Source organism: Pinus tabuliformis, chromosome 2_1, assembly GCF_031772625.1.
Source record: "Pinus tabuliformis cultivar Carrire ecotype Pingquan chromosome 2_1, CPIR1, whole genome shotgun sequence".
Classification (NCBI taxonomy): domain Eukaryota; kingdom Viridiplantae; phylum Streptophyta; class Pinopsida; order Pinales; family Pinaceae; genus Pinus; species Pinus tabuliformis.
Window position 1 is genome coordinate 550,511,712 of NC_142299.1, and position 72,089 is coordinate 550,583,800.

General features: G+C 36.6%; 1 pseudogene; it reads right to left on the reverse strand.

Annotated features, from left to right (window-relative positions):
* Positions 1 to 12,058: 12,058 nt before the first annotated feature.
* On the reverse strand, positions 12,059 to 49,185 carry LOC149201539 (acyl-coenzyme A thioesterase 2, chloroplastic-like; annotated as a pseudogene).
* Between the last annotated feature and the right edge of the window lie 22,904 nt (positions 49,186 to 72,089).

Here is a 72,089-nt window from a genome sequence, read left to right on the forward strand (position 1 = left end):
GCATTCTCCCCTTTTATTTTGAGTTGATCAAGTAATCCGCAATTATGGAAGAAAGTCAATCCGGGCCAAGCAGACTCGTTTAACTGGGTCAAAGTCTCTTGGTTTGTTTGAAACTTGTGTTTCAACATCCTTTGAGACTCCAGTTACTCCAACCATTTCTGGTATCCCTACCTCTACAGAAGAAGTTTCACAGTTACAAGAGGACATTAGAACTGATCCTAGTGTAATAGTAAACACTTCTATTCCTAAACCAACTACATCTAGGGTTGATTCGGAAGGTGTTACCCCTCCAACATCTGTCGCTGCAGAATTTATACCTTCTTCAGCACCAGAAATATTTTACGGACCTGATGGTCTACCTCTTCCACCTGGATTGATTGCTATAGGATGGTAAACGCCACCTGAATTTGACTTATTTGGTGTGGGGGTCTTCGATTTACCGTCTCTTTCCCCACGACAGAGGATCTTCCATTCAGTACTCCATCACATTTTGGAACTGGGATCCACCTATATCCTTCTACTTCAGAAGTTAGTACCCCTTCATCGCAAGTTCCTGTAGAATTGCTAGGAAGTCTTTTGGATAGACTCGATATGTCTGGACAACCATCGACATCTAGGACTGTGTCATCCGATACAGTGGTAGCAGAACCTCCTGTCGTCACTCTGACAATGTTCGCTGGTATACCATCTGTCCCAACTAGCTCTCAACCACTAGAGGGAGTCCACCCATGGACTGTTTCGACAGTATGGTCTGTTCCCATTTGTTCGTCTGGAATAATATCTGGAATTTCTTATGTTGAGTCTCAAAAAATTGATCCTTCACAACAATATCAATTTAGGTAGTCCGATCTCCAAAGGCCAATCTTTCCTTTGAGCACTAGATTTCCGTCATATGGGGGGTAGTATGCCCTTTCATTGTTCCCTCCGGGAGAACAACCATATGAGAGTTCACAACTGAATTCAGGTTAAATTGGAATCACATCTAGTGGTTGGGTACCAATACTGCCTCAACAACCAAGAGTTGTATACTCAATGTAACCAAGTCTACCTGTGTCGAATATCCCCACTACACCAGCTATTGTGACGGTGTCGTAAGTACAAGCGTTGCTTGTTGTATGCCAGCCTCAAGTTTCTCAGGTTGTAATACAATAGCCTCTTGTCTCCACGACACAACCGCAATCGCGATTGGTGGCTCCTTAACTGGAGCAACTTAGGCTCAAACGATACTATTACCTGTCATCTTAGTCAAACATCCAGTATTGGGCAACAACAAATGGTTTCATAACCATGGCTAGTGCAACATCAACAACCGCAATTCCAACAAGCTTACCAAGGACTCGAGCAACAAAACTTTGCCGGTAATGGGCAGCCATATATTCAAAACGGTTATCATCAATCGTCTCAAAATGGTTATGCCCATCAACCTTATCAAAGTTATCAGCATCAAATACATTATGTTGGTATGCAAAGGCCCACTGCTCAGGTGATCCCATCTTATCTTGGGTATGCTTTGCCGAACCTGAATCAACAATTGCCCTTCGTAGCGACTTTAGAGTTACCATATCTAAATCAACTAACAAACGATCCAATTGCTTATACCCCTTGGTGGCCGATGATTCCTCATAAACTTCCGTCAGATATTCCTAAATACAATGGAAATCCGGGTGAAGATCCGTCGAATCATGTGATGACCTTTCATCTATGGTGTTCCTCTAACTCTCTAAATGATGATTCGAATAGGCTTCGCCTTTTTCAGCGAACATTAACTGGTTTGGCAGCAAAATGGTACATCGAATTGCCTAGAGCTTCATTCGATAACTTCAGCGCCCTTGCCACCACCTTTTTAACCCATTTTCAGTTACCAATAAGGTGTGAAACAGGAACGGAGCTTCTCACCAATTTCAAGCAGACGACGACCACTCACATATCTGATCATATTCATGAGTGGACACGTCATCGTAGAATGGTAAAAACATATGTTCCTAATCAGCTACTAGCTAAATGGCTTATTAAGTCATTGTTACCTTCTATTACAGAAGATGTGGTAAAGGGAGGAGTTGTCACTGAAGAGCAAGTCATAGCTCATGCGCAATACCTAGACTTGATCTATACTCAGTCTGGCACGCTCTATGAAAAAATCCCTCATGCTCCTAGACCAGAATTTTCCGTTCCTCCTCCTCCTAAATCAAACAAAGACTCTCATGCTGGCGATGGCATGATAGGTACGACCAACACGAAATCCACAAAGGCTACATCCAAGAAAGCCCGTAAGGTTTCTGGTCAAAATGCAAATGAAGAAATTTTAGCCTCGGAGGTTAATGTTGTGTCGACCGACAAAGGCAAAAAACTAAAGCAGCCAGGGGGCAAGAAGAAAGGGAAAAGCAAAAAGAAGAAAGAGGACGATTCTTCTCCTAAAAAATCTTCTGCAAACCCTTCTAGGCAAAGGAAATGTCCTTTGGGGTGTCAAATATGCGATGAGGATCATTAGACGAGAGATTGTCCACATAAAGCTGAAATGAAAAAATTCTTTAAGAATTCAAAAACTTTAGCGGTATTGACCGATCTGTTTCCAAACCCAGAAACCAATCTGGTTGCTAGCGACAATGCTTCCCCATCCCAAGTGCTTATGTTTTCCATTTTGAAACAGCAAAATGATGCTTTGATATAGACAAGGAATAAAGATTACGGGAATCCACAACTGTCAAACAACAAGGCTACTGATAAACCTAGTAGTTCAACAACAACTTCGATCGAAGTTGTGCCACCCATCATTCCTGAGCTAACGATAAAGCCACCAAAGGGAGTAGTACACAAATCGACATTTAATCCTCGTGCCAGAGTAGCACATAATTATAATATAGTAGAGGACCTGGCCCAATCGCCGTCCGCTATGTCGACACTTGAGGTACTGCAAAATTTCCCCTCCCAAAAGCAGGCTCTATTATCAAAAATAGGTGGGATTGACCCAGCAGATTCCAATCTTGTGGCCTTTAATCATAAAGGATATGAACCTCAGTTACCAGCTCAACTCGCTTTCCTCATTCAAGTGAAAGCCCTTAGCAAAACTGTTCATCGAACAATTATTGATGAGGGGGCATCTACCTGCATTATGTCAATGAGTTGCTGGAAAAATTTAGGATCACCACCCTTGTCACGATCGTCAACGATGTTAAAAGCATTCGATGGATGGACATACACCCCGTACGGGATTTTAAGTAACTTGCAAGTTGAACTGGGGGGCAAAACAGTAGAAATTGACGTCGAAGTTATCGATGGAAACCTCGATTACAATATCCTACTGGGAAGGCCCTGGATTTATGCTATGGCTGCAGTTGTGTCAACATACTTTAGAAAGATTTCATTTCCTTTTCAAGGAGGAATTACAATTGTTGATCAACAAACCTTCCTCCCCAACAGTTCACAAGTTATGGGAAGCATCCCAATGATCCATGGAAACTCTCAATCGCTTCAAAATATCGGAGTAGGCCTCCTAAAATACCCTATTTTAATGGGTACATTCGCCCTACTGCCTCCGAGTAATTTGGCGGAAGTGGCCACGGTGGAAACTTGCAATATGATATCCTCTATATCTAAAAGATTCAGAAGATTCCTAAACATTTTGTCAGCATGGATCATCTCCATTTTAGAAATATTAAAGAAATCAATTTTCTTGGCCTGGGGGGCAAACCAAAATCAATGCTCATTGAGTGTTTGGATAGATAGGTCTAAGGAATATGGCACCTCTTCAGATCCTTGGTCACATGTACATTCCACAGACGAAGAAATCATTCAGTCAATGATGATAGGAGAGGCACCATGGGAATATTACCACCATCATTCCCATCTTCTGGATTACCACGAAAATTATTCCAGCAACCTTAATCATCCTTCAGTTTTTGATTTTCTATCAAATACTGTAAATATGGTGGATTCTGAGGATGGTTCTTATCTTGTGTCAACCTCATTAGAAAATGAAACAACTCCCTTTCAAAATCGAGTCTTTGATTACGATCTCGTACAATCCAGGTCGAGTCTTTCAAAGATCTCGAAGTTAAACGTTCATTCCAGCCACCACGTTGAATGCAATGAAGCTTGGGGGGCATGCACCTCGATTTGCGTCATTATTCTAGGGGCATGCAAACTTATCATGAGTAATGTTTCCACAAAGTTCAAGCTCGTTAAAAAATAAACCTAGTCACAAGCAGTTTTACGCGAAGCTCAAGATCGTTAAAAAATAAACCTAGCAATGAGCATATGTTCCACTAGAGTTTAAGCTCATTAAAAAATGAACCCACCTTCAGTAAATAACCATTGAGATCACATTATCATCAGCTTTTGAGCCTTGGTCATGTTCTTACCATCACCTCCACTCTTTTTTAGCCGATCATACGCCTCCATTTGATTGTTTACCCCTTTTGAGGAATAGCTGCGACGAGTGATTCTATTAGCCATCTTCTTTACACTACCATGATTGAAAAATTCCAAGCCTCACCTGGAACCAGTTGCTACCCGAAAATATCACTCGTTCCTCAAAAAACGAGTCTCCTTTAAGCTCTTTTCATCTGACTCATAAAATATGAAAAGATTGCCGATCAATTGGCCTCTCCATCTCGTTAAAGCGATTGGAAGTGCTATCCATCCTCTAGATTTTAATCTTTTTGGACCTGAGGGATCATTACACAAAAAGATCAAGCGTTTGTCTTGTTCGGCTCGTTAAAACTATCGAAAAGTCATCCATTTCGCATTGTTTTTCGGATGTAAGGGATTATATAACGAAAAAGGAATATTGGAGTTTCCTTTCCATCTCTTTTCAGACTCTCTAAAATTGAAAAGAACCGAGTTATCCTTGTCATTAAACTCGTTAAAACAATAGCGACAAACTTGTCCATTTAGACAAGAACGAGTCTCACTGTCGCTAGGCTCGTTAAAACATAGGGACGAGTTCACCCGAAGGGAAAATTATAGAACAAGCATATGTTATCCTCCTCAAGCTTGAAAAAAATAAAGAGGTACTGGTAAAAAATGACTAGCGAAAATTGGGAAGAAAACTTGAAGAAACTTTATTGGTAGCAGGTCGCTCTTGTCCATGGCACTTTCACTCCATCACCATGATTGAGTCAGGTTGGGTTATTCCGTTCACCGATCATATCACCATTGGTCCACTGTACCATCCATCTTTAGGGTTAACGCTACCAATCCATTTCAGTGTCGCCGATATGTTCAAGAGAAGTCGCTCAGAGAATTCACCAACCTAGCTTGTGTCTCATCCATTGCAATACCTTCACCCTTCATTCTTTCATGACTGCCACCCTGAACCTTGTATCATCAGATCCTTTTCACCTCCACAAAATCATTCGCTCTGTTCCATGTCGTAGATGTGGGATTCATTAAGGCCCTCCTACGATAGGTCACTTCTTGTCGACATCAGCTCATTATCCAAGAAGTTGACTTAGGAACAACCCTTTCACTACTTTGAAGCTTGCATGCCTCAATGGCAAGTTTCTCACTTTCGGCGATAGGTTTACATTAATGGCCTTCAACCGAAAGATTTTGCGTGGTGTTCGACGTCAAGTCCCATTTTCAAACAACGTGAATTGTACTGCAGTACCTTGAGGGTCATTATCATTATCGGTGATTCCTCTCGCGCCTGTTAACAACTTACATCATTGGCTGGTAATCAGGCGATGTCTTTCCATGTTCGACTTCAGAACATCTTTTCACATGGATCGACTTGTACTTCGGGCAAATATTGAACGAGTTTGAAGACCCCGGATCTAGTTTCATCCATCCAGGCTGCGATATATTCAGGAAAATAAAGACATCAAATGTACATATTGCTGAACAGATAGTCATCCAAGACAAAAGATGATGGCTCTACCAGAATCATCAGTCTGCCACACAGACGGTTGTTTGTCCTATGTACATGAAAATGAATTTATAAAGTTGAGCATGGGAATGCCTACCTTAGCTAGATCATGAAAATATTATGAAGATAAGGTATTGTATTGTATCTTATTACAGGTCACCTTCCAGTTCGAAAAACCTCGGATGCTCATGATAAAGCATTTCACCCGACATCAAAAGATTTACGACCTCATGCTTTAGGGGGCAAATATTATAGACATATTTGGGCACTGCAACCCCAATCACATATGTCCATAAACCAAGGGCTTCTAAACCACTAAAGTTTTGTTCCATACCCTAAAGAATCAAGGTCAACTGATTACATCATTTCGCAAAAGTTCTCCCTAAAAAACTGCTCAGAACTGGTCAAAACTGGATCATCTCACCTGCTCCATGGCCAGGGTGCAATGCATCTCACCTTGTACCCACAGGAGGTGCGATGCATACTGAAAAGGCCTTTTGTATGGTGCGAGAGCGGGAATAGACAAATGGCAGAGACATTTTGCTAAGTGGATGATCAAGGAATCTTCTAGAAACTTCTCATATGACACTTGCCTCTCAGAATTCGCCTAGGGATGAGTAAGAGATCAATGAAATATCCAAGTGGAACTAAGAACTATCAGCGGAATGACACTAATAAAAAACCCAGAGCTGACTCACACCTCTGCAAATATCTATATATGGATCCCTCATCTTAGAGATCCAGGGGCTGGAATTTTGTAATTTGCAAGGAAGTGTTGTTGGTTTCTCTTTGAAGACATTGTTGGGTGATCTTGCTTTTTATGAGGTGAAGAGGGCTTTCATGCTGGGAGGATGGCACTGGGTCAGACCAATGGGTTGTAATCCTCTCTTCTACTACTTCTATCAATAAAGCTATTTGAGTTTTCCTCCATATTCTTGTATATCTCTGAATCTTGTATTGATATATGCATTTGTATGGTTAATATACATCTAATCCTATATTGTTTATGGTGATAGATCTCTATGCTTTGATGGTATTATGCTACTTTGACTCTATAGGTGCTCTTTGAAGCGGGACAAGTAAGGAAGGAGTGGCGAGATTCTGTCAAAGGGGAAAGGAAACAAGCAAGGAGCCAAGCGAAAGACTGAGGTTGGTACTCTTTGCTTCTTTCTCATCCATCTCTCGTAAAGGAAAACACAAGTGACTTTAGTTTGTTTGTTTCTAAGATAACTACCTATCTTAGTGGGACTAGGAGCTCTCAATAGACACTAGTTTTCCCGATAAAAGGCCCCACATTTTTTGTTTTGATCAGATGCCTCGTCGAAATAGGCCCAAGGTGTTGCTTCCTTTATTTGTTCCTCTCTAACAGGTCATGGAGTTGCCTCTCGGATTGGCTCGAGAATACTTGAGTAGATTGTTGTGCATCCTACTATGGTATTCCCAACGGAGGGCTTTTGTTCTTTAAAGATACCGTGGTTTCAAGCTAACTAGACACCCCAGGCAATGATTAGGGGTAGATTCCTCAAATTTCCTTCTGATAATCCTGTCACCATTTATTCCATACTTCTACCAGTGACCCCCCTTCCCAGGGAACCCTCTTCTAGATCAGTTTCCTTGTTTCCTTCCATACATACTTTGTGAATCAGCATTCTAAAAAGAGATGTTGGATCGTTTCTACATCATTTTTTCATAAGGCGCATCTCCCTGGGCCTGACTTGTATCTCCTCTGTAATGTATCCCAAGTTGGCACTTTATTCCGGAGGATGCACCAAAATAACATTGGGGATTTTGCTGGACATTGTAGCTTCCATAATAAGCTAACCAACCATTCCTCGTTCCCCCATCCTTCTCTTGACATGTGAAATTTATAGCCATGTTTAGGAGAATAAGAGCCCGTGGTCGCATGTGCCCATACAAGCTGATCTGGTCTATCTCTTAGTCTGACATTAGACCTGGACAGTTCCTTGATGAAATTGTGCCATTCCTCCCTCCATTGTTGATTAAGGTTTCAGTCAGTCCCAATTAACCAGACTTGTCCCCATATGGTGGAGTGATCATTTTTCCCAATCTGACTTATGAACTAAATGCCTCTGATGTCTAGCTGGTTTATGAGTCTTGGAGAGAGTGAATATCCCTCATTGCATCCCACCCAAGGGTCCTTCCCTATCCTAACTTGTTCACCATTGCCTACTTGCTAGGATAGGCCTTGTTCTATGATATTGAAAGCATCTAAAGTGGCTTTCCATGGATCTGTCTCCCATCCAGGAAACCAAATTGTTATTTTGATATATGCCTGGATGACAGAGGCTTTAATCTAACAACAATCACCTTTTCTATGATTTTGTAGATACAATTATATAGAGAGATCGGTCTGAAATCCTCTGAAGAGGTTGGTTCTTCCTTCTTTGGGATGAGGGCTATGAAGGTTGAATTAAAAGGGGCATAGATTGCACCTTTCCTTGTGGACTCTTCTACCACTTCTATCAATTCACTTCCTATTATCTTGAAAAAGTGTTCAAATAGCTCCACTGTCCAGCCATCTGGGCCTGAGCTCTTGTCCTTTGGCATTGATTTTATGATTCCTTCAACCTCCCCCCTTGTGACTTCCCCCATGAATTCCATAGAATCCCCTTCGTCCGCATAACGAGGGAAAGTTTGAGTTATTCGGATCATTTCTACTAGAGACACTGTTGAAGGAGCTATAAATATATTTTGGAAGTGTCTTATTCCCATTGATGATAGCTCCCCAAAGGTTCTTGCTTGCCTTCCTCCTTCTGCATTTAAGGACCAAATGGTGTTCAAGTTCTTCCTTCCTTTTACATAATTTTGGAAGAATTTGGTGTTCTCACCCCCAGCCCTTAGCCAGATGCCCCTATTTTTCAAGTGCCACTGCTCCTCGCTTGATAAAAGTATTTTTCTCCTTTAGGATTCCAGCTGCATGATCCTATCCCTTTTTTCTTGAGTTTCATATCCATCAGCTTTTGGGCTTTCGAAAACATCTATATCCTTCCCTATTTGGATTAGGTCTTCATCTTCTTTCATTCTCTTGGCCTTGGCCACACCATCATGGCCTTCTTAAGGTGTTTTAAGTTCTCCATAAAGTGGAAGGCTTGTCCCCAGTCACACTGGTCCTCACCAGTCTCGATATTTCTTTAAAAAGAGTGTGATAAGATTCCAACATTAGGCAAGTTGGAATAAATTTAAAGGGAGTTTCCAGTTTTTTCGGATGCCTGTTAAGTTCCAACAGAACTGGTAGTTGATCAGAGTCACCTCCTTCCCCCACCCACTAATGAAAAGATGGGATCTTTGCTGCTACCTCCTCTCTCAGGAGAAACTGATCTAGTATTTTGGCCACCCGATCTTCCCCTGTTCTCTTATTCCTCCAGGTAAGCCTTAACATCAATAAGTTTATGTGCAACATATTATTCTCTCTAATAATTTTTGCAAAGAAATCTGTCAGCGGGTCTTCTCTGGATGAGGGACCCCAATTTTTGGTTGTGCCTAGGGAGAAGTTCAAGTCGCCCCAAATCACCAAGTTTGGGTTATCAATTAGAGACTTAGAGCAGAGGTTTTTCTAAAAATGAACTCTGCCCTGGCAGGGCCCATAAATATTGAGTATAACCAGGTTTGTGCATATCTCTAGGGAGTAGACATTGATCCCCATCGCTTGGTCCATCCCCCAGGTGTTCAAGACTTTGAACTTCCCTTCTTTTACTCCCAATGCTAATCCCCCGGAGTGGCCTTTGGCATCTAATGCTTGAATGCTCCATCTTGGGATTAATTTGGACAAAGATTTTGAAACTTCTTCTCGTTATCCTAATTTTTCTTGAAGAAGTAGGATATCTAGGTTGTAATTGTGAACAACCTCTTTTAGGGAGACGATGATCATTGAATTACCTCAGAGGGGGATTTCACTGCTCTAAGCACCCTAGAGATGAGAATTTGCTTCCCATCCTCCATGTCTAGTTTGGCTCTTAGGTGAGCCTTTGACAGCTTGGTTTTTGTCCCTCTCACCTTCCAATCCCCTGATTGGGAGCTTTGCATATCGATCCCCCCCACTACCTCCCATGGAGGGGTTTTTCTCTCACGGGGTCTGAGGTTTTAGAAGGGTTTTACATCTAGGGTATCGACGAGAGTTGGGCCACCCTCACCCAATGCATTATTTCGCTTCAGATCTAGCTTAGGGATAGATGTTATGATGCTCTCCAATTGATTGTTTACCTTATTTGAAATAGGAATTACAATGTTCTGGTGCCTGGAAGGACCAGGCAATGATTCAGAAAAATTCAAAGAATTTAGAGTAAAAGAAGGTAGGGTAGAGAATGGACTCGTACTCTCTTTTGCGAATATGAAGCTCCCGAGTTTTTCTGCTGTTGGATCTTGATCCTTATTTGTTCCTTCCTGCTGCTGAAGAGGTTGTGTTCTGAGGTATCCTTCTTCCTACACCTCCATGCTCTCGATTATGTCCTCCTATTGCCTGTCTATATCCATCTGATCTTCGCCCACACTTTTCTTTGACTGCCTTTCCTTTGATTCCTCCTCTTTTGCTACCCTTGCTCCTACCTTCTGCTATTTCCTTCTTTGCCTAAACCCCATCACACAGTCTTTTGCCAAGTGCCCATAAATGTGACACCTGTGACATCTGAATGCCAGGTGTTCATAGTCTAATTGTTGGGTGTACTTTAAGTCCTTATATTGTAAATGAATTTCCTATGGCAAGCTTGAACAAGGGCTTAAACTTACTAATATACAATCCATCTCCTGGTATCTTGTCTGCAGGAACGACATGTCTGCCTCCATGAATTTTCCTAGTGGTTCTGAATGGCTTTGAAAATAGATTCAACCCAAAGGAATGGTGGGAGTCTAGGCATGCAGACTCAAACAGGTAATTCATCCACCCTTTCCCTCTGTGAATTGAACATGGGATTCCATTTCTTAAAGAATATTGGGTGTCTCCCAAAGGACCAGTTCCTCGCCATAACCCATTCCACTGCTTCTCTTCTCCCGAACTTGACCATAAACCACCCTTTTTCTAGTGTCGTGACCTGAAAAACAGGGTTCAGTGCTGCCTGCCAGTTTATTGAGGTCCATTCCTAAATGAAATTGTTAGAGTACTTCTTGCCTTTAGCCCTTTCTACCAGGGTTAAGTCCCCAACTTCCATGGCTTCATCAATTTTATTGTCCATTTCGAGGACCAGATTTGCTACAGCTTCACTTCCTTTTATTATTTTGTGTTTTTTCCCCTTCTCCCCCACTTTCCTCTATCGTATCCCTTCTTCCCTATTCTGTGAGTTTGTTTCCACATTTTCTATTACTTCTGGAAGCATTCTTGCACTCCCTTTTTCCCTTGTTTTTCTAATTCCTCGTACCAACCTTCCTCCTACTCGGTTAGAGTCTTCCACTCCTATTGTCAATGCCTTGTTCCTCGCCTATCCTTCCTTCCCAATTCCACTCCCTTCCCCTACCTCTGTCAACTTAATTCCACTTCCCTTCTTTAAACTTTCCCCAAGCCACCTTCCAACCCTCTGCTATTTCTATCACACCAATGATTCCAGCCCCTGTCATTGGATTTTTTTGTAGAGCCTTATTTTGACTGAGTGTGTGAGGATTACTAGCCACATGGGTTTGATTCAGGCTCAGCGTCGTCTCTTCATGACCAAACCCTATCCCCATAGCTTGGAATGTGCTCCATTCATCATTACTTCTAAACACACAACTAATTACGATGTCCTCTAACACTCTTGAATACAAATGACTGTGAGGATGGGATGGATCAAAAATTAATTGGAAAGTATCGATTGCTACCACTTCATGCTCCAACAAGGATGACTTCTCATGAACCTTCTACTGCCCTTCCTAGCTTTCCAGATACAACAATCCTAAACTTTCCTCCAAGAGCCCTAGGGTTTTACTCTGCTTCCAACCTGCTTTCGAGCCTCCTTTCTTCCTCCCTGATCATCCAGCTGGACGAATATACATCTCGATGTTCTGGTCCATTACCTCCAGACCCCAGACCGACAGCATGTCCCCAGGCTTGGGGTCCAGCTCAATAGAATCACTTGGTTTGACCATCTTCTACCTGTATTTTCCTTGGTAGCTACTTAGCAATAAAAATTCCCTTCACTGTTCTGCCTTCAATCGCGTGCTGTGGGTACGAGGCAGCAGCACATCTAGCCTTCGAAAAGAACTCCATTACACCATCGGATGCCATTTGATGTAGGCATTCATGAGCTTATGGGCTTCCCTTTCCTGAAAAACATTTACTCCCACCACCTTCCCCCTGTCCTCCACAGTACTCGACTAGTAAATCAGAGAACTATTACGAAATTAAACAGACCAAACTCAAATGATGAGATTGGGGAGTTAAAATATCTATTTGCAGGAAGTGTTACTCACCGGTCTCAGAAAATCAACATGATCAACTTTCAGAAAGCAAGGAGCATGACCTATAAAAGCATAACAGGTAGAAAATTCCAACTCAAAGGCATGATGCATCAGAAACCCTCCAAAGATTCGTCCATGTAAGTTGCGTTGTTGTGGCTGGCAAACGAGTGCATTTACAAGCCTTGTACCTTTATCAGTATGCTTTCCCTGTCTGCAAAAGCAACAGGCATGTCACACAACACACGACCTTCTCTCAACAAAGCTTCTACTCTCACACCATCGCCATCACCATGCAACTTGTTGCTTTCCTCAAACTCCTTTCCACATCTTTGTATTTCCTTCTTCCTTCTCATGTCTCTTGCTTCATCTTCCGCTAGGAGTGCCTTTTCTGTGTCTGTTTGGGGTACAAGTCAGTTAACAGGGGTTTATTTCTAGTTTTCAAGTCTCATGACACAAGCGTAAAGAGTGTAATTAGAGCAACAGAGCCCCCACTTCCAGTTTCCCCTGCGGAAAAGGCCCAAGCAAAAATCTCATGGGAGCTTCTTCAATTACAAAACAACATTTGCAAAGTAAATGGTAGTGATGAAAAATAGTGAGGCATTGTTGTATAAATACCTCCAGATAGCTCAGTTATGATCATTTGAATCTCAATTGATGAGCGGCCAACCCAAGTAACAACACCAACAATTTCACATCGGTATCCACACGAATTGGCTTCTTCAACACCATCTTGTCAGGAGACAATGTAACTAGTAACAATGGTCTCGATGTGTCATTATAATCGGAGCAGTGCTGAAAAAACAAACCATTAAGAATATAATGTCATTTTTTCTGACTTGACTCTAAAATCTACATGTGCAAGTTTGATCAATCTAACACAATAGGTAAAAGTTATTTTTTCAAAGGCAACTTTGATCAATCTAAACAATTATATATATATATATATATTATTTTGTGGGAAAGAAAAAAGCTAAAAAAAAATTATTAATAAAAGTTGTTAGATAGTTTATAGGTCTTGTATACTGTAGTATGTTTAGAAATATAGTGCTAGAAAGATCAACAATATTCAAACAATAGCGATACATCAGTGCAGAGAAAATCCATAAAGAAATAATGGAAAACATGCAACAAATAAAGATGAAAAACATTATGTTGAGCCTCAAAATTACTCTTTCCTTAAGAACTCTTCTCATTCCTTTTCTTTTTTTTTCAATAAGAAAGATGCATTCTCTTCACCAATAACTGGTATATATTGTCTTGAGGAGGACATTTAGTGATTTACATGTTATGCTTTTATGTTTTTCTATTTGAATAAATTTTTGTATATTAGCTACGGAACGTAGCCTATTTGATAGCTAATTGGTTGTCTCGCAGCTACCTTCATGCTCTAACAGATCCCAGGTGTCAAAAGGAGAAACTAACCACATGGGCTGCTTGGAAATCATCATGACATGGACCCTATCCTATTCATTCAGCCTAGGTTGACAAAGAAGATTGGATAAGACTACGGTCAATGGATAAGTCAAACACAAAGAGACCAAAGGTAATAGGACTCTGTTTCGTGGTTAATTAATGTGTTTCACAGTGATGGGAAGCATTATTCAGAGCAACTACATGTACCTACGGACTCCAAAAACCACTTGTACAAATGAATCCAACAGTGAACATGTCTTGGATTTATGTCTCCAATAGCCGAGTAAGAAATTCTGCATATCTGTCTTCTACGTGTTTAGCTATAGCATGCTTTTCTCCACAAATAGTTATATGATTTTTCTTATAAATACCTGTGTAAAGGACTGAAGAAGTGAGTAGTAATAGTAGTAGTTTTATTGTGAAATCAAAGTTCTAGACTCTATAATTTTCGGGCTTTTTGTGTCCCTATTTTAATATGAGAAGACCGCATGTTTTTATGAACATCTGAAGGATTTTTCTTGGATTTGATTGAGCATGCGTAGCCTAATCAGTTGCAGAGGGCCCCTACACTGAAGAAGGTTTCATTTCATTTTATTTTTCTTCTTCTTGTTAACTGTAAATTCATCATTTTCTTTCTAAAACAGTGTTTATAATCATTTTCTTACTAACAATGTTTATAATGCAATTTCCATCATTTTCTTATTAACAATGTTTATGATTTAGAGCAGTTTTTTTTAGCTTGATCTCTTTTTAGTTTCTATTAGCAGTTTAGATGACAGAACTCAATGGTGTAATCTTGTTTCTTCAATTAAAAACTAACCTTGTTTCAGGATGAGAGTAGGATTGAAGAATGATAAGGATACAATGTTGGATAGTTTACTTCATTCATTATTTAGGCTAGTTTAAATCCTCAATTAAATTGATCAGTGTCATTTACTATCTTTGCCATTTCATTTTTAGTTTACTGACTCATGGTGTTAATGAATGTTTATGGAAAACCCTTCATGTTGATAATTCATTTTTAACTAAGTGGTTGAACATTTCATCTATGCAATGAGTTATTTCTGCATCTTTATATTTGCTTTCTCTTAGATTAATGAAGTACAGAATTAGTCAAATGTCATCCCAAGGAGAATTTCTCCCAAAATTGAGAGGCAGAGTAACCAAGTATTTCATTTAGTTTTATTTCTGTAATTAGTTAGACATCAATTGCAAATTTCACTTTCAGTTTTAATTCATGATTTGGAAATCATGGTAAAATAAGAATAGAAACTTTGTTTTCATTTCTTTCTTAGCTTTGCTTCTAAATCTTTCTTAGCTCTGTTTTAATTTTTAGATTTAGAGCAGTCTTTAAGAAAGTTAGATTTAGTTTTTATAATTTACATTGTAAATCATTAAGAATTAAAAGACCAAAACCCCCCCAAAACAACATAAAACATAGAAAGAATGAAATAAGAAGGGTCAACTAGCACAAACAGTGCACTACACTTCATCAGTTTACGATACCCAGATTGATAATTTATGTAGAGCAATTTAGGACACTAAATTGACCAAACATCCCCACTGCAAAATCATTACATGTCCCCATGCAACTTTCAAAAATGTGAACTTCTTTCTCCTATTGCATTTGTTCTAATACTTCTGCGAGCACATCCAACTTCCTTTTCTTACTTCTCCTTGCATTGATTGCCATCATGGGCTTCTTCATAAGAAGTCTGTATTTGAGGTTGATAAGTGCTCTGCTCAAATTTCTATTTTTCCTCTTCAGCTTCGTATTTTTCTTGTACCATAATCCTAGGTGTAGCATTGTGTTGTCATGAATGGCTTTATCCAACTTGTTCTGTTCCCTCAAGGTTTAATTTTCTTCTTGAATGTGCCTATTCAAAATATCTAACTCAAAGATTTCTTGTTTGAGAGAGCTAGTTAGAGATTCTTGTGGGTTGAAACGCTACTTTAGATTGGTTTAGGATCTTGGATCCATTGAGGTATCCTTTCTCTAATGACTCTATGTAGTCATAGATTTGCTGTTGTAGTGGATCTATGCCAGGAGAAGCTCTGCTTGGGATGCCTTCAAAACTCTGTGGAAGAGAGTTTTATGGACTGTGTTTGAGTGGAATACTGTCAGGAGATTAAACTAGGGTTTCTTCCTCTAAGTTTATGAACTAGGATTCTTTTGATGTTACATTCCTCACCTTACCTTGGAGTCTAGAGCTCCTTCTCAGGTTTTTGAAGCTTATGGTTTCTTCTCTTGTGTCCTTCTTCCTCTTCCCTATCTCCTTCTTTTTCTTGATTTGCTCCTTAATCTTGGTTAGTCTTTTAGAGAGTAATTGTTCATCTTCTTGTGGTGATGAAGGTTCAAGAATGTCTTCATTGATTTCTTCAACTCTCTCTTTCATTTTTCCTTTCTGGTTATACTCCTTTCTAACGTCTGGTTTAGAAGTTGTCTTTGCATCATTATTTTTTGAGGAGGTTCTAGATTTGTTTTGAATGTTAATTCTGATATTTCTCCTCCTACTTTTCGTAACTTGACTTTCCTCAGGTGACTCTGAAGCATCCTGGAAAAAATTTCTTACCAATAAATCTTCCCAGGTATCCCCTATACTTTTCAAATGGAATTGAACTAGTATTTTCACTAATCCTTGATGATACATAGTTGTTTCTATGGATTCAATTTTCTTTTGGACATTTTTAGCCATCCTTTGCATACTGTTTAGAAGGAAGAAGGGAAGGTTCATGGTTCTATTTTCTAAGAAATTCATTAATAAGCATATATCGTAAACATACATAAACTCAAATCTTCCTTCACATGTAATGAATTTTTGCAATATCAACAACATATTACCCCATTTGTTTTTGGGTGCTGAATTAGGAATTCCTTTCCTAAGCACTGTAACATCTATACCTGGGTTTCTAAGGATCACTTTCCAAGATTCACCATGAAATTCCTTGTTTTAAACCATATTTCTCCTTGTCTCGGAAGCTCTGTTGCTTCTACTATGAAGGATTATGTGACTACAAATATTGTATCTCCTATCTCCACTTTTGTTCCATCAAATCACCTTGCAAAAGACTTGGTCATTTCCTTGTGGTAGCCATCAAATTTCTCAATAAAATTTAACCATTCGGCCTTCTGCAGCATGCCTTTAAGCTGTGGATACCCCTCCATATACTTTACCCCTACGGGCTCTGTCCTGAAAATAAGCCCCATATCCACTGTTTTTGGTTAACCTTCAAAATTACTCTCACTGTCTATAAAATCAGTGCTATTTGCGAAATGGAATGACTGTGTGTATGGAAATGGAATGACTGCGTATATATGAAAATGGAAACACTGTGTGTATATGGAAAATGGAATGATTGTGTATATAGAAAATGGAAATACTGTGTATATGAAATGACTGTGTGAATATGAGAGATAAACTTAAGAGTTTGCATGTAATAAATAGACATTAAGGGTTTAGAGAGTCGTAGATAGGTGGTTCACATCATCAGCTTGACCGTTAACAGGTGGAGTTGTGGAGGACTGTTTGAGTACATGTTATGGAGTTTGAAGCGGAGATTTGTTATGAAAGAATCATTGAGACTGTTTGTCATTAAAGATGGAAGATATGGTGGAGACATAGTGGCAGTCAAATCAAATGATGGTTGATTAAGGAGACATGTGATTATACATACTAGACAAACTTATGTTTTCAAATTGTTTTTTGAAATAAATTTTTGCATTTACCTCTGGAACCTTTACCTTTCGCTTGCTATTTTTTTTATTTTTTTTTATGTTGATACACAGGTACCTTGAGCATGGTTGGTCTTCAAAAACTGATTTTTTCTTCAATTCCCTGCATACATGATTTTATTATGAACTGTACACTTGTGCCTAAACTGATAAACAAATTGTAGCTGTAGAATCAGATTAGCTGCAGAACAGAATCAACCACAGAATGTGGAACATAAAGTAAATAATGCTTATGGATCATGAACGAAATGGAAGTGCCTATGTAAGTGAAATGAAATGAGATGTAAGACAAGATGATAAATGAAATGAAGATGGAATGAAAACTGTAAAAGGAAAAATTGAAAAATTTATTAATGAAATATGACAACGAGATGAAGTGAAACTGCAAAAATAAAATGGAGTGAGGTGAGATGAGATGATGAATTTGTAGAATCTAAACTATAGAGTGACTGTAGCTTTTTGTCACTACTTATTACAGAAAGAAAATGGAAAATATAGGGTGTTAGAAATCTCTTATTTTCACCCTATATTTTCTGTATAAGTATGCCAATCAATGATTGGTTTTCAACCTTATACGATTTTTTTTTTTTTAGGAAAATAAACCCTAAGTTATTGGAGAAGAAGAATTCTTCTTCACTAGCTTCATTTCAGAATTGTCTTGGAAAATCTTAATGAATTCCTCTTTTGAAATTGGTTTCTGATATATCTTTAATCTATGACCATTCACAAGAAGAGGAGTCTTACTTTCATCTATTGTTCTTATCCTCACTTCTCCATTACTAAAGACTTTTTCAATCTCATATGGCCCAAGCCAATGAGTTTGAAACTTCCCTTGAAAATCTTTAAACATTGAATCAAACAATAGCGCCAAATCTCCCACTTGAAACCTCTTGTCCTTGATATATTTGTCATTCCATTTAGCCCTCTATTGTTAGACTATACTAGTCCTTTGAACTACCTCTTGCCTAATTTCATCAAGTTCATTTAATTACTCCAACCTATGCTTTTGTGCCTCTAATAAATCTAGTCCCTGTTGGACTGCCATCTTGAAAATTCTAATTTGGAACTCTATAGAGAACATGACTTGTTTCCCATAAACAAGTTCATAGGGTGTATGTCCTGTTGTGTTTCTCCATGTAGTTCTATAGGCCCATAAGGCTTCAGGAAGCCTTTCCGCCCAATCTCTTCTATGTAGATGCACAGTCTTAGTGAGGATTCCTTTAATCACTTTGTTTGTAGATTCCACTTGACCATTTGCTTGTGGATGATAGGGAGTAGATTTCCTATGTTTTATCGTGTATTCTTCCACAAGCCCTTCCACCATGTTAGATGTAAATTAAGATCCCTGATCTGTCACAATTTCTCTTGGAACACCAAAATGAGTGAAGATGTCCTCAAAAAGAAAATTAACTACAGATTTTTCATTAGCAAAAGGTAATGCTTTGGATTCTACTCATTTAGTGACATAATCAGTGTATACCAATATATACTTCTTCTGCTTAGATGAAGGATTATTTGTCCCAATAAAATCTAAGGCCCACTTTTCAAAAGGTTTGATGAGTACCTGAATTTGTAATGGAATTTCATTTGAGGAAGCAGGTTTCCCTACCATTTGGCAGCTTTCACATCTCCTGACATATTCTTTAGCATCATTGAAGATGGATGGCCAATAATATCCTAAAGAAAGAATTTTATAGGCTATCCTTTTGTTAGCAAAGTGTCTACCACATGGCTCATCATGACATGCCTTAAGAATCTCGGGCATTTCATCATCCCTGACACACCTTCTGATCATAAGATCTGGTCCTGTTTTATACAATTTGTTTGTGATCCATGAATATCTTGCACTTTCCTGAATAATTTTTCTTTTATCTCTAGGAAACAATTGTGAGGGTAACTTTCTTGTGACCAAATAGTTAGCAATATTTGCAAACCAAGGAGTTTGAGTAGTTACTGCAAAAAGATATTCATCAGGAAACTTATCTTCAACTGGAGAATCTTCTTTGATATTCTGAATCCTTGAAAAGAAATCAGCAACTGTGTTTTGTTTTCCAGGTCTATCTAGCATAATAATGTTGAATTCTTGCAAAAGTAAAAGCTATCTTGTAACTTTTCCATTAGTAACAGGTTTATTCATTAAATATCTAATTTCAGAGTGATTTGTATGAACAAAGGTTTCATAGCCTATTACATAGTGTCTGAACATGTTAATTGCATGAACAACAACTAAAAATTCCTTTTTAGTCACAATATAATTTAACTCAGTGGGAGTCAAATTATTACTTGTATAGTAAATGGCATAAGGAATCAAATATTTTGTCCCAATACAACTCCCAGAGCTGTATCTGAAGCATCTGTTGAAATATGGAAAGGAAGTTTCCAATTTGGACCTCTTAAAATGGGTGCTTCAGAAATTTTTATTTTTAAGGTTTCAAATGCCAATTGGCCATCAGAATTCCAATTAAATTCACAATCTTTGGTAAGCAATTTCAAGAGTGGGGATGCTATTTTAGTGAAATTTTCTATAAACCTCCTATAGTATCCTGTAAATCTTAGAAAAATCTTAACATCCTTTTGGAAATTTGGAATTGATAATTTATAGATGACTTCAACTTTAGATTTGTCAACTTTAATCCCATCTCTTGAAATGTGATGTCCTAAAACAATACCTTCTATAAACATAATAAAACATTTTTCATGGCTTAGTGAAAGATTTGTTTCTTTACATCTTTTAAGAAATTTTTCCAAATTTTCCAAAGCTTCTTCAAATGTATTCTCATAGATTGTAAAATCATCCATATATACCTCTACACAATCATGTATTAGATCAGAAAAAATCCCTAGTACTACCCTTTGGATTGTTGCAGGTGCATTAAATAACTCAAAAGGAAGTACTCGGTAGGCATAATTTCCCCATGGACAAGTAAATGTGGTTTTATCCTGATCTTCAGGTGCTACCTGAATTTGATTATAACCACTAAAACCATCCAAGAATGAGAAATACTTCTTACCTACTAATGTATCTAACACTTGATCTATAAAAGGCAAAGGGAAATGATCTTTAAGGGTTGCTTTATTTAGTTCTTGATAGTCAATGCACACCCTCCATTTACCATTTTTTTTAGGCACAATTACCAAAGGAGAAACCCATTGGCTATCTAAAATTGGGTAAATGAAGTTTACATTCAGTAATTTTTGGAGCTCTTCTTTCACAATCTCCCTAAGATTTGGATTCATCCTTCTCTGAGGTTGTCTGATAGGTCTACAATTTTCCTCAATGTAGATGTGATGGATACAAGTCTTAGGATTAATGCCTTTCATGTCGGTGTATTCCCATGCAAATGCAACATAATGTTTTTGTAATGTTTTGATTAGCTCTTCTTGTTGTAGTTTCTGCAAGTTTTTTTTATGTTCAATGTGCTACCTAGAAAAATTTCAATTGTAGAGATACCAAACTCTTCCATAGAATAGAGAGACATCTGCCTAAATGACAAATATTCAACATTAGATTTTTCTTGAAGTTGCATATGGTCATATTCTGAAGATGATTCAAAATTTTCCAATGTATTTAAAATTTGACTATCTTCACTAACATTTGAAATAGTAAAGAGAGGATGAATATCATCTTCATCATCAATCCATCCTTTGTCATCTATTTCTTTGATTGCTTTTGCTGGGGGATATAAAGTGAATTTTTTTGTTGAATTACCATCAGAAATATACATGTCATAAGATCTATAGATAATAAAAGCATAAGTTGTGGCCAGCCAAGGTCTTCCTAATATGAGTGCATGTCCTCCTAGATTGTTCTTGGGAGTTAAGATCATGAAATCAATAGGATATTCCCAAGAATCTAAAGATACTGAAATATCTTCTAACACTCCATCTTGTTTGATTATTGATCTATCTGCTAGTTGCAGTAAGGTAGGTTTGTAAAGAAGATTCAGAAGCGTGAGTTGCTCCATAGTTTGTTTGCTCATGATGTTTATTGTTGCCCCTAAGTCAATCAATGTATTCGGAATTTCAACTCCATTGATATGTGTTTTCACAATTGGACTTCCTAGATCCACATATTTTTGTATGACAATTTTTCCCATCATTATGTCTGCTATTTTTCCTACAAGGTGAATTCTTTTTGTTTCCTTTGGATTTCTTCCTGGTTTCTTTATGCTCAACTCCTTTATTGTTTTTGCTAGAATTGAAATTTTTTTAATGGCTTATAGCAAAGGGATTTTGATACAGACATTTTTCAATTCATCTAGAAAATCATAATTGGGCAACATAATATGATTTTCTACTCCTCTATCAATTTGTAATCTTTCAGGAAAATGAGGTGTAGAAGTAGATGTTGGTTGCTAAATGATAGGAGTTGTGCTCACTGATTCTTTTTCTTTTTCTTTTTCAATGTTTTGGTTTTTGAGAGATGTTTCCTCCAAAAAATTATTTATTTCTAGAGAATCTTCCTCAAAATTATCTTTTTTTTTTTTTTTTTTAATAACTAGAGAAGGCCTTTCCTTTTCTAATATCCTACCAGATCTTAGTTGAACATCATGAAGATCTAGAGGAGTAATCATGTAAGTTAGAAATTTTTGTCCTTCTACCATGTAAGAATTTTGAGGGTTTTTATTATTGGGTTTTGGTAATGGTTGGGCAGGTAGCTAATTTGGTTTCTGCTGAAATGGTAGTAAGAGTTGAGGATTTTGGTTTTGTTGTGGAAATGGTAATGAAAGTTGAGGGTTTTGATTTTGAAGTTGTGGCTGCTGATTTTGTTGTGGAATGTGTGGGGGAGGATAATTCTGATATGATGGAGGATATTGATAATATTGAGAAAATATCCCATAAAGATTTTGTATTCCTTGTGCCCACGGTTGAGATTGAGATTGAGGTTGAGGCCAAGTTTGAGATTGAGATTGAGGTTGAGGCCAAGGTTGCTGCCAAGAATTCCGATTTGATGGGGGCTGAAGATCCATTTGATTGTTAAATCTTTGATTTTGTGGCCCCTATTGAAAGATAGCCTTAAAACCTGAAATTGAAGGACAACCTTTGGTCTCATGGTTTTTTGAGCAAATCATACAAGTTTCTACAACTATTGTATCTAAAGGGCATTCTCTTAGAGCATGTTTTTTTCTGCATTTTGGACAAAAAATGGCTAAAGCATCAGCCTCATTTTTCTGCTTGTTTTGTAATTTAAGGGTGTCTATTTGCTCACTAAGACTCCCTAAAATTTCAGTTTTAAACTCATCAAGAATATTACCAATTTCTTCCCTACTTACAGATCCAGTTGCAGATTTGTTTACTCTAACAAGAGAAGGATTTCTTGGACCTTTCCCAATTTTAGATTTCCCTCTTGAGAGATGAACACATAATTCTCCTATATCATTTAATGGAAGTTAAGAGATATCTCCCTTCCCCATCATGTTAAGGATATCTATCCACTCATCTCTAATGGCTTTTAATAAAAGAGATTTCAAGGTATCTTCATCTAAATTGTCCATTTTTGCTCTTTTCAAATTATAATTGAATCTCTCAATCAAAGCCTCTAAATTTTCATCCTCTCTTTGCATCATTTTGAACACTTCATCTTTGTGATTGGTAGGCATGCAATAATCCAAGTACCTATCCAATTTTTTTTTTTTCATGTCATTCCATGTTCCAATGGACTGAGTGACTAACCCCATGAACCACTTCAAAGCAGCGCCTTTTAGTGTTGAGGGAAATAGTTTGAGTTTTTGAGAGTCTTCTAGATAGTCATAGGTTCTGCACAAGACTTCAAACTCAAATAAGAATGTTTTAGGATCCTCAATTTTTAACCCATGGAAGTTTGGGAGGACAGAAGGTGATATATTTTTCATTGTGTCATTTGTTTCTTCATCCACTATAGGGAATCTAAGAGAATTATCTATTTCCCTATTTCCTCTACCTCCTCCATTATTTCCTCTACCTCATCCATTGTTTCCTCTACCTCTTCCTCTACCCCCTCCAGACAGACTGAATTCCCCATCTTCTCTTTCTTCTGTCATTATAGTTTACTCAAATTCAGTATAAGGTTCAACCTTCAAGGTTACTTTCTCCTCCTATGGTTCTTCTATTAATGGGATATGGGAGATAGGTTCTACTTCTTCTTCCTCACTAGGTATTCCTATTTCTTCAACGAAAATGTGCTCTCTTGTGGAGGTAGAAAAGGCTATTTCTGTTGTTGGAGATTCAATATTTTTCTCCTCTAGGACTGAATTGGTAGATGAAGTAGGAGATTCTTTTGATTGAATTTTTGCCTTTGGAATTTCAGGTGTTCTATGTCTAGGAGTAGGAGTTTGGGATGGAGGTGTATCTTTCCTTGCTCTTGGTGGAGTAGGTGGTGTTGTAGGAATTGAACTACTACCCCTAGCTATAAATCTACCCCTAGAGTCTCTTTCTCTATGCATAATCATTTTTTTTGAATGTAAGAGATAAGGCTATCTAGTTACACTTCCCCGGTAGCGGCGCCAAAATGTTTGGTCAATTTAGTGTCCTAAATTGCTCTACATAAATTAACAATCCAGGTATCGTAAACTGATGAAGTGTAGTGCACTGTTTATGCTAGCTAACTCTTCTTACTTCATTTTTTTTATGTTTTATGTTGTTTTGGGGGTTTTTGGTCAACATACTTTAGAAAGATTTCATTTCATTTTCAAGGAGGAATTACAATTGTTGTTCAGCAATCCTTCCTCCCCAACAGTTCACGAGTTATGGGAAGCATCCCAATGATCCATGGAAACTCTCAATCACTTCAAAATATCGGAGTGGGCCTCCTAAAATACCCTATTTTAATGGGTACTTTCGCCCTACCGCCTCCGAGTAATTTGGCGGAAGTGGCCACGGTGGAAACTTGCAATATGATATCTTCTATATCTAAAAGATTCAGAAGATTCCTAAACATTTTGTCAGCATGGATCATCTCCATTTTAGAAATATTGTAGCAATCAATTTTCTTGGACTGGGGGGCAAACCCAAATCAATGCTCATTGAGTGTTTGGATAGATAGGTCTAAGGAATATGGCACCTCTTCAGATCCTTGGTCACATGTACATTCTACAGACGAAGAAATCATTCAGTCAATGATGATAGGAGAGGCACCATGGGAATATTACCACCATCGTTCCCATCTTCTGGATTACCATGAAAATTATTCTAGCGACCTTAATCATCCTTCAGTTTTTTATTTTCTATCAAATATTGTAAATATGGTGGATTCTGAGGATGGTTCTTATCTTGTGTCAACCTCATTAAAAAATGAATCAACTCCCTTTCCAAATCGAGTTTTGATTACGATCTCGTAAAATCCAGGTCGAGTCTTTCAAAGATCTCGAAGTTAAACCTTCATTCCAGCCACCACGTTGAATGCAATGAAGCTTGGGGGGAATGCACCACGATTTGCGTCATTATTCTAGGGGCATGCAAACCTATCATGAGTAATTTTTCCACAAAGTTCAAGCTCGTTAAAAAATAAACCTAGTCACAAGCAGTTTTACGTGAAGTTCAAGCTCGTTAAAAAATAAACTTAGCAATGAGCATATGTTCCACTAGAGTTTAAGCTCATTAAAAAATGAACCCACCTTCAGCAAATAACCATTGCGATTGCATTATCATCAGCTTTTGAGCCTTGGTCGTGTTCTTACCATCACCTCCACTCTTTTTTAGCCGATCATATGCCTCCATTTGATTGTTTACCCCTTTTGAGGAACAGCTGCGATGAGCGATTCTATTAGCCATCTTCTTTACACTGTCGTGATTGAAAAATTCCAAGCCTCACCTGGAACTAGTTGCTACTCAAAAATATCACTCGTTCCTCAAAAAACGAGTCTCCTTTAAGCTCTTTTCATCTGACTCATAAAATATGAAAAGATTGCCGATCAATTGGCCTCTCCATCTCGTTAAAGTGATTGGAAGTGATATCCATCCTCTAGATTTTAATCTTTTTGGACCTGAGGGATCATTACACAAAAAGATCAAGCGTTTGTCTTGTTCGGCTCGTTAAAACTATCGAAAAGTCATCCCTTTCGCATTGTTTTTCAGACGTAAGGGATTATATTACGAAAAAGGAATATTGGAGTTTCCTTTCCATCTCTTTTCAGACTCTCTAAAATTGAAAAGAACCGAGTTATCCTTATCATTAAACTCGTTAAAACAATAGCGACAAACTTGTCCATTTAGACAAGAGCGAGTCTCACTGTCGCTAGGCTCGTTAAAACATAGCGACGAGTTTGCCCGAATGGAAAATTATAGAACAAGCATATGTTATCGTCCTCAAGCTTGAAAAAAATAAAGAGGTACTCGTAAAAAATGACTAGGGAAAATTGGGAAGAAAACTTGAAGAAACTTTATTGGTAGCAGGTCGCTCTTGTCCATGGCACTTTCACTCCATCACCATGATTGAGTCGGGTTGGGTTATTCCATTCACCGATCATATCACCATTGGTCCACTGTACAATCCATCTTTGGGGTTAACGCTACCAATCCATTTCAGTGTCGCCGATATGTTCAAGAAAAGTCGCTCAGAGAATTCACCAACCTAGCTTGTGTCTCATCCGCTGCAATACCTTCACCCTTCTTTCTTTCATGACTGCCACCTTGAACCTTGTATCATCACATCGTTTTCACCTCCACAAAATCTTTTGTTCTGTTTCATGTCATAGATGTGGGATTCATTAAGGCCCTCCTACGACAGGTCACTTCTTGTCGACATCAGCTCGTTATCCAAGAAGTTGACTTAGGAACAACCCTTTCACTACTTTGAAGCTTGCATGCCTCAATGGCAAGTTTCTCACTTCCGGCGACAGGTTTACATTAATGGCCTTCGACCGAAAGATTTTGCGTGGTGTTCGACGTCAAGTCCCATTTTCACACAACGTGAATTGTACTGCAGTACCTTGAGGGTCATTATCATTATCGGTGATTCCTCTCGCGCCTGTTAACAACTTACATCATTGGCTGGTAATCAGGTGATGTCTTTCCATGTTCGACTTCAGAACATCTTTTCACATGGATCGACTTGTACTTCGGGCAAAGATTGAACGAGTTTGAAGACCACGGATCTAGTTTCATCCATCCAGGCTGCAATATATTTAGGAAAATAAAGACATCAAATGTACATCATTGCTGCACAGATAATCATCCAAGACAAAAGATGATGGCTCTACCAGAATCATCAGTCTTCCACACAGACGGTTGTGTGTCCTATGTACATGAAAATGAATTTATAAAGCTGAGCATGGGAATGCCTGCCTTAGCTAGATCATGAAAATATTATGAAGATAATGTATTGTATTGTATCTTATTACAGGTCACCTTCCAGTTCGAAAAACCTCGGATGCTCATGATAAAGCATTTCACCCGACATCAAAAGATTTACGACCTCATGCTTTAGGGGGCAGCTATTATAGACATATTTGGGCACTGCAACCCCAATCACATATGTCCATAAACCAAGGGCTTCTAAACCCATAAAAGTGTTGTTCCATACCCTAAAGAATCAAGGTCAACTGATTACATCATTTCCCAAAACTTCTCCCTAAAAACCTGCTCAGAACTGGTCAAATATGGATCAGCTCACCTGCTCCATGGCTAGGGTGTAATGCATCTCACCTTGTACACACGGGAGGTGCAATGCATACTGAAAATGCCTTTTGTATGGTGTGAGAGCAGGAATAGACAAATGGTAGAGACAGTTTGCTAAGTGGATGATCTAGGAATATTCTAAAAACTTCTCATATGACACTTGCCTCTCAGAATTCGCCTAGGGATGAGTAAGAGATCAATGAAATCTCCAAGTGTAACCAAGAACTGTCAGTGGAATGACACTAATAAAAAACCTAGAGGTTACTCACACCTCTGCAAATATCTATATATGGATCCCTCATCTTAGAGATCCAGGGGTTGGAATTTTGTAATTTGCAAGGAAGTGTTGTTGGTTTCTCTTTGAAGACATTGTTGGGTGATCTTGCTTTGTATGAGGTGAAGAGGGCTTTCATGGTGGGAGATGGCGTTGGGTCAGACCAATGGGTTGTAATCCTCTCTTCTACTACTTCTATCAATAAAGCTATTTGAGTTTTCCTCCATATTCTTGTATATCTCTGAATCTTGTATTTATATATGCATTTGTAGGGTTAATATACATCTGATCCTATATTGTTTACGGTGATAGATCTCTATGCTTTGATGGTATTATGCTGCTTTGACTCTATAGGTGCTCTTTGAAGCGGGACAAGTAAGGAAGGAGTGGTGAGATTCTGTCAAAGGGGAAAGGAAACAAGCAAGGAGCCAAGCGAAAGACTGAGGTTGGTACTCTTTGCTTCTTTCTCATCCATCTCTCGTAAAGGAAAACACAAGTGACTTTAGTTTGTTTGTTTCTAAGATAGCTACCTATCTTAGTGGGACTAGTAGCTCTCAATAGACACTAGTTTTCCCGATAACAGGCCCCACATTTGTTGTTTTGATCAGATGCCTCATTGAAATAGGCCCAATGTGTTGCTTCCTTTATATGTTCCTCTCTAACAGGTCATGGAGTTGCCTCCCGGATTGGCTCGAGAATACTTGAGTAGATTGTTGTGCATCCTACTACGGTATTCCCAACTGAGGGGTTTTGTTCTATAAATATACCGTGGTTTCAAGCTAACTAGACACCCTAGGCAATGATTAGGGGTAGATTACTCAAATTTCCTTCTGATAATCCTGTCACCATTTATTCCATACTTCTACCAGTGACCCCCCTTCCCAGGGCACCCTCTTCTAGATCAGTTTCCTTGTTTCCTTCCATTCATCCTTTGTGAATCAGCATTCTAAAAAGAGATGTTGGATCCTTTATACATCATTTGTTCATAATGCGCATCTCCCTGGGCCCGACTTGTATCTACTCTATAATGTATCCCAAATTGGCACTTTATTCTGGAGGATGCACCAAAATAACATTGGGGATTTGGCTGGACATTGTAGCTTCCATAATAAGCTAACCAACCATTCCTCGTTCCCCCATCCTTCTCTTGACATGTGAAATTTATAGCCTTGTTTAGGAGAATAAGAGCCCCTAGTCGCATGTGCCCATACCAGCTGATCTGGTCTATCTCTTAGTCTGACATTAGACCTAGACAGTTCCTTGATGAAATTGTGCCATTCCTCCCTCCATTGTTGATTAAGGTTTAAGTCAGTCCCAATTAACCAGGCTTGTCCCCATATGGTGGAGTGACCATTTTTCCCAATCTGGCTTATGAACTAAATGCCTCTGATGTCTAGCTGGTTTATGAGTCTTGGGGAGAGTGAATATCCTTCATTGCATCCCACCCAAGGGTCCTTCCCTATCCTGACTTGTTCTCCATTCCCTACTTGCTAGGACAGGCCTTGTTCTATGATATTGAAAGCATCTAAAGTGGCTTTCCACACCACTAAAGCAATGCATTTCTTCTTGTTTAGATTCCTGATCCAATCCTCCAAAGGGATGGGGTCAATGTATTTCCTTTTGACAACCATTGTCCACAGGTTCTCCATCTTTATTAGTCTCCATCCCAACTTTGCTGCTAGAGACGGTCCAAAGCATTTTATATATTTTATTCCCCATCCTCCCCACTCTTTTGGCCTTGCTACCCAAGGTAGAACTGACTCCTCCTTAGACCCTGCACAAAGAAATATGTTGCATACTCTTCTGATTTATTCCTGGATTACTTTCGGCACCCATGCTAGGGCTGCTCGATAAACATGTATAGCCAAAAGGACTGATTTGATGAGAGTCATTCTTCCTGCTCTATACAACCATCTCAAACTCCAATGAGCGATACTTGATTCTATTTTGCTACTAGACAGAGCCAATCTTGTTTCTTGTATGAGTGAGGTTTTGGGAAGAAACCCAGATACTTGAAACTATCTTCTAACTTCTACTCTTCAAAGGGAAGGTTTTCAATTATATTTTGGGCTTCCATTCTATTGAAACCTTATAAAAATAAATGGGATTTGTCTGTATTCACTTACATGCCTGTTACTTTACGGAAGAGGTCCAATATCCTTTTTAATTCATTTGTTTTGCTCCTTCCATTACTAAAGAGGAGGATGTCATCGACAAAAAAAAGATGGGTTATATACAGGTTGATAGCCACTTCCACTCCATATATTTCACCTTTTCTTTTGGCCTCTAGTAGCAATTGGTTGAGACCTTTAGCCACTAGGAGGAAGAGGAGTGGAGAAAGGGGGCAACCTTGTCTCAGTCCTCTTTGTCCTTGAAATAAAGGGGATGTCGCTACATTAATTAGCACCGAAAAGCTCACACTAGTCAAGCACACCATGACCCAATTAATAGAGTATAATTGAAACCATAGATGGATGAAGAACATATGAAGGTACATCTAACTAATCCTGTTATAAGATTTAGATAGATCAATTTTCACTACTGCTCCTTTGCTTTCTTGTTTGTTTGATGCTATGAATGGTTTCCTGTGCCACACCAATCACCTCATGGATCTGTCTCCCATCCAGGAAACCAAATTTTTCTTTTGATATATGCCTGGATAACAGAGGCTTTAATCTAACAATAATCACCTTTTCTATGATTTTGTAGATACAGTTACATAGAGAGATCGGTCTGAAATCCTCTAAAGAGGTTGGTTCTTCCTTCTTTGGGATGAGGGCTATGAAGGTTGAATTAAAAGGGGCATAGATTGCACCTTTCCTTCTGGACTCTTCTACCACTTCAGTCAATTCACTTCCTATTATCTTGAAAAAGTGTTGAAACAGCTCCACTGTCCAGCCATCTGGGCCTGGGCTCTTGTCCTTTGGCATGGATTTTATGATTCCTTTAACCTCCCCCCTCGTGACTTCCCCCATGAGTTCCATAGAATCCCCTTCGTCCGCATAACGAGGGAAAGTTTGAGTTATTCGGATCATTTCTACTAGAGACACTGTTGAAGGAGCTATAAATAAATTTTGGAAGTGTCTTATTCCCATTGATGATAGTTCCTCAAAGGTTCTTGCCTGCCTTCCTCCTTCTGCATTTAAGGACCAAATGGTGTTCAAGTTCTTCCTTCCTTTTGCATAATTTTGGAAGAATTTGGTGTTCTCATCCCCAGCCCTTAGCCAGATGGCCCTGTTTTTCAAGTGACACTGTTCCTCACTTGATCAAAGTATTTTTCTCCTTTGGGATTCCAGCTACATGATCCTATCCCTTTTTTCCTGAGTTTCATATCCATCAACTTTTGGGCTTTCCAAAACATCTAGATCCTTCCCTATTTGGATTAGGTCTTCATCTTCTTTCATTCTCTTGGCCCTGGCCATGCCATCATGGCCTTCTTAAGGTGTTTTAAGTTCTCTATAAAGTGGGAGGCTTGTCCCCAGTCACACTGGTCCTCACCAGTCTCGATATTTCTTTAAAAAGAGTGTTATAAGATTCCTCCATTAGCCAAGTTGGAATAAATTTAAAGGGAGTTTCGAGTTTTTTGGGATGCCTGTTAAGTTCCAACAGAACTGGTAGTTGATCAGAGTCACCTCCTTCCCCCATCCACTGACGAAAAGATGGGATCTTTGCTACTACCACCTCTCTCAGGAGAAACTGATCTAGTATTTTGGCCACCCGATCTTCCCCTGTTCTCTTATTCCTCCAGGTAAGCCTTAACATCAATAAGTTTATGTGCAGGATATTATTCTCTCTAATAATTTTTGTAAAGAAATTTGTGAGCAGATCTTCTCTGGATGAGGGACCCCAAGTTTTGGTTGTGCCTAGGGAGAAGTTCAAGTCGCCCCAAATCACCAAGTTTGGGTTATCAATTAGAGACTTAGAGCAGAGGTTTTTCTAAAAATGAACTTTGCCCTGGCAGGGCCCATAAATATTGAGTATAACCAGGTTTTTGCATATCTCTAGGGAGTAGACTTTGATCCCCATCATTTGGTCCATCCCCTAGGTGTTCAAGACTTTGAACTTCCCTTCTTTTACTCCCAATGCTAATCCCCCGGAGTGGCCTTTGGCATCTAATGCCTGAATGCTCCATCTTGGCATTAATTTAGACAAAGATTTTGAAACTTCTTCTCGTTCTCCTAATTTTTCTTCAAGAAGTAGGATATCTAGGTTGTAATTGTGAACAACCTCTTTTAGAGCCAATTTCTTAGGGTTACTGGCTAAGCCTCGACAATTCAGGGAGATGATGATCATTGAATTACCTCAGAGGGGGATTTCACTGCTCTAAGCACCCCAGAGATGAGCATTTGCTTCCCATCCTCCATGTCTAGTTTGGCTCTTAGGTGAGCCTTTGACAGCTTGGTTTTTGTCCCTCTCACCTTCTAATCGCCTGATTGGGAGCTTTGCATATCGATCCCCCCCACTACCTCCCATGGAGGGGTTTTTCTCTCATGGGGTCTGAGGTTGTAGAAGGGTTTTACATCTAGGGTATCGACGAGAGTTGGGCCACCCTCATGCAATGCATTATTTCGGTTCAGATCTAGCTTAGGGATAGATGTTATGATGCTCTCCAATTGATTGTTTACCTTATTTGAAATAGGAATTACAATGTTCTGGTGCCTGGAAGGACCAAACGATGATTCAGAAAAATTCAAAGAATTTGGAGTAAAAGAAGGTAAGGTAGAGACTCGACTCGTACTCTCTTTTGCGAATATGAAGTTCCCGAGTTTTTCTGTTGTTGGATCTTGATCCTTATTTGTTCCTTCCTGCTGCTGAAGAGGTTGTGTTCCGAGGTATCCTTCTTCCTACACATCCATGCTCTCGATTATGTCCTCCTATTGCCTGTCTATATCCATCTGATCTTCGCCCACACTTTTCTTTAATTGCCTTTCCTTTGATTCCTCCTCTTTTGCTACCCTTGCTCCTACCTTCCGCTATTTCCTTCTTCGCCTAAACCCCATCGGACAGTCTTTTGCCAAGTGCCCATAAATGTGACACCTGTGACATCTGAACGCCAGGTGTTCATAGTCTAATTGTTGGGTGTACTTTAAGTCCTTATATTGTAAATGAATTTCCTATGGCAAGCCTGAACAAGGGTTTAAGATTACTAGTATACAATCCATCTCCTGGTATCTTGTCTGCAGGAACGACATGTCTGCCTCCATGAATTTTCCTAGTGGTTCCAAATGGCTTTGAAAATAGATTCAACCCAAAGGAATGGTGGGAGTCCAGGCATGGAGACTCAAACAAGTAATTCATCCACCCTTTCCCTCTGTGCATTGAACATGGGATTCCATTTCTTAAAGAATATTGGGTGTCTCCCAAAGGACCAGTTCCTCGCCATAACCCATTCCACTGCTTCTCTTCTCCTGAACTTGACCATAAACCACCCTTTTCTAGTGTAGTGACCTGAAAAATAGGGTTTGGTGCTGCTTGCCAATTTATTGAGGTCCATTCCTAAATGAAATTGGTAGAGTACTTCTTGCCTTTAGCCCTTCCTACCAGGGTTAAGTCCGCAACTTCCATGGCTTCATCAATTTTAATGTCCATTCCAAGGACCAGATTTGCTACAGCTTCACTTCTTTTTATTATTTTGTGTTTTTTCCTCTTCTCCCCCACTTGCCTCTATCGTATCCCTTCCTCCCTGTTCTGTGAGTTTGTTTCCACATTTTCTATTACTTCTGGGAGCATTCTTGCACTCCCTTTTTCCCTTGTTTTTCTAATTCCTCGTACCAACCTTCCTCCTACTCGGTTAGAGTCTTCCACTCCTATTGTCAATGCCTTGTTCCCCGCCTATCCTTCCTTCCCAATTCCACTCCCTTCCCCTACCTCTGTCAACTTAATTCCACTTCCCTTCTTTAAACTTTCCCCAGCCACCTTCCAACCCTCTGCTATTTCTATCACACCAATGATTCCAGCCCCTGTCATCGGATTTTTTTGCAGAGCCTTATTTTGACTGAGTGTGTGAGGATTGCTAGCCACATGGGTTTGATTCAGGCTCAGCGTCGTCTCTTCATGACCAAACCCTATCCCCATAGCTTGGAATGTGCTCCATTCGTCATTACTTCTAAACACACAACTAATTACGAATGTCCTCTAACCCTCCTAAATACAAATGACTGTGAGGATGGGATGGATCAAAAATTACTTGGAAAGTATCGATTGCTACCACTTCATGCTCCAACAAGGATGGCTTCTCGTGCACCTTCTACTGCCCTTCCTAGCTTTCCAGATACAACAATCCTAAACTTTCCTCCAAGAGCCCTAGGGTTTTACTCTGCTTCCAACCCGCTTTCGAGCCTCCTTTCTTCCTCCCAATCATCCAGCTGGACGAATATACATCTCGACGTTCTGGTCCATTACCTCCAGACCCTAGACCGACAGCATGTCCCCAGGCTTGGGGTCCAGCTCAATAGAATCACTTGGTTTGACCATCTTCTACCTGTATTTTCCTTGGTAGCTACTTAGCAATAAAAATTCCCTTCACTGTTCTGGATTCAATCTCGTTCTGTGGGTACAAGGCGGCAGCACATCTAGCCTTGGAAAAGAACTCCATTACACCATCGGATGCCATTTTATGTAGGCATTCATGAGCTTATGGGCTTCCCTTTCCTGAAAATTTTTTACTCCCACCGCCTTCCCCTTGTCCTCCACAGTACTCGACTAGTAAATCAGAGAACTATTACGAAATTAAACAGACCAAACTCAAATGATGAGATTGGGGAGTTAAAATATCTATTTGCAGGAAGTGTTACTCACCGATCTCAGAAAATCAACATGATCAACTTTCAGAAAGCAAGGAGCATGACCTATAAAAGCATAACAGGTAGAAAATTCCAACTCAAAGGCATGATGCATCAGAAACCCTCCAAAGATTCGTCCATGCAAGTTGCGTTGTTGTGGCTAGCAAACGAGTGCATTTACAAGCCTTGTCCCTTTATCAGTATGCTTTCCCTGTCTGCAAAAGCAACAGGCATGTCACACAACACACGACCTTCTCTCAACAAAGCTTCTACTCTCACACCATCGCCATCACCATGCAACTTGTTGATTTCCTCAAACTCCTTTCCACATCTTTGTCTTTCCTTCTTCCTTCTCATGTCTCTTTCTTCACCTTCCACTAGGAGTGCCTTTTCTGTGTCTGTTTGTGGTACAAGTCAGTTAACAGGGGTTTATTTCTAGTTTTCAAGTCTCATGACACAAGCTGCGTAAAGTTTGTAATTAGAGCAATAGAGCCCCCACTTCCAGTTTCCCTTGCGGAAAAGGCCCAAGCAAAAATCTCATGGGAGCTTCTTCAATTACAGAACAACATTTGCAAAGTAAATGGTAGTGATGAAAAATAGTGAGGCATTGTTGTATAAATACCGCCAGATAGCTCAGTTATGATCATTTGAATCTCAATTGATGAGCGACCAACCCAAGTAACAACACCAACAAATTTCACATCCGTATCCACACGGATTGGCTTCTTCAACACCATCTTGTCAGGAGACGATGTAACTAGTAGAAATGGTCTCGATGTGTCATTATAATCGGAGCAGTGCTGAAAAAACAAACCATTAAGAATATAATGTCATTTTTTCTGACTTGACTCTAAAATCTACATGTGCAAGTTTGATCAATCTAACACAATAGGTAAAAGTTATTTTTTCAAAGGCAACTTTGATCAATCTAAACAATTATATATATATATATATATATATATATATATATATATATATATATATATATATATATATATATATATATCTATATATATATATCTATATATATTTTATTTTGTGGGAAAGAAAAAAGCTAAAAAAAATTATTAATAATAGTTTATAAGTCTTGTATACTGTAGTATGTTTAGAAATATAGTGCTGGAAAGATCAACAATATTCAAACAACAACGATACATCAGTGCAGAGAAAATCCATAAAGAAATAATGGAAAACATGCAACAAATAAAGATGAAAAACATTATGTTGAGCCTCAAAATTACTCTTTCCTTAAGAACTCTTCTCATTCCTTTTCTTTGTTTTTCCATAAGAAAGATGCATTCTCTTCACCAATAACTGGTATATAATGTCTTGAGGAGGACATTTAGTGATTTACATGTTATGCTTTTATGTTTTGCTATTTGAATAAATTTTTGTATATTAGCTATGGAACGTAGCCTATTCGATAGCTAATTGGTTGTTTCGCAGCTACCTTCATGCTCTAACAGATCCCAGGTGTCAAAAGGAGAAACTAACCACATGGGCTGCTTGGAAATCATCATGACATGGACCCTATCCTATTCATTCAGCCTAGGTTGACAAAGAAGATTGAATAAGACTACGGTCAATGGATAAGTCAAACAAAAAGAGACCAAAGGTAATAGGACTCTGTTTCGTGGTTAATTAATGCATTTCACAGTGATGGGAAGCATTATCCGGAGCAACTACATGTACCTACGGACTCCAAAAACCACTTGTACAAATGAATCCAACAGTGACCATGTCTTGGATTTATGTTTCCAACAGCCGAGGAAGAAATTCTGCATATCTGTCTTCTACGTGTTTGGCTATAGCATGCTTTTCTCCACAAATAGTTATATGATTTTTCTTATAAATACCTGTGTAAAGGACTGAAGAAGTGAGTAGTAATAGTAGTAGTTTTATTGTGAAATCAAAGTTTTAGACACTATAATTTTCGGGCTTTTTGTGTCCCTATTTTAATATGAGAAGACCACATGTTTTTATGAACATCTGAAGGATTTTTCTTGGAGTTGATTGAGCAAGTGTAGCCTAATCAGTTGCAGAGGGCCCTTGCACTGAAGAAGGTTTCATTTCATTTTATTTTTCTTCTTCTTGTTAACTGTAAATTCATCATTTTCTTTCTAAAACAGTGTTTATAATCATTTTCTTACTAACAACGTTTATAATGCAATTTCCATCATTTTCTTATTAACAATTTTTATGATTTAGAGCAGTTTTTGTTAGCTTGATCTCTTTTTAGTTTCTATTAGCAGTTTAGATGACAAAACTCAATGGTGTAATCTTGTTTCTTCAATTAAAAACTAACCTTGTTTCAGGATGAGAGTAGGATTGAAGAATGATAAGGATACAATGTTGGATAGTTTACTTCATTCATTGTTTAGGCTAGTTTAAATCCTCAATTAAACTGATCAGTGTCATTTACTATCTTTGCCATTTCATTTTTAGTTTACTGACTCATGGTGTTAATGAATGTTTATGGAAAACCCTTCATGTTGATAATTCATTCTTAATTAAGTGGTTGAACATTTCATCTATGCAATGAGTTATTTCCGCATCTTTGTATTTTCTTTCTCTTAGATTAATGAAGTACAAAATTAGTCAAATGTCATCCAAAGTAGAATTTCTCCCAAAATTGAGAGGCAAAGTAACCAAGTATTTCATTTAGTTTTATTTCTGTAATTAGTTAGACATCAATTGCAAATTTCACTTTCAGTTTTAATTCATGATTCGGAAATCATGGTAAAATAAGAATAGAAACTTTGTTTTCATTTCTTTCTTAGCTTTGCTTCCAAATATTTCTTAGCTCTGTTTTCATTTTTAGATTTAGAGCAGTCTTTAAGAAAGTTAGATTTAGTTTTTATAATTTACATTGTAAATCATTAGGAATTAAAAGACCAAAACGCCCCCAAAACAACATAAAACATAGAAAGAATGAAATAAGAAGGGTCAACTAGCAAAAACAGTGCACTACACTTCATCAGTTTAGGATACCCAGATTGATAATTTATGTAGAGAAATTTAGGACACTAAATTGACCAAACATCCCCACTGCAAAATCATTACATGTCCCCATGCAACTTTCAAAAATGTGAACTTCTTTCTCCTATTGCATTTGTGCTGATACTTCTGCGAGCACATCCAACTTCCTTTTCTTACTTCTCCTTGCATTGATTGCCATCATGGGCTTCTTCATAAGAAGTCTGTATTTGAGGTTGATAAGTGTTCTGCTCAAATTTCTATTTTTCCTCTTCAGCTTCCAATTTTTCTTGTACCATAATCCTGGGTGTAGCATTGTGTTGTCATGAATGGCTTTATCCAACTTGTTATGTTCCCTCAAGGTTTAATTTTCTTCTTGAATGTGCCTATTCAAAATATCTAACTCAAAGATTTATTGTTTGAGAGAGCTAGTTAAAGATTCTTGTGGATTGAAACGCTACTTTAGATTGGTTTAGGATCATGGATCCATTGAGGTATCCTTTCTCTCTAATGACTCTATGTAGTCATAGATTTCATGTTGTAGTGGATCTATGCCAGGAGAAGCTCTGCTTGGGTTGCCTTCAAAACTCTGTGGAGGAGAGTTTTATGGATTGTGTTCAAGTGGAATACTGTCAGGAGATTAAACTAGGGTTTCTTCCTCTAAGTTTATGAACTAGGCTTCTTTTGATGTTACATTCCTCACCTTACCTTGGAGTCTAGAGCTCCTTCTCAGGTTTTGGAAGCTTATGGTTTCTTCTCTTGTGTCCTTCTTCCTCTTCCCTATCTCCTTCTTTTTCTTGATTTGCTCCTTAATCTTGGTCAGTATTTTAGAGAGTAATTGTTCATCTTATTGTGGTGATGAAGGTTCAAGAATGTCTTCATTGATTTCTTCAGCTCTCTCTTTCATTTTTTCTTTCTGGTTATACTCCTTTCTAACCTCTGGTTTAGAAGTTGTCTTTGCATCATTATTTTGAGAGGAGGTTCTAGATTTGTTTTGAATGTTAATTCTGATATTTCTCCTCCTACTTCTCTTAACATGACTTTCCTCAGGTGACTCTGAAGCATCCTGGAAAAAATTTCTTACCAATAAATCTTCCCAGGTATCCCCTATACTTTTCAAATGGAATTCAACTAGTATTTTCACTAATCCATGATGATACATAGTTGTTTCTATGGATTCAATTTTCTTTTGGACATTTTTAGCCATCCTTTGCAGACTATTTAGAAGGAAGAAGGGAAGGTTGATGGTTCTATTTTCTAAGAATTCATTAATAAGCGTATATGGTAAACATACATAAACCCAAATCTTCCTTCACATGTAATGAATTTTTGCAATATCAACAACATATTACCCCATTTGTTTTTGAGTGCTGAATTAGGAATTCCTTTCCTAAGTACTGTAACATCTATACCTGGGTTTCTAAGGATCACTTTCCAAGATTCACCATGAAATTCCTTGTTTTTAAACCATATTTCTCCTTGTCTCGGAAGCTCTGTTGCTTCTGCTATGAAGGATTATGTGACTGCAAATTTTGTATCTCCTATCTCCACTTTTGTTCCATCAAATCACCTTGCAAAAGACTTGGTCATTTCCTTGTGTTAGCCATCAAATTTCTCAATAAAATTTAACCATACGGCCTTCTGCAGCATGCCTTTAAGCTGTGGATACCCCTCCATATACTTTACCCCTATGGGCTCTGTCCTGAAAATAAGCCCCATATCCACCGTTTTTTGGTTAACCTTCAAAATTACTCTCACTGTCTATAAAATCAGTGCTATTTGCGAAATGGAATGACTGTGTGTATGGAAATGGAATGACTACGTATATATGAAAATGGAAAGACTGTGTGTATGTGAAAAATGGAATGATTGTGTATATAGAAAATGGAAATACTGTGTATATGAAATGACTGTGTGAATATGAGAGATGAACTTAAGAGTTTGCATTTAATAAATAGACATTAAGGGTTTAGAGAGTCGTAGATAGGTGGGTCACATCATCAGCTTGACTGTTAACAGGTGGAGTTGTGGAGGACTGTTTGAGTACAGGTTATGGAGTTTGAAGTGGAGATTTGTTATGAAAGAATCATTGACACTGTTTGTCATTAAAGATGGAAGATATGGTGGAGACATAGTGGCAGTCAAATCAAATGATGGTTGATTAAGGAGACATGTGATTATACATACTAGACAAACTTATGTTTTCAAATTGTTTTTTGAAATAAATTTTTGCATTTACCTTTGGAACCTTTACCTTTTGCTTGCTAATTTTTTTATGTTGATACACAGGTACCTTGAGCATGGTTGGTCTTCAAAAATTGATTTTTTCTTCAATTCCCTGCATACCGTATTTTATTATGAGCTGTACACTTGTGCCTAAATTGATAAACAAATTGTAGCTGTAGAATCAGATTAGCTGCAGAACAGAATCAACCACAGAATGTGAAACATAAAGTAAATATTGCTTATGGATCATGAATGAAATGGAAGTGGCTATGTAAGTGAAATGAAATGAGATGTAAGACAAGATGATAAATGAAATGAAGATGGAATGAAAACTGTAAAAGGAAAAATTGAAAAATTTATTAATGAAATATGACAACGAGATGAAGTGAAACTGCAAAAATAAAATGGAGGTGAGATGAGATGATGAATTTGTAGAATCTAAATTGTAGAGTGACAGTAGCTTTTTGTCACTACTTATTACAGAAAGAAAATGGAAAATATAGGGTGTTAGAAATCTCTTATTTTCACCCTATATTTTTTGTATAAGTATGCCAATCAATGATTGTTTTCAACCTTATACAATTTATTTCTTTTTTTTATAGGAAAAATAAAGCCTAAGTTAGTGGAGAAGAATTCTTCTTCTTCACTAGCTTCATTTCAGAATTGTCTTGGAAAATCTTAATGAACTCCTCTTTTGAAATTGGTTTCTGATATATCTTTAATCTATGACCATTCACAAGAAAAGGAGTCTTACTTTCATCTATTGTTCTTATCCTCACTGCTCCATTACTAAAGACTTTTTCAATCTCATATGGCCCAAGCCAATGAGTTTGAAACTTCCCTTGAAAATCTTTAAACATTGAATCAAATAATAGCCAAATCTCCCACTTGAAACCTCTTGTCCTTGATATATTTGTCATTCCATTTAGCCCTCTATTATTAGACTATACTAGTCCTTTGAACTACCTCTTGCCTAGTTTCGTCAAGTTCATTTAATTACTCCAACCTATGCTTTTGTGCCTCTGATAAATCTAGTCCCTGTTGGACTGCCATCTTGAAAGTTCTGATTTGGAACTCTATAGAGAACAAGACTTGTTTCCCATAAACAAGTTCATAGGGTGTATGTCTTGTTGTGTTTCTCCATGCAGTTCTATAGGCCCATAAGGCTTCAAGAAGCCTTTCCGCCCAATCTCTTCTATGTAGATGCATAGTCTTAGTGAGGATTCCTTTAATCACTTTGTTTGTAGATTCCACTTGACCATTTGCTTGTCGATGATAGGGAGTAGATTTCCTATGTTTTATCGTGTATTCTTCCACAAGCCCTTCCACCATGTTAGATGTAAATTAAGATCCCTGATCTGTCACAATTTCTCTTGAAACACCAAAATGAGTGAAGATGTCAAAAAGAAAATTAACTACAGATTTTTCATTAGCAAAAGGTAATTCTTTGGATTCTACCCATTTAGTGACATAATCAGTGTATACCAATATATACTTCTTCTACTTATATGGAGGATTATTTGTCCCAATAAAATCTAAGGCCCACTTTTCAAAAGGTTTGATGAGTACCTGAATTTGTAATGGAATTTCATTTGAGGGAGCAGGTTTCCCTACCATTTGGCAACTTTCACATCTCCTAACATATTCTTTAGCATCTTTGAAGATGGATGGCCGATAATATCCTAAAGAAAGGATTTTATAGGCTATCCTTTCGTTAGCAAAGTGTCTACTACATGGCTCATCATGACATGCCTTAAGAATCTCAGGCATTTCATCTTCCCTGACACACCTTCTGATCATAAGATCTGGGCCTGTTTTATACAATTTGTTTGTGATCCATGAATATCTTGCACTTTCCTCAATAATTTTTCTTTTATCCCTAGGAAACAAATGTGAGGGTAACTTTCTTGTGACCAAATAGTTAGCAATATTTGCAAACCAAGGAGTTTGAGTAGTTACTGCAAAAATATATTCATCAGGAAACTTATCTTCAACTGGAGAATCTTCTTTGATATTCTGAATCCTTGAAAAGAAATCAGCAACTGTGTTTTGTTTTCCAGGTCTATCTAGCATAATAATGTTGAATTCTTGCAAAAGTAAAAGCTATCTTGTAACTTTGCCATTAGTAATAGGTTTATTCATTAAATATCTAATTTTAGAGTGATTTGTATGAACGAAGGTTTCATAGCCTATTATAGTGTCTGAACTTGTTAATTGCATGAACAACAACTAAAAATTCCTTTTTAGTCACAGTATAATTTAACTCAGTGGGAGTCAAATTATTACTTGTATAGTAAATGGCATAAGGAATCAAATCTTTTGTCCCAATACAACTCCCAGAGCTGTATCTGAAGCATCTGTTGAAATATGGAAAGGGAGTTTCTAATTTGGACCTCTTAAAATGGGTGCTTCAGAAATTTTTATTTTTAAGGTTTTAAATGCCAATTGGCAATCAGAATTCCAATTAAATTCACAATCTTTGGTAAGAAATTTCAAGAGTGGGGATGCTATTTTAGTGAAATTTTCTATAAACCTTCTATAGTATCCTGTAAATCTTAGAAAACTTTTAACATCCTTTTGGAAATTTGGAATTGATAATTTATAGACGACTTCAACTTTAGATTTGTCAACTTTAATCCCATCTCTTGAAATGTGATGTCGTAAACAATACCTTCTATAAACATCATAAAACATTTTTCATGGCTTAGTGAAAGATTTGTTTCTTTACATCTTATAAGAACTTTTTCCAAATTTTCCAAAGCTTCTTCAAATGTATTCCCATAGATTGTAAAATCATCCATATATACCTCTACACAATCATGTATTAGATCAGAAAAAACCCCTAATACTACTCTTTGGATTGTTGCAGGTGCATTACATAACCTAAAAGGAAGTACTCGGTAGGCATAAGTTCCCCATGGACAAGTAAATGTGGTTTTATCCTGATCTTTAGGCGCTACCTGAATTTGATTATAACCACTAAAACCATCCAAGAATGAGAAATACTTCTTACCTACTAATGTATCTAACACTTGATCTATAAAAGGAAAAGGGAAATGATCTTTAAGGGTTGCTTTATTTAGTTCTTGATAATCAATGCACACCCTCCATTTACCATTTTTTTTAGGCACAATTACCAAAGGTAGAACCCATTGGCTATACAAAATTGGGTAAATGAAGTTTACATTCAGTAATTTTTGGAGCTCTTCTTTCACAATCTCCCTAAGATTTGGATTCATCCTTCTCTGAGGTTGTCTGATAGGTCTACAATTTTCCTCAATGTAGATGTGATGGATATAAGTCTTAGGATTAATGCCTTTTATGTCGGTGTATTCCCATGCAAATGCAACAAAATGTTTTTGTAATGTTTTGATTAGCTCTTCTTGTTGTAGTTTCTCCAAGTTTTTTTATGTTCAATGTCCTACCTGGAAAAATTTCAATTGTAGAGATACCAAAATCTTCCATAGAATAGAGAGACATCTACCTAACTGACAAATATTCAACATTAGATTTTTCTTGAAGTTGCTTATGGTCATATTCTGAAGATGATTCAAAATTTTCCAATGTATTTAAAATTTGACTATCTTCACTAACATTTGAAATAGTAAAGAGAGGATGAATATCATCTTCATCATCAATCCATCCTTTGTCATCTATTTCTGTGATTGCTTTTGCTGGAGGATATAAAGAGAATTTTTTTGTTGAATTACCATCAGAAATATACATGTCATAAGATCTATAGATAATAAAAGCATAAGTTGTGGCCAGCCAAGGTCTTCCTAATATGAGTGGAGATCCTCCTAGATTTTTCTTGGGAGTTAAGATCATGAAATCAACAGGATATTCCCAAGAATCTAAAGATACTGAAATATCTTCTAACACTCCATCTTGTTTGATTACTGATCTATCTGCTAGTTGCAGTAAGGTAGGTGTGTAAATAAGATTCAAAAGCGTGAGTTGCTCCATAGTTTGTTTGCTCATGATGTTTATTGCTGCCCCTAAGTCAATCAATGTATTCGGAATTTCAACTCCATTGATATGTGTTTTCACAATTGGACTTCCTAGATCCACATATTTTTGTATGGAAATTTTTCCCATCATTATGTCTTCTATTTTTCCTACGAGGTGAATTCTTTTTCTTTTGTTTGGTTTTCTTCCTGGTTTCTTTATACTCACCTCCTTTATTGTTTTGGCTAGAATTGAAATTTTTTTAATGGCTTATAGCAAAGGGATTTTGATACAGACATTTTTCAATTCATCTAGAAAATCATAATTGGGCAACATAATATGATTTTCTACTCCTCTATCAATTTGTAATCTTTCAGGAAAAGGAGGTGTAGAAGTAGATGTTGGTTGCTAAATGATAGGAGTTGTGCTCACTGACTCTTTTTGTTTTTCTTTTTCAATGTTTTGGTTTTTGAGAGATGTTTCCTCCAAAAAATTATTTATTTCTAGAGAATCTTCCTCAAAATTATCTTTCTTCTTTCTTTCTTTCTTTCTTTCTTCTTCTTCTTCTTTTTTCTTTTTCTTTCTTCTTTTTCTCTCCTTCTTCTTCTTCTTCTTCTTCTTTTTTTTTTTTTTTTTTTTTTTTTTTTCTGAATAATTAGAGAAGGCCTTTCCTTTTCTAATATCCTACCAGATCTTAGTTGAACATCATGAAGGTCTAGAGGAGTAATCATGTAAGTTAGAAATTTTAGTCCTTCTACCATGTAAGCATTTTGAGGGTTTTTATTATTGGGTTTTGGTAATGGTTGGGTAGGTAGCTAATTTGGTTTCTGCTGAAATGGTAGTAAGAGTTGAGGATTTTGGTTTTGTTGTGGAAATGGTAATGAAAGTTGAGGGTTTGGATTTTGAAGTTGTGGCTGCTGATTTTGTTGTGGAATGTGTGGGGTAGGATAATTCTGATATGATGGAGGATATTGATAATATTGAGAAAATATTCCATAAAGATTTTGTGTTCCTTGTGCCCACGGTTGAGATTGAGATTGAGGTTGAGGCCAAGTTTGAGATTGAGATTGAGGTTGAGGCCAAGGTTGCTGCCAAGAATTCCGATTTGGTGGGAGCTGAAGATACATTTGATTGTTAAATCTTTGATTTTGTGGCCCCTACCAAGGTCTTCTAGCAACAAAACAAAGAGGTTTTGCAGAATTTGGGATTGTTTGCTCTTGAAAGACAACCTTAAAACCTGAAATTGAAGGACAACCTTTGGTCTCATGGTTTTCTGAGCAAATCATACAAGTTTCTACAACTATTGTATCTAAAGGGCATTCTCTTAGAGCATGTTTTTTTTCTGCATTTTGGACAAAAAATGGCTAAAGCATCAGCCTCAGTCTTCTGCTTGTTTTGTAATTTGAGGGTGTCTATTTTCTCACTAAGACTCCCTAAAATGTCAGTTTTAAACTCATCAAGAATATTACCAATTTCTTCCCTACTTACAGATCCAGTTGCAGATTTGTTTACTCTGACAAGAGAAGGATTTCTTGGACCTTTCCTAGTTTTAGATTTCCCTCTTGAGAGATGAACACATAATTCTCCTATATCATTTAATGGAAGTTAAGAGATATCTCCCTTCCCCATCATGTTAAGGATATCTATCCACTCATCTGTAATGGCTTTTAATAAAAGAGATTTCAAGGTATCTTCATCTAAATTGTCCATTTTTTCTCTTTTCAAATTGTACTTGAATCTCTCAATCAAAGCCTCTAAATTTTCATCCTCTCTTTGCATCATTTTGAACACTTCATCTTTGTGATTGGTAGGCATGCAATAATCCAAGTACCTATCCAAAAACTTTTTTTTCATGTCATTCCATGTTCCAATGGACTGAGTGACTAACCCCATGAACCACTTCAAAGCAACGCCTTTTAGTGTTGAAGGAAACATTTTGAGTTTTTGAGAGTCTTCTAGATAGTCATAGGTTCCGCACAAGACTTCAAACTCAAATAAGAATGTTTTAGGATCCTCACTTTTAACCCATGGAAGTTTGGGAGGACAGAAGGTGATATATTTTTCATTGTGTCATTTGTTTCTTCATCCACTATAGGGAATCCAAAAGAATTATCTATTTCCCTATTTCCTCTACCTCCTCCATTATTTCCTCTACCTCATCCATTGTTTCCTCTACCTCTTCCTCTACCCCCTCCAAATAGACTGAATTCCCCATCTTCTCTTTCTTTTGTCATTATAGGTTACACAAAGTCAGTATAAGGTTCAATGTACAAGGTTACTTTCTCCTCCTATGGTTCTTCTTTTAATGGGATATGGGAGATAGGTTCTACTTCTTCTTACTCACTAGGTATTCCTATTTCTTCAACTAAAATGTGCTCTCTTGTGGAGGTAGAAAAGGCTATTCCTGTTGTTGGAGATTCAATATTTTTCTCCTCTAGGACTGACTTGGTAGATGAAGTAGTAGATTCTTTTGATTGGATTTCTGCCTTTGGAATTTCAGGTGTTCTATGGCTAGGAGTAGGAGTTTGGGATGCAGGTGTATCTTTCCTTGCTCTTGGTGGAGTAGGTGGTGTTGTAGGAATTGAACTACTGCCCCTAGCTATAAATCTACCCCTAGAGTCTCTTTCTCTATGCATAATCATTTTTTTTTGAATGTAAGAGATAAGGCTATCTAGTTACACTTCCCCGGTAGCGGCGCCAAAATGTTTGGTCAATTTAGTGTCCTAAATTGCTCTACATAAATTAACAATCCAGGTATCATAAACTAATGAAGTGTAGTGCACTGTTTATGCTAGCTAACTCTTCTTACTTCATTTTTTTTTTATGTTTTATGTTGTTTTGGGGGTTTTTGGTCTTTTAATTCCTAATGATGTACAATGTAAATTATCAAAACTAAATCTAACTTTCTTAAAGACTTCTCTAAATGTAAAAATGAAAACAGAGATAAGAAAGATTTGGAAGCAAAGCTAAGAAATAAATGAAAACAAAGTTTCTATTCTTATTTTACAATTATTTCCAAATCATGAATTAAAACTGAAAGTGAAATTTGCAATTGATGTCTAACTAATTACAGAAATAAAACTAAATGAAATACTTGGTTACTCTACCTCTTAATTTTTGGAGAAAGTCTCCTTGGGATGACATTTGAGTAATTCTGTACTTCATTAATCTAAGAGAAAGCAAATACAAAGATGCAGAAATAAGTCATTGCATAGATGAAATGTTCAACCACTTAATTAAGGATGAATTATCAACTTGAAGGGTTTTCCATAAACATTCATTAACACCATGAGTCAGTAAACTAAAAATTAAATGGCAAAGACAATAAATGACACTGATCAGTTTAATTGAGAATTTAAACTCGAAAAAAAATAGATGAAGTAAACTATCCAACAGTGTATCTTTATCATTCTTCAATCCTACTTTCATCCTGAAACAAGGTTAGTTTTTAATTGAAGAAACAATATTACACCATTGAGTTCTATCTTCTAAACTACTGATAAAAACTAAAAAGAGGTCAAGCTAATGGAAACTGCTTTAAATTATAAACATTGTTAATAAGAAAATGATGGAAATTTCATTATAAACATTGTTAGTAAGAAAATGATGAATTTACAGTTAACGAGAAGAAGAAAAATAAAATCAAATGAAACCTTCTTCATTGCAGGGGCCCTCTGCAACTGATTAGGCTATGCTTGCTCAACCAACTCCAAGAAAATTCCTTCAGATGTTCATAAAAACATGTGGTCTTCTCATATTAAAACAAGGACACAAAATGCTAAAAAATTACAGAGTCTAGAATTTCGATTTCACAATAAAACTATTACTATTACTACTCACTTCTTCGATCCTTTACACAGGTATTTATAAGAAAAATTATATAACTGTTTGTGGAGAAAATCATGCTACAACCAAACACTTAGAAGACAGATATGCAGAATTTCTTCTTCGGCTGCTGGCGACATAAATCTAAGACATGATGGTTGTTGGATTTGTTTATACAAGTGGTTGTTGGAGTCCATAGGTACAAGTAGTTGCTCTGGATAACGCTTCCCATCACTGTGAAACGTATTAATTAACCACCAAATAGAGTCCTGTTACCTTCAGTCTCTTTGTTTTTGACTTATCCATTGACCGTAGTCTTATGCCATCTTCTTTGTCAACCTAAGCTGAATGAATAGGACAGGGTCCATGTCATGATGATTTCCAAGCTGTCCATGTGGCTAGTTTCTCCTTTCAACACCTGAAACCTGTTAGAGCATGAAGGTAGCTGTGGAACAACCAATTAGCTGCAAAATAGGCTGCATTCCGTAGCTAATATACAAAAATTTATTCAAACAGCAAAACGTAAAAGCATAACATGTAAATCACTAAATGTCCTCCTCAAGACAGTATATATTGATTATTGGTGATAAGAATGCATCTTTCTTATGGAAAAACAAAGCAAAGGAATGAGAAGAGTTGCCAAGGAAAGAGTAATTTTGAGGCTCAACACATTGCAAAGTCATGGTGAAGCAGAAAACTGATCAGTCCAAAAATGTAAAATGCCGTGTCTCTTGTCCTATTGAACCCCGAGATGCCAACAATATATATAATTTCAATAATGAAGTAAAATATATTTCTTTTTAACTAAGGAAAATATGTTAGCTATATATATATATATGAGGAATTTATGTAAAAAATACATACAGCATACTTTAAATTCCAACGTGTGTAATTTTTTGGAATGTCTTTTTGATTTATTTTCTAATTTAATTTGTCTAAAATTTGATAAGGAAACATTGAAATCACAACTTTCACAAGTGAACTCTTCACAATATAAATTCATTGAGAGTTTTTGACAGTGCTGAATTCATATATATAATCAAAACACCAGTTTAAACAATACAAATCAAGATTTGACCATAATTTTTCCACTAGAATCCAACCAAAAATCCACTAGAATCTCCAAAAATATTACACTTAAAAATTACTCCCCTACTCCCCTAAAATTTATGAAATTATATTAAATTAAATATTTATTAAATTAAATTAAATATATAGAATCTCTATTGTTTATTATTATTGATTTATTAAATTTGATTATATATATATAGACACGCACGTTGCATTGTATATTCATAAATTTGTTCATAAGAGTTCGTCATTTAAAGATTATTGTTGTATATTCTATTAATGTATACACTAACAACAAATAATATATTTGTTCAAGGAATTATGCATGGATTAGGTTCCAAAGACTATGGATGTTTACTTTGTTTTATTTTATGTATAAAGGAAATTTGAATAGATGACCATTCTAAGGTAAATGACAGATATATGTTAAAAAACGGGATCATCGTCACATATCTAACACCTCACAGTAGAGCTATGCTCCTCGGTTTTCCGGATGCGTCGTTGGAATGGGGCGGCATTGTATATCAGCAACACCATTGTTTATCAGTAAATATCAATGAAAAAATGAATGATTTTCTGCTACAAGATATTATATGGAAGACGCTATGGCCTCTACTTGAGCTGAAGAGAATAATTGAAAGTAGAATCGGATACGTCCCAAATCTCTCTGAAATTTTAAAAGTAGAACCAAATAAATCAAATAGCTCCACAAATAAAATATAAACTACCTTGAGAGCAATGGTGCCCGCTAAGGCATCTAAATCCTCCAAAAACTTCCCGATCCTGACCTCATTGTATGGATCCCTGTATTGCTCTCGGAGTATGTGATCGGAGGAGAAGTTGCAGATTATGCTTATGCGGCTCTGATTCGGACTTTTGGTTTTGGGCGCCACTGGGCACTGTGACTGTGGAGGTCTCAGAGAAAAATTTAACACATGCTTTTCCAATATGCTGCGTCTTACCGGCTAAGAGCATTTGTCACAGCCGAGTTGTAGAGACGTGGCCACAGGCTAAGGGGCTTACGAAGGGTCTCCCCAGCGTCTATTGGAGGGGATTCGTCGAGAGGAGAAGCTATAGAGAAAATGGTGGCCATTGATAAGAGGCGGAGCACAGTGGCACTCTATGAAGTTACTATGGTGACACAATGAGGGAGGCGACCCAGAAATCACAGCCCAAAATGCTCACCTTGATTTATCGTCGAGGTTGGCGTTTCATAGGCGTCTGTAGATTCTTCCAGATGATATACCGCATTTTACGTACAGTGTGGATCACGCCTAAGCTTATGCCACGGAACAGTTCACTGGTTCAGGTTATTGTTTTGGTATCGTTTTTTTATTTGTAAGTGATGCTCTGGCTCATCGTATCACTTAAAATAATATAATATTTGTTTATAGTGACGAGAGGTTTGTATATAAAAGGAGTTAATGGTTGTATGGATGAATGGTCACCAAAATAGAATACATATAGTGTTGTTTTCATCAATTGTCAGGTTATTGTCCTCGTTGGTAGGCATGCATGAATTGCCCTGAGTTGTATGTATCAATTGAGAGGTTATTATTATAAAATTTAATTAAATAAATAACGATTTTGTTGAAATATTTTCAAAAGAAGAGTCATTTAGTGGTATGTTATTGCTTCTTTATATAAGTGAGTGATGTGCATATAGTTTTGTGTTTAAAACAATTATAAAATGTCAATTTCCAAAGAGACACAAAGAGAAGTATGGAAAAGATTTAGGATGAAATTGACTAGTAAGGATGGAATTTGAGAGACAAATTATCTATTACACAGTAATTTATTCATCAAAAGATAATAAAAAAATTCCATAATGTTAAAATGATCAAAATAGGTAGATTGCACAAATTTAAAGGGTGTTTAGAACTTGAAATTCTTACCTTACTTGGTAGAGTCATGATGAGATTCCATATTGGCAACATAGTTGTCACGCCCTTATCCTGGCGGTGGTCTTTCAACCACACATACCTAGGTGCGGCACTGCTACCCAATTTCTTTTCACCAATACTTTCGAGTACGAACTACGCCTAACATTCAATACTCATAATATTTTCAGTTCACTAAGCATTCATCATTCATTTTACATAGCGGAAACATTCATCTTTAACTTCATTCATACAAAAGTACAAAAGTACAATATTTTTCAAGGGAGGGGCAACTCCCAGGTTAGAGCTTGCCCAAAATATAATATAACAATATAATTTACAATTTTATATACAAAGTCATCTTTTCAAGACAATCCCAGAATTACCTTGGAAAATTTCCAAACTTCACTTTTCCAAGTTTGCTCAAGTTGTCGTTCAACTCGGCCCCACTATTGTGTAGCCTCGCCCAAGTCCACCATTTAGGGTGACCCACCATACCGTGTAGCCTCGCCTCAATTGTGTCGCACTTCATCGTTCACAAAAATGGCTCATCGTGCAAGACGCTCAACTCATCATGCCCGACCCATATCTTCCTGACGCCCCAACTTGTTGTACCTGACACTCCTCAACTTACCCGTTGGGCAGCCCATGTCAACTCGTTGGCCCACTGCTTCGTGTCCATTCGCTCGCCCGGTGCAACCATGTCAACTCGCCCACCTGGTGCAACCATCTCAACTCGCTCGCTCGATGGTCCGTGTCAACTCACCTGCCTGGTGCAACCGTGTTAGGTCACCCGCCCAGTGCAACTGTGTCAGGTCGCCTGCCCAGGGCTTTGTGTCAGCTCTACTGCCCAATGCAACTGTGTCAGCTCGCCCGCCTGATGTTGCGTGTCAGCTCAGCCGCCCTGCGCAACCATGTCAGCACGCCCACACGACACTCCGTGCAGACGTTCCCCCTCACTTTTGTTCGCTACCCTACCTGCCACTTGGTCGATGCACCCGCAGGTAGACCCACTCTGCTCCTCGACCTGACTCATCTTGTGGTACCCAAACTACTTTTCTGTGGTTCTATTTCATCTTCCGCTGTGGTGCTTCAGTCCACCCGTGTGCCTGCACCTCGGCCTTGCCTTATATTCGCCTTCCTTCGCTCTCCTAGTGCCTTGGCTCACTATGGAAGAATGTTATGTGATCTTATTTGGATGTCTCCTCTCCATGTGTCCTCCATCAATATATACCCATCCGCCGTAGTTATAATGGGGTCAGCCTGCCGAGGTCGACCATACGTTTTGGTCATCAACACATAGTTGCACCCCCACTTCACGTCGGCTTTCCCATCCTTCACAACAGTTCGTCCAACTCGTCGGTCAGCTCCACCTCTCCATGCATCCTTCCACCCATCATATAAACTTGTCCCCTTGTTGCATCTATTGTTGCACCCGAATAGTGCATTCATCATAAATCGTCGCACACAACTCGTTGCCCTTCGAATCATCACATTTAACCAAGAGTGTCTCCCCAACTCGTTGCACATCACAAACATGACTCATGGGCATTACATACTCCCCCACTCTAATCAGTTGTCGTCCTCAACAACACCATCCTAACAACCACTATCGTCAAGACTGTAAGTGCATAGAAATGTGTGTATGGGTAATCTAGATGTGTCCACCTCTGACCTGCCTCATGCCATAGATATGCCAAACTCTACAAGAAATCACGTGTTAGTACCCATGATATTGGTGACTAGTTGGGTAGCTAATCCAACCGTACGTTGCCTCCATAAGAACACATGCCCCTACATCATCATCACTCATCACTGCACACTTCTTTTCAACTATGTCCATCTCATCCCAGATGTTTGTTCAAAATGTTGGAGACTCATTGCCATGAGTAGCTAACAACGAGCCTCATCTCCATAATAATATAAGAAGATGGGGAGGAAGTGGAGCCTGAAGGCTCTCCCTCTTACTCACATATCAACTCAATCCATCTATCAGGATCTTCCACTTCTAATCTCTACAAGTATTCTTCCCGACTCTCTATCTGAACATCTGGTCTAGCATCCTCATCTTTTTCCATTGCCTCTAGTCTACTTGAGAGATCCAAGATACAATTAGACATTGTTTTAATCACCTGTGACTACTCCATAATTTTTGCCTCCATAGAAGACAGCCTCTTATAGACTTCTTCATCTCGCTTGACATCCTCCACATTCATCGCTATCAACTTACATTTGGCTTTCATAGCCCCTATGGTTTGTACACTAATGGGTACATCCTCTTGCCTGTCGTAAATGTACAACTTCTTCATGTGTGGAACTATCATAGCTTCAAATTGCCTCTTAAATTCCATGCCTAGCATAGTTTCATAGTCATCTATTTGCACCACTGTGAAATCCAATTTTCCTATCCATTCACCTAGTGTCACATCGACCTTTTCAGTGACACTAATCATAGAATCAAGTGCGGAATTCACTGCTTTCATTTGAGCTTGAACTGGTGTAAACTTCAGCCCAATACTTCTCACAGTATCTTCACTCATGAAGTTATGAGTTGCACCACTATCCACCGTAGTGAGAACAATGAAATTTCCAATCGTCATCTCCACATATTCCAACTGGTTCCTTTCAGGATCTCTTTGTGAGATCACTTCCATAGTTGTTGTACCTCCTAGAATCTGCATAATCCCAACGAAAGTTTCTTCTTTCTTCTTCATCACATTGGATTGTGCTATTGATGTCACTTTTTGTCTTGAAGGACAATTCTTTACCGTATGTGGTTCTTCATATATCCAACACTTCAAGAGTTTCTTCATCTTCATCTTGTCATACAATCTTGAAGGCTCTTCTTTTGTAGACTTCTCTTTCGGCTTGTCAGTATTCTTTTTTCTCTTTTCAGTCCTTCATCATAACGTTCTACCAAGCGATCAACTACTGCAAAAGCTTCTTCAAGGGTCTTAATCTTTTGTCTCTTCACCTCATTGTGTGCCTAAGGCTTCAATCCTATAATGAAATTGAACACCTTGCCCCTTTTCCCCATATCAAGTAGTTCCAAAACTATACTTGAGAACTCTCATTGATATTCTTATAAGCTCCTTGTTTGCATCATATATTTTATCTTCATCCTTGCATCCCATGTCTCATCTTGTGGACTAAAATGAGCTTGCAAATATTTCTTCATGTCATCCCACGAAGTGATCTCCTCAACATTTCCATTAGCAATCTGGTCCATCTTTCTTTGCCACCACATCTTAGCATCCTTCGTCAAGAATTGAGCAACTACCTTTACTTTGGCCTCATCATCAGACATACCCAAACACTCCAAGTATTTCTCCATATCCCATAGAAAGTTACCAAGAGTTTTCGCACTTCTTGTCCCGTCATAAGAATCAGGTTCCTTGACTTTCACATGAGCAACTCCTCCACGAGAACTTTGCCCAATTGCCTTCTTCAAAACCGTTATCTCATTCTGAGCATCTCCAAGATCTTTCTACAACTTCAAGATTTCTGCCAAACCTTGGTCCCTTGCAGCTCCAATCTCTTTGACTTCTTTCTCTATTTGTGTATACAACCATTCTATATACTCGTATCGGATTTTGAGATATTCAAAATATTCCTTCAGTTCCGCATATTTAACCTGCAACCCTGCTACCATATCTCTATGTTCATCATATTCAAACTTTACTGAAGCTAATTCAAACGCCAACTCCTTAATCATATCCACCACTCGATCCATCAGAATTGGCTAAGCTTCCTTGCTAGATTCACTTGTCATAACTTGAGGTTCCTTCGCTCGTTCTACCATTAGCATCCTTTGTGATCTAGTGTAGACCATAAACCAATCAAAGGCCTTCGTCTTTAATTCTCATGAAGTGTAGAGGTATCCCCCTTACTTCTGCAATCTCGTTCGAGTGAATCAACCTCTAATATGAACTGTCACGCCCCTATCGTGGCGTTGGTATTTCAACTGCACATAGGCAGGTGCAGCACCGCTCCCCGATTTCTTTTCACCAATACTTTCAAGTATGAACTATGCCTAACATTCAAAACTTAGAATATTTTCACTTCACTAAAAATTCATCATTCATTTTACACAGCAGAAACATTAATCTTGAACTTCACTCATACAAAAGTACACAACTACAATCTTCTTCAAAGGAGGGGCAACTCCCTGGTTAGAGTTTGCCCAAAATATAATATAACAGTATAATTTACAATTTCATATACAAATAATGTCCCTTAATAATAATAAAAATAATAATAAATAACATAATACAATATTAAAATATAAGAAAATAAATAATAAACAATAAAGAAAAGATAATAATAATAAATAGATAATAAATAACGAAAAATATAATAATAACAAATAGATAAAATATTCAATAACAATACTAGAGTTCTAAATAAGTATATATAAAAGTAAGCTATAAAATAGTAGCAATAAGTAAAGTTAACAAAAAGTAAAATAAAATAAGAAAGAGCTATCTAAGAGAACTATAAAAATAGTAAAAATAAGCAAAGTTATCAAAAAGTAAAAATGAATAAAATAAGAAATAAATAAATTAAAAGAAAATTTAACTTTAAAACTTCAAATAAAAAATAAAAGTTGCATGTTGACACATGGAATGTGTGCATGTGGTTCCTTTTCCAATGTTTGGTCTATTTAATAGACGATTAGGAAGATAAGAGATGATTCCATCATAAAATACCCTCATAGTTTATAACATCAACTTATTTTCATTAAAGATATATCATTACATCACACAATAGATGAACGACATGTCAATTTACATCATATCATAACATCACGATCCATATGCATATCATATCCATCATGAGCTTTCAACATCATTATCATAACAAATAAATAAATAAGCACCACATATACGCCATTAACTTCTCATCAGAACTATTTACATTTACCAAATACCATCATATCATGAAACATCATTAATATAAGAATCATCATCAAATATAGAACAAAAATACACTATAAGCATTATTATCATGAAGTAATTTCATTTACTTATATAAATAATGAGTGCTAACTATGAATTAAGATTATTCAACATCACTCTAGGATCTATGTTATTTCATGAGCACTATTAGTGTCATGTTTTCATCAAGGTACCAATTAATTTTAATAATCATTTCTTGTTCTTTCTATTAGGAAGTTAACCATTTACACCGTAGGTATACTCATCTAAGTATACAATGTTAAATTTCAAATGAGTCTCATCATCTTGAGCCTTAACCTCTCATAAAAAATTCTTCCTTCATTGTTAAGATATTACCATTTGTATAATCATTTAAATCATCAATATCAAGTTAAAACTTCATGATCACTATACATATTGTGCTTATCCAAATGACAAACATACATGAGGTCATCCTTATTTAAGTCTTATGTTATTCTTAACCCACCTGTATGAGGGCTTCTTTTCCCTTGGTGATTTATCCATCACTCATGTAATTGTTATTGTACATCCTCAAAAGATCTACTTATCTCATCGAGTTCCCATCTCAATACCACTTAACAATAAAAGGGTAAAATTCATAAGTTAAGATAATGTGTTATATATATATGTATATATATTATCATGTGATCCTATAAATTCAAGGCATCCACCTCATGCGCCAAGATAACACATTAACCTCCTTTTTTTGTGCTCAATGGTTTCTCATTATTCCATATAGTTTATTTCCTTTTTCCAAAAGTTAAACAATTATTATCCTTGAAACATTTTCCTAGTTTATCACTTGTCATTTCTCACCAATTACAAGTATTCACAAATTTCAATCTTAACACTTTTAAATTATGTAGGTCATCACTTTTACCCTTACCAATCATTTTGTTCAATCCCCTCATCAACATGCTTAAGAAAACTTTCCACTTGAGATAGACCCCATAATTTAGCCCTAGACATTATTACATTTTCTCAGTTCCCTTCACTCTTTAATGTTATACACCTTAAGAATGGTATGAACTTTAATTAGCTACTTCAATATTAAAATTCATATTGTTGTTATTCACATTAGCACCATGCTCGACTATCACTAATGTTGGACTTGCCATGAAAATAGTGCATTTTCCCAATTTCTATTTTTAGCTTCTTTATTCCCATACTGAAACATTCATGGATTTTGTAATCAAATGTTACCATAATTCCTACTACTCCTTTAAATCACTTCATAATTAACTGCAAATATTTCATTATATTCTAGGATAGTTTATTACTTCTTGTTGATTTCTTATGCTTGTTTATGAAACTTCCACTCATTCCCTTAGAGTGTTTTTCTATAACTTTTTCGCTATTCACCATCATCGTTCCAATTTGGTCATGGTTAGGAGGATTGCAGTATCATTAATAGAAAATTGGCAAGTTCACCATTTTCCCTTCTTGCATAAGATAACTTTATTCAATATTGCCACCAACTTTAGGGATCAACTTAGAACTTTCCTTTCATTCTTAAAGCCCTTCACAAAATACTACTTTTCTTTTTCCATCTACTCATGTGGAATCGCATTTCTATTTTCTTAATTTATTCGCCTACATGTTTCCCACATCTTGTATAAATAGTTAGTGTCATCTTTACTTTCTTAATTTGAATAGGTTAGGTAAATGAGTAAAGTGATGGTACAATATTTCACATCTAATGACCTTGCATTAATGTCCGTAATTACCCATTTATTATCCTTCCTTCCCTCTTCAAGAGGTGACATTCTTAGAACAAGGCAACATAACAAATCAATAACCTTAAATTCACTAGAGATCTTGCATAACCTTAATTATTCACACCATCACTAGTACATATATCCATGCATTTTTCTCTATATTAAAATGACAAACTATGCCTTAACTAGAAAATTCAAGTATAAAAAGAAATTTATGATGTTACTATATACAACTCAAAATCTTTTTTTTCTTTCTTTCTTTTTTTTAATCTCATTATACCAAACCATAACAATCTTATATATCTATTATTTACTCGTATATCAAACTAGTCTAACAACTTTATTAAATTTCCCCTATTCTTTATGTGTATAAAAATATGATACAATACCTTTATTTATTATTATTATAATTTTCAAACATACATTTAAATTTTCTTATATAATATAAGGATTTTTTTTTTTTTAACTTTATAATCATATAAATCAATGTAAAATGAACTTATATCAATATCCATTTGTATACTTGAGTTTATATATCAACATATATAAATTTCTATAAAACTTATTCTAAAAAAATGATTATCATAAATTACCTAAACCTAACTAGGAATAATGTCATGCAACCTATAATAATATTTATTAAAACCTCCAAAATCTATCTACATTATAGTTAATTCTCAGCTCTATCTTACAGCCATGCAGCCAAAAAATATATATAATAATTAAATAGAAGTGCGATGTCAATAATTTAGTGTAAACTCCGAGCAATTGATGAAGACTACCCGTTCATCACAGTGACATGGGTCATGAAGAGAAATGAAATGGCATGCAACAAATATTAGAAAATGTTTAAAGTTTTCAAGGTTGACCGTTAGGAAGATTAATTAAAAGAAGAGTTACAAAAGATTCTAGAATCGTGCAACCTTCTGCCTTCACCATTGAAATGGAGTATATAGGCCGGCTAGAGATATTTACTCAAAACTATAACCAGGGCATTTAAGGCTAAAAGTTATGGCTTCCAACAGAGTCGTTAGATATATGATATTACGTCAACTTAATTTAATTTTGAAGTGCCAAAGATCTTAGCCTCAAGCTCAAGCATAGCTCCATGCTCATTAAAAATCGATGTTCTCACTGTAGATTGGGTAGTCCGCCAAGGATGGTTTACAAAGTCAATTAAATAATTGAATTTCCAAATGGAAGTAAAAAAGGAGCACGTTGACCATTTTCAAAGGCAATCCAGGAACTTCTTGTTTTCCATGTTATTAACGACTACTCTATTCTTCAATCTTGAAAAAGACGCAACGCAAATGTCTTGAATTTTTGCACGTTTTAAGACTCACACCAAATCATGTTTCTTGTGTGACCCACAAGCTCAATTCATAGATTTTACATAGAACAATACAACATTTTTGGTAAAACGAGAATATTAATTGGTTTGTGGGTATTCGACTTGCCCGTTGGCATAGGCAGTTATCTAATTTTAACAATCAGTTCAAAAAAGAACAAAAGGAAGTTAAGAGAAAAATATTTATGGAAGTTACTTATACTCATTGCTAGCAATCATTGGGGACATTAATTAAAAATTTATTTGATTAATTTGAACACTTGGTGACATAATTTGGTGGCAAATTATAATTTAATTTGATTAATTGAATTTTTAATTCGAAGGTTTTTTTTGTTTCCATTCACTTTTGTGGGTTTCATGCCATTTAATTTCCATATATTAAAGGAAAATTCCATTCACTTTTGTGGGTTTCATGCCATTTAATTTCCATATATTAAAGGACAAAACTATGGACAGTTTTTCAAAAACCATGAGTAGTTTCACATTATATGTAAATGAATCTTTTAATTTTTTTTTTTTAATTTTTACCAAAAAATACATTAAAAAAATAGGATTTATTGAGACTCTTTTATTTCACCACAAATAAAATTATGAATAAATCTATGTATTTTTTCTCTAGAGGTCACACAAAGTTGAAACCCGCTCTAATACCATATGTAACAACCCCAAAATTAAAACATGCAATTAATTAGATCAATTATGCAATTTGTAATCAACACACCTCTATTCAACTAATTAGCACAGAATTTTTAAGGAATAGGAACAAAGACAACTTATAGCAATGATATTCCTTGTAATTTCAGAGATGAAAGCTATTTGAATCTCGCTAACCACAACAAATTTTTGGGGACGACTCCCCACCCAACCGTAGGCTCAGCTGCATGTAATATTTCTACAACTCGCTATCCCCGAACCCTCAATCAATGTACTACTGCCAGGGAATCCTTTGTCTCACCACACTTTTCTCCCAAGATAATGGATGATGGAATCATCTCTCATCTTCCTCATCATCTATTAAACAGACCAAACATTGGAAAGGGAATCGCATGCACACATTCAATGTGTCAACATGCAACTTTATTTTTCTATTTTAAGTTCTACTTAAGTTAAATTTTCTCTTAATTTATTTATTTCTTATTTTATTATTTTTTATTTTTTTTGATAACTTTACTTATTTTTACAGTTCTTTTAGTTAACTCTTTCTTATTTTATTTTACTTTTTGTTAACTTTACTTATTGTTACTATTTTATAGTTTACTTTTATATATACTTATTTAGAACTCTAGTATTGTTATTTACTATTTTATCTCTTTGTTATTATTATATTTCTTCATTATTTATTATTTATTTAGTATTATTATATTTTCTTTATTGTTTATTATTTATTTGCTTATATTTTAATATTGTATTATATTATATTATTTATTTATTATTATTATTATTAAGGGACATTACACAAAGTCAGCTTTTAAAGGAAACCCCAGAATTACCTTAGCAAATGGTCAAACTTCACTTTTCCAAGTCTACCCAAGCTGTCATTCAACTCGGCCCCACTATCGTGCAACCTCACCCGATTCCACCATTCAGGGAGGCCCACCATACCGTGTAGCCTTGCCCCAACTGTGTTGCACTTCACCATTCACACCACCGATTCGTCGTGCCCGGCTCGTATCTCCCCGGTGCCCACACTCGTTTTGCTCGACGCTCCTCAACTCGAACGCCCGATGTCCCATGTCAACTCACCTGCCTGACACTCCATGTCCACTCACTCGCCCGACGCTCTATGTCAACTAGCCCACTTGATGAAATTGTGTCAACTCACCCACCCGATGCTCTATGTCAACTCACCCGCTTCGCGCAACCATGTCAGCTCAGCCGCGCGACACAACCGTGTCAGCTCGCCTACCCGGCGCTTCGTGTCAACTCGCCCGCCTGACGCTTCATGTCAGCTTGCCCATCCAATGCAACCATGTCAGTGCACCCGCCTAATGCTCCGTGTCAGCGCGCTCGCCCGACGCAACCGTGTCATCTCGCCCACTTGGTGCTCCATGTAGACCTGGCCCTACACTTATTTTCGCTACCCGACTTGCCACCCAATCACTATAATCACGGGCAAACCACCCCTGCTCCTCGAGCTGACTCGGCTTGTCATACCCGAACTACTTTTCTGCGGTTTGTTTCGTCTTCTGCCTTGGTGCTTCAGTCCACCCGTCTGCTTGCACGTCGACCTTGCCTTATCTTCACCCTTCTTCACTCTCCAAGTGCCTTGGCTCACTATGCAAGTATGTTATGTGATCTTCATTAGATGTCTCCTTACCATGCATCCTCCACCAATATATACCCATATTTCATGGTTATAATGGGGTCGGCCTACCCAGGTCGACCATACGTTTTGGTCATCCACACATAGTTTTCCCCCACTTCACATCGTCTTGCCCATCCTTCACAACGATTCATCCAAATCATGGGTTGACTCCACCTCTTCGTGTGGCCTTCCACCTATCATATAAACTTATCCCCTCGTCACATCTATTATCACACATTTGTCACACCCGACTCTTGTGTTCATCATAAATCGTCGCACACAACTTGTCGCCCTCCGACTCGTTGCGTTTAACTGAGAGTGTGTCCCTCCAACTTGTCGCACATCGCAAAAACGATTGATGGGCATGACAATAATGGTCACAAAGCCCAGTAATAACTCAGAGCACACATTTCAAACTTCCATAACATTAATACTTCTTAATTTGTTTGAACAAGTTTATTAATTTTGTTTAAAGTGGTCATTTTTTGTTTGTTATTAATCAAATATATAAACTAACTTATTTGTTAAATATTATTTTAATTTATCATGCTATTTTTATTAATATATCACAATTTTAAAATTTCATTTAAATTATTTTTTAATATATTAATATTTTAATTTTTAGATTTTAATTTTGATCATTTTTAATTTTTAAATTTTTTTATGTAATTATTTAATGTCAATTTTATTTTAATCAATGTTAATTTTATTTTAATCCATTTAAAATAATAATGAATTAATAAATATAATTATAAATAATTATAAATATAAGTAAGAGATATTTTATATCATTTTATATTTCAATTTTTATTCTTGACAATAAATACAATTTAAGATGATTATAAATATTATTGACATGATAATTAATAATAATTATCTTATATTTTAATATGATGGTTAACGTCCACTGAGACAAACTTTATTATAAGTTAATTACCTATTAAAACGTGGCCTTTTGCAAAATTTAACTTCTAGCCTTTGCTTTTGAGTCTTGTACAAAGATTATTGCCTTTAAAATGGATATTAAAACTTTTAAGTTCAATATGAGATCAAAGAAACTTCTAAACTCAATACAAAATCAAAGAAAAAATCCACTAGATAGACCATACAATATCTATAAGTCTTTGAGTTGAATTTATGAGCTTCAAGGCTTGTGTTTCTTTCACTGTGTAGCATTTACACATGCAACCAACGAATAATACAATAACTCTAGAAATGACTCTACATCCATCCATCAACAGACATAAAAGAAAGGCTTTGTTATTGATTGTTTGATAGGTCTCTTGCTATGCACTACCTTAGCCAAGTATGAAGGCTACATCCCACTAAGCTATATACAAAACTTGATTCCACTACAATATGGAATATGGTTTCTTGACTGTAACTATGTAATTGATATCTTCTCATGTGGTTAAATTATAGACTTACGAACATTGAAGCCAAACCAAAAACAAGTGTAGTGTATTTATCTAGCAATGAGTAAAAACATGAATACAATGGCTACTATATAGTATTCACCCAATAAATTATATGAATAAATATGGTTGAATTAAGCCAACAACTATTAGCGCTTACTTGTATGGAATGAATTATTCACCAAAAAGATCATGTATATGTGAATGACTTATTTTGAGATATTAATTGGTAGACCACTAGTGAAAATTGCATGAAAATCATTTACCATATAAGTGTGCTCTCATAAATTCTTTAATGATGAAATCAATTTTACCATTTACACCTAATAAAATGAATTGGCTTTTTGGAAAACATTACGACTACCATACATAACTGATAATTCATTTACGATTCTAAAAAAATGGGTTTATTCATGACTTAATAGTTTTTACTAATAGATTTCTCTTAGTCCCACATTTTCTTTGAAAAAGGAATTCTCTTCTATTTGAGATTAATCTCCTTCCTAGCTTATCTAATTGGTAGGTCGATCGTTTTGGCAAGGTCATTTGGAATTTTCAATTCATCTTGAATACCTGCAATTGAGAAGTTTCTATACAATGCAAACAAGAGATGGTAGCCATGAATTATGTGCCTTTTTGGAATTTATTTACGCTCACTTGCAATCATATGGATATGTATAGGAGACCTAGTCAATGCGGCATATGGAGATGTATGAATCTCATCTTACTTTCAATCAAATAAAACCAATGACACATGCTTGAAGGAAGATTTATAATCACAAATTTTAACTAATGAATAAGAGTAGACTCCAACTCTGAAACATACCTCCACTTTCTCTCCCATGGAGTACTACTAATTGATTAAAGTGTGGAAACAAGGAAATACAACTAAACATCCATATGATAAGTATTCTGATGTATATAAAAGGAGTAGCCAGATGATGAAATATCCTAACATGTATCAATAAGGCCACTTTCCACGAAGGAAGAAATGGAATGAAAAAGTAGGAAGGAAAGTGATTGATGGCTGATGCCCTACAAAAAGAAGAAGTTCAAACAAATACTTCATGAAATCAAAGAAAGAAAGAGATATAGTAGCTCAAGGACCCATGAAGAAGAAGTTGTTGATAAATAGACAAGTCCCTAGCTAAGAGGGAGTTCTAACAAGTTCCTAATTACAACTGAGCTTAGTCAAGCTCCTAGTCAGAGGAAACTTGGACATATCTTCCTCAATTAAGAGGAAGAGATAGACACAACATTCTTTTCTTCACTTTGGAAGAAAGAAAGGAGGATTAGGTAATCATCTGGCATTTGATTCTCTTTGAGGATGTGTAGGGCATCCAAGATAAGAGTGGGAAAGAGGACCATTATTCTTTGATGGTTGGGAACCCAAGGTAAGAATAGTCCTAGAATGTCACAGTCAGTGAACACCTAGCTAGCTATGTACCTTAGCAGACAATGATAAAAGTGTCTATATATCATTGGTCTCGCCAAAATTGTTCTACGATCTTATGGGAGATAGAGTTTTTAGTCAAGTCCTTGCTATAAACAATGTTGGTTACTAAGATGCTATAATAGAAAGATTGCCAATCTCGTTTCTCTTATGTGAATTCCTCAAGATTTAAAAATAGCCAAATGCCTTGTAATGATTTACGAATACCTCCCTAGTTTATAGGGAGTGTTGAAGAAAGTGTAACTAGGTTCGGTCTTCATAAATGTAATTTTGATATTTATATTTATTCAAGAAAAGAAATATTGTTTTTGTTATTTATATCAATGAGTTTCTTTTTCATTGAAATATATAGAGCACATGTCAAAGTGATATAGGAAAGTCAAAGAGTCAAAAGAAATATTGAAGGCCCTGAAGGGAATGTTACACCATGTATATTTATGTAGTAGAGTCAAAGATATCCCTCAAAGAAAAGTCACAAGTCCTCTCCATACAACGATGTCACCAAAGAAGCTAATTTGAAGAAGAAAAGACAAGTTGGCCTAATGTCTCCAAGTCGGCCTCAAGTCAGCCTAAAGGAGGGACATACCTCTTTATATAGATTTTTTCCACTCCTCCATCAAAAAGACACAATCACATCTAAAATCAAAAAGAAGGAAGACAAGTTAAGGGTGAATGGAAACCGAAGAAAGGAAGCCTTTAGTGCATTCAAGAAAGATGAAGAAAGACAGATTCTTGGAAGTCTATTCTAAGGGTGAACAATATTCACACATGTGAGAAAAGTAGCGCTATCTACGATTATTACAAATACACTATCACAATCACATATCTCTCAATGATTTTGCTAGAAACCTAGGCCTATAATGGCTCCCACTAAAGCGAGGAAGATACTCTCTCAAGAAAATAACGAAGGAGAAAAATGCATAGGGTACCCACTTACACGTGGGAAGAAATTAGGGTTGCATTGTTGTCATATCAAGTTTGCATCTACACATCAAAAAGGAGCTTGATTAGACAAGAGAAGGAAGGTATCCTCATAGGCGAAGGAACTCACTATGGATCAGAGATAAGTATCTCTTCTAGAGAAAGCATAATAAGGACTATCATCAGTTGCCGAAAGAAGAATGAATTGTTGAAAGAAGGAGGATGAAGTGCCAGGAAACAAAGAGTCGAAGAAAGGAAGGACTTGACTTGTGCTTGGAGGATATTCTTGGCAAAGGGTCTAGGGTTTGACATTCATCGATAGAAGATTCAATAAGAGAAATTTATAAAAGGGATTTTCTCTCTAAGAGCGAAAGGTTTTGCCCTAGCAGAGAGCCAATATCTTGTGTTCTTGTTTCTTGTGTTTTGGTAGCGGTTTGATGAAGTAAACATGCATACAATAATAATAAGAGAATAAGATCAAGATAACAAGAAAATTTTAAAATTGCTTCACAAATTGTTATCAAGTTTAGAAGAATCCTAATATCTCTAGTTGCCCTAGATTCTTCAACACAATCCTCATCAACAACTTATAGCTTCTTAAGCATTCTCTCTCCCCATCAATTTGATGATAAATTTGTAAATTTCCTCCTAGATAGTATGAGAAATGTTGACCCATTACCTTTGAGTTGAGTTTTCTACCCTTTGCTAGATATGAGAGCCACCATATTCCCAAAATTAAGCTTCCCGTCACTTGCTTCAAGCACATTGATCTGACATTACAATTGGATATTCACCAAGTGACAAGGGACTTGTAGGGGTGATAGTTTCATGAACAAATAGAGACAAAGATGGGGAGGGCTAAGAACAAAGTCAAGTGGGAGATAGAAATAGAGTAATCAAAGGGGGCGTGAAGCAATGAGAGAAAATTCTTTAAGGGACATACAAGGAGGGGGGTTACTGTAATGATTCAAACTCTGGTTCACTGATATAACCTAAAAATGGAACAAAGAGCAAGGTTGAAACCTTATTAAGAACACGTAGAATAGCATTAGCTAGTTCAATTGGACACACGAAGGAGTGATTAAAACAAAATCGAAAGAAGCTTAGTACAACATTATGGGGAGAATTTCCCTTTGAGAAATTAGTTGAGGTAGGAAATTACACCTGTTCAAATTCCAAAAAACTACTAGAACAAAATAAAGGGTAATGATCTAGAGGGGAATTCCTACCCAAAGAGATTTAAGGATAGGTTGCAATTTTTTGAACTTGTGGAGAGTAAATGAGCAAAATATAAAATAAGGAACCCAAGACATAGTAATGTACAAGATACCTCGATAGGATGATTGGAGTAACAAGAGTAATGAGAAACAATATAACCATGCAAACCAATAATATGCCTTTCTATCAACACAACCATGTTGATAAATCCCTCTATGTGTGGTGCAACATCCCTCTACTTACCATGAGTTTCTACTTGAGTTAAAAATGAATATTTTTCATAGGAGATTTAACATGAACTAGACATTACCACAAGCAATGACTTCTCGTGTCTACAAATTATTGAATTTATAATTGACCCACGATTAAACAAAAGTTTCTATTTTAGTTCAAAATGAATATTTTGCACAGGAGATTTAACATGAACTAGACATTACCATGAGAAATGACTTCTCGTGTCTACAAATTATTGAATTGATAATTGGCCCATGATTAAACAAAATAATAATCACAATCCTATAATGGAGTTATGGCTAAATTATACCCAGAGAGTGTGTGGTCACATCCTTCTCCCTAGATGTTTGATGGCCATAAACCTAACTCACATGTTGGGGGTGTAACACTCCATTTAAAATAATAAAATTATTATTATTATTAATTATTTTAAATTCTAAAGTCAATATAAAAACATAGCAATAATTTTTTTTAATATAACATTTAATTAATTATTATCGTTAAGAAGAAATAGTGGTGATGAAATTTTATCAATATTTATTGTAAATTGAAAAAATTAAAAATAAATAATCACACATTAAAATATTGGCCTCTTCTTACATTGACCTCTTCTTACATGTCAACCTCTTATTACCCTTCCACATGTGCTCAAGTTGACTATTCTTTCTAAATTCCATGGGAATATCTTAATTGTAATTGAACAAACAAAGATTTCATACTACCTTCCTCTTAAAATAAAATATAGATACCTGGGAACAACCACATCTCAGCCAAAATAACTTGTTTTAAAAAAAACTCAACAAGCCCACACCACCTACTTCTTATTCATGGACAGATTTCAACCTCATTTTCTGTATTCAAATATTCAATTATAATATCAAATATATAAATAAATGCAAAATACCTCCAAATATTCAATCGTAATATGAAATATATTAATGCATGCCAAAATCTCTCCAAATATTCCATCATAATAGCTACTTTAATATAAAAATATCATAACAAACTAAACTAAGCTTATTACTAAATTGTGAATTGTTGTGACCTTAGTCTCTTGCCATACGTCAAACTCTACAACATCATTGCATTGCATTTTTCCGAGCCACAAATAAGTTGTAATCTCAAGTCATGGAATTAAGAGAATACCCGGCTCATAACCTATGAATCACAAATTTTTCCAGTGATTTATTTTCTAATTTTCTATATTTTTATTTAGATTAGAGATAAAATGTTTAAATGGAGTTAAATGAATTGAATTGTTCCGATTTAGTCCAAACATTCAACATAAAGATGCTTAAGGATATGATGAGCGTCCTCTTCTTTTACAGGCAGAACTCTACAGATCTTTAATCCACCTTCCAAAGCATCAGGGTGTACTGTGAATGTGAAATAAAAAGTATTGGAGACCTGGTCAACACTACATATAGAGATGTATGAATCTCATCTTACTTCGAATCAAGAAAACCAATGACACATGTTTGAAGGAGGATTTATAATCGCGAATTTTCAGCAACGAACAAGACTAGACTCCAACTCTGAAACATACCTCCACTTTCTCTCCCATGGAGTACTACTATTGATTAAGGTATGGAAACAAGAAAATACAACTAAACATCCATATGAAAAATATTCTGATGTATATAAAAGGAGTAGCCAAATGACGAAATATGCTGACATGTATCAAGAAGGTCACTTTCCACGAAGGAAGAAATTACATGAAAAACGAGGAAGGAAAGTGATAGATGGTTGATGCCCAAAAAAAGAAGAAGTTAAAACAAATATTTCATGACATCAATGAAAGAAAGAGATCCAGTAGCTCAAAGACCCATGAAGAAGAATTTCTCGATATATGGACAAGTCCCTAGCTAAGAGGGAGTTCTAACAAGTTCCTAATTACAAAGGAGCTTGGTCAAGTTCTTGATCAGAGGAAACTTGGCCATATTTTCCTCAATTGAGAGGAAGAGATAGAAACAACATTCTTGTTTTCACTTTGGAAGAAAGGGTGAAGGATTGGGTAATCATCTGGCATCTGATTCTCTTTGAGAATGTGTAGGGAATCCAAGATAAGAGTGGGAAAGAGGACCGTTATTCTTTGAGGGCTGGGAACCCAGGATAAGAATAGTCCTAGAAGGTCACACAAAGTGAACACTCGACTGGGTATGTACCTTAGCAGACAACGATAAAAGTGTCTATGTATCATTGGTCTCGCCAAAATTGTTCTCTGATCTTATGAGAGATAGAGTTTTTAGTCAAGGCCTTGCTATAAAAATTGTTGGTTACTATGACGCTATAACATATGGATTGCCATTCCAGTTTCTCTTATGTGAATTCTTCAAGATTTAAAAATAGTCAAACATCTTGTATTGATTTACGAATACCTCCATAGTTTATAGGGAGTGTTGAAGAAGGTGTAACTAGGTTCAGTCTTCATAATTGTAATTTTGATATTTGTATTTATTCAAGAAAATAAATATTATTTTTGTTATTTATATCAATTAGTTTCTTTCTCATTGAAATATGTAGAGCACATGTCAAAGTGATATAGGAAAGTCAAAGAGTCAAAAGAAATATTGAATGCCCTTAAGGGCATGTTCAGGGAAACTTTTAGGGGCTAATATTCACCCATGGGCTAATTTTCTATACTTTTTCCAAAAAAAAAGATTCGCTAATTTCCATTTTTTTGTAAAAATGATTCGCCCAAATTTTATAGAATGAAATTATTTTACCCTAAAAATTGCCAATATATATATATATATATATAGACTATATAAAATTATTATAAATTTGAATATTTTTTACAAAAATATCTCCAAACATTTTATAGATTTCATATTATGGACTACTGGGATTCGCCAAGGTTTCTAAACTTTAAGATAAATTTCCATCCTTCAAACTTTCCTTGGGCATGCTACACCACGTATATTTATGTAGTAGAGTCAAAGATATCAGTCAAAGAAATTTCACAAGTCCTCTCGATACAATGACGTCACCTAAGAAGCTAATTTGAAGAAGAAAAGACGAGTTGCCCTAAAGTCTCCAAGTTGTCCTCAAGTTGGCATAAAGGAGGGACATACCTATATAAATAGAGGTTGTCCACTCCTGTAACGAAAAGGCACAATCACCTTTGAAATCAGTGAGAAGGAAGACGAGTTAAGGGTGAAGTTAAAGTGAAGAAGGGAAGCCTTTAGTGCAGTGAAGAAAGATGAAGAAACACCAAGCCTTGGAAGTCTGTTCTAAGGGTGAACTATAGTCACACGTGTGAGAAAAGGAGGGCTATCTACGATTATTACAACAACACTATCACAGTCGCATATCTCTCATTTTTTTTTCTAGAAACTTAGGCCTATAAGGCCTCCCACTAAAGCGAGGAAGATACTCTCTCAAGAAAATAACAAAGGAGAAAAATACATAAGGTAACCCCTCACACATGCGAAGAAACTAGGGCTGATGTGTTGTCATATCAAGTTTACAACTACACATCAAGAAGGAACTCGATTGGACAAGAGAAGGAGGGTATCCTCATACATGAAGGAACTCAATAAGGATTAGAGATAAGTATCTATTCTAGAGCAAGAATAATAAGGAGTATCAGTAATTGCCGGAAGAAGGAGGACGAATTTCCAGGAAACGACGAGTCGGAGAAAGGAAGGACTTGACTTGTGCTTGGAGGATATTCTTGGCAAGGGTCTAGGGTTTGACACTGATCAATATAATATTCAATAAGAGAAATTTGCTAAAAGGTTTTCCTCTCTAAGAGCGAAAGGTTTTTCCCTAGCAAAGAGCCTATATCTTGTGTTCTTGTTTCTTGTGTTTTGGTGGTAGTTTAATGAAGTAAACATACATATAATATTAATAAGAGAAGACGATCAAGCTAACAAGAAAATTTTAAAAGTTCTTCATAAATTGTTATCAAGTTTAGAAGATCCTAATATCTCTAATTTCCCTAGATTCTTTAACACAATCCCCATCAACAACTTAGAGCTTCTTAAGCATTCTCTCTCCCCATCAATTTGATGATCAATTGGGAAATTTCCTCCTAGATAGTCTGAGAAATGTTGGCCCATTACCTTTGAGTTGAGTTCTCTACCCTTTGCTAGATATGAGAGCCACCATATTCCCAAAAGTAAGCTACCCGTCACTTGCTTCAAGCACATTGATGTGACATTACAATTGGAGATTCACCAACTGACAAGGGACTTGTAGGGGTGAGAGTTTCATGAACAAATAGAGACAAAGATGGGTAGGTCTAAGTACAAATTCAAGTGGGAGATAGAAAAAGTGTAATCAAAGGGGGTGTGAAATACTGAGAGAAAATTCTTTAAGGGATAGACAAGGAGGGGGGTTGCTGCAATGATTCAAACTCTTGTTCACTGATATAACCTGAAAATGGACCAAAGACCAAGTTTGAAACCTTACTAAGAAGACCTAGAATAGAGGTAGCTAGTTCATGAAGATACACTATGGAGAGACTAAAACAGAATCGAAAGAAGCTTAGTACAACATTATGGGGAGCATTTCCCTTTGAGAAATTAGTTAAGGTGGGAAATCATTACACATGTTCAGATTCCAAAAGGCTACTAGAACAAAATAAAGGGTAATGAATTAGAGGGGAATTCCTACCTAGAGTTATTTGATCATAGGTTGCAATTTTTTGAAGTTGTGGAGAATAAATGAGCAGATTATAAAATAAGTAACCCAAGACATAGTAATGTACAAGATACTTGGATAGGATGATTGGAGTAACAAGAATAATGAGAAACAATATAACCATGCAAACCAATAGTATGCCTTTCTATCAACCTAACCATGTCAATAAATCCCTCTATGTGTAGTGCATCATCCCTCTACTTACCATGAGTTTCTACTTGAGTTCAAAATGGGTATTTTGCACAGGATATTTAACATGAACTAGACATTACCACCAGCAATGACTTCCCGTGTCTGCAAATTATTGAATTGATAATTGGCCCACGATTAAACAAAAGTTTCTACTTGATTTCAAAATGAATATTTTTCATAAGAGATTTAACATGAACTAGGCATTACCATGAGCAATGACTTCTCGTGTCTACAAACTATTGAATTGATAATTAGCCCATGATTAAACAAAATAATAATCACAACCCTATAATGGAGTTATGGCTAAATTATACCTAGAGAGTGTGTGGTCACATCCTTGTCCCTAGATGCTTGATGGCCATAAATCTAACTCACATGCTGGGTCTATAACACTCCATTTAAAACAATAAAATTATTATTTTTTTTTCCAACGAAAAAATCAAACTTTTTATTACGATTTATAAAAAGTTACATAGTATATGCAGTTAAGCATTTAGTTAACTGTATGACTTGATCAAATCATAGAGTTGTTCTGAAATGGCAAGTGAGTGTCTTTGAACTCTACCATCTCACTTTTACTGAAAAGGATTCATTGGACCTTTTATCTCAGGCATCCTCAGAGAGGAAAACAACCCAAATGAGATAATGAACCAGCTGTCAGTGACAATTCACCAAAGAGAGAAAAACCAAAAAAACACATAACAGATGCATATCAAAGTCTCAAAAAGTATGTTCTGAGCCATTCCCGTGCCTCCTCATTAAGTAAAACAGCCCAAAAAGGAGTGGGGTCAGCTATAAGTTAAAAGTATTTTAACTAGACCATTAATAATGTTTTATAGATTCCTAAAAAGTAAAGGAAAAAAATTTGTGTTGTGTACGTGAAACTGAAATTGGAAATCAAAATAACTGTCATAAACATTGATCATATGCTGAAAATAGTGTAAACATTATGCATATGGTGGTTGATCCAACACATGAATCTCATCCCGATTTGCTTCCTCTATCCTCCAACTGTCAATATCTTGTTGTAGACCCACTTTAGAAAGATGGTCTACTGTGTTATTACGTTCTGTGTATATTTTACATAAAGAAAAGTCATTTAAATATAATTTTAAATGTTTTGACTCTTCTAATAATGGGGATAATATGTAGTTCTAACATCTTCTCACACCATTGAACCATTTAATGATATTGATCGAATCCCAAAATATTTGAACCAATTGTATGGCCAGGTGGGTAAGCCAAGATAGGAGAAGTTTTAAGGCAGATAGTTCTGTGAAGTTATTGGTTCGAATCCCCAAGCCCACATAGGCTTTTAAGATTCTATGCTCATTTAGGTGAATCACCAATCCGGCCCCACATTTGTTTTTTTGATTAGAACCCCTGTCGAAAGATGCACATGGGGTTGCTTCCTTTATTTGTGCCCCTCTAACAAGTCGTGGAGTTCTTCCCCGATTGGCTCGGGAATACTTGAGTAGATTGTTGTGCATCCTACCATGGTATTCCCAGCCAAGGGGTTTTGTTCTTTAAATATACCATGGTTTCAAGCTAACCAGACACCCCATGCAATGATTAGAGTTAGATTCCTAAAATTTCCTTCTGGATGATCCTACCACCATTTATTCCATACTTATGCTAGTGATCCCCCTTCCCAGGTCACCCTCTTCTGGATCAGTTTCCGTATTTCCTTCCATACATCCTTTGTGAT